Source organism: Mytilus galloprovincialis, chromosome 3, assembly GCF_965363235.1.
Source record: "Mytilus galloprovincialis chromosome 3, xbMytGall1.hap1.1, whole genome shotgun sequence".
NCBI classification, from domain to species: Eukaryota; Metazoa; Mollusca; class Bivalvia; order Mytilida; family Mytilidae; genus Mytilus; species Mytilus galloprovincialis.
In genome coordinates, this window is record NC_134840.1 from 52,349,245 (window position 1) to 52,421,333 (window position 72,089).

The 72,089-nt window shown below is 31.9% G+C and overlaps 2 protein-coding genes and 1 pseudogene across 2 annotated transcripts; 2 read left to right on the forward strand and 1 right to left on the reverse strand.

Moving 5' to 3' along the window:
• Positions 1-10,309: 10,309 nt before the first annotated feature.
• LOC143068270 (uncharacterized) lies at positions 10,310-27,255 on the reverse strand. Its single transcript, XM_076242190.1, has 3 exons — positions 27,105-27,255; positions 14,616-15,610; positions 10,310-10,467 (listed from the first exon to the last, which is right to left on the reverse strand). Exon 2 carries the CDS (start codon positions 15,599-15,601, stop codon positions 14,663-14,665), a length of 939 nt encoding a protein of 312 aa, XP_076098305.1. The 5' UTR covers positions 15,602-15,610; positions 27,105-27,255; the 3' UTR covers positions 10,310-10,467; positions 14,616-14,662.
• Positions 27,256-32,057: 4,802 nt separating this feature from the next.
• Positions 32,058-34,737, forward strand: LOC143068271 (sterile alpha motif domain-containing protein 15-like). The gene is made up of 3 exons (XM_076242191.1): positions 32,058-32,231; positions 33,390-33,488; positions 34,339-34,737. The coding sequence occupies exons 1-3, from the start codon at positions 32,106-32,108 to the stop codon at positions 34,534-34,536; spliced, it is 423 nt and encodes a 140-aa protein (XP_076098306.1). The 5' UTR covers positions 32,058-32,105; the 3' UTR covers positions 34,537-34,737.
• Positions 34,738-36,601: 1,864 nt separating this feature from the next.
• Positions 36,602-47,934, forward strand: LOC143068273 (lysosomal proton-coupled steroid conjugate and bile acid symporter SLC46A3-like; annotated as a pseudogene).
• Positions 47,935-72,089: the final 24,155 nt, after the last annotated feature.

The window sequence follows — 72,089 nt, forward strand, 5'->3', positions numbered from 1 at the left end:
ATAAATTTATCGAGTTTACATAATATATGTGGATATGTGACGTGGGTGCCAGTGAAACTAAACTGGGATGCTGTCACCGAACTTTATAAAAACTAGACAGCAACCCAAAATTTCATCTAAATCTAGATCTAGGTAGGGTTTGCCCTATGTTTTCGCTCTAGGACTTCTTTCAAGGTGATGCCCATCTTCGCTAGCCAAGGGTTACGATCCACTCCCACTCCCGCTCTCTTCTGAAGAGAGCGGGAGTGGATCGTACTAAGAGAGCGGGAGTGGATCGTACTGAAGAGAGCGGGAGTGGATCGTAACCCTTGGCTAGCGAAGATGGGTGATGCCCGACTTATATCTTTTAATTTATTTTTGGTATTATTTTTACCGGTCTATGCCACCAGTTTATAATTTGTTTAAATATGCGTATTCTGGAACAAGATGTCTGAAGTTCAGTACTCTTCAAGTTTCGGTCAGGAGTAGTCCAAATAATTATGACGTCTTGAAAGGCTATTATAACTAAGGCGTCAAAGAAAAAAATTATAATAGCCTTTCAAGACGTCATAATTATTTGGACTAGGTCAGGAGTAACTTCTGGATTCTTTTTTAAATGGTGATTATAGAAAGTCTAGACACTCCGATGGCTAACCAAGTCATAACATTTGACCTTGACCGCAGTCATGCTATCAAAGTATCGGACTAAATGATCAACTGGAATAATAATCTGGACCGTTACCAAATAAACAAGGGTCTGGTTCACCAGTCACCGCATTCCCGTCCAAACTCCGTAGTTCTGGTAGTAGCAGTAGTCGGACCCCGATATAAACTGCACCTCTGTATGAATCTTTGAAGTTTATTTACACTCGGATATGAATTGCAATCCCACACTCACTCTGTATTATAGATTTGTATGTTACAGAGTAAAGTTTAACCTAAAACATTTCAAATAAACCTTGGGGTAAGCAAGGAATGTAGGGGCAGACAGACGATAGTGGTCAAGTACGACACCACAATTGCAACTGACTTGTCAGAAAAAAAGTTTACGTTACCGGTATTAGATTAATATACCAAATATACAAGTAAAAAAAAGGAAGGGAAGATAAAACAACATTACACTCGTTTTGTCCTGAATATGCTTTCTCTCAAATGGTTTGTAATCTGTTACCAATAAAAGGGAAGTAAACAGGATGAATGTTAATCAAAGGATCAACTCAGGCAAGGGACAAGGCGTAATAAAATAAATCAGTAAGGTACAAGTTAAGTTTTATTAACCAACACACATATGAATCAGCTGCACATTTAATTTGTTATGTTACAGTTTGGCGAGTCAAGGGTCTATTTCTACAGTCTATATTATGATTTCTTAGACCAAGAATAAATTCTTTCAGTATCTTATTTTCTTTAACGACTCACTCTGCCGTTTTGATCAGGGCTTGCATATGGATTTCGCTTGTTGACGCTCCAATACTTAAATTTACCGTCTACAAGTTCAAGTCATAGATTTGACACGCGTGAATGTCGACAAATTATGGCCCCAAACTTTTACTGACTTTAACCCACAAGTTATAATTAACTTTAACATAAACAACAGTCTACTGATCAGCTGAACAGTCCGTCGAATCTCGTTATTCGCCAACTGACAACTTTCAGAATTTTTCAAAACCTTTCAATTCCTCAATTCTTAATACAACTCATTTAACCAGCGAACTGCTTTCTAAATAAATTACGCCTGGACACGTTAATATTCTCAAGTTTTCGCTAAATCTCCAATGCAAACCGTGATCAAAAACCAGCGTTTGAGCCAGATTTAGTTAATCAAAATATATTCATAAATAGGAGGGAGACTTCCTACCTAGAACAAACAGTAAAACACATTTTATTTAATACACTAGTATATAAAATAGCGCGAGATTTCCCACTGAGACCACTTCGAGAAATTCGCGCATATGGACTGAAAATTCACGTCATTGCCTTACCTCTTAACACCTGAGAATCTGAGCTGAAAATAATGTTCAGAAGACAATCACTGCACGAGATAATTTTTTCCCGGGAAATCAATCGAGCTCTGATTGGTTGAGAAAGGAAAAATATTTTGAACGCTAATGCGAGGTTCGTTACGTCATTAAAAATTAAGGAGTGAAAAGAAAAAGCTCAATGGGGTAGAAGACATATATAAATCAACACAATACATCATACAAAAATAGCATATTATATACATATATGTACCCAGAGGCGGATTTAGAGGGGGCCCAGGGTGCCCGGGCCCACCCTTTTTTGGGGGGAAAATTGGTTGCTTATATAGGGAATCACTGAAGCGTGACTGGAGCGGGCCCCCACTTATGCAAATTTCTGGATCCGCCAATGGTATCTATCATGCAGTTGTTGAGTCCACCCTCCTCAGTGAATATGACTTTTTGACAAAGGGAGCCGTATATTGCATAATTGACGGACATGAAAGACATAAAACGAATGTATCCAAAAAATCCATATTATCTTTATCAGAATGGATATTTCTAACTTTCTGCAAAAATTCAAGTCTCAAATCTTTATTGTTTATACATGTAAATAAAAAATGTTCTTCATCATCTATTTTATTTAGACAACAATGTTGACATAAACTTTCTTCCCTTCTTTTTTTTGTATCTACTCCTTTCAATTTCCAAAATATTGTCACTTACCCTTAATTTAGTATTTTTTTTCCTTATTTCAAAGTTATTCTCTTTAAGTAAATAATTGGCTCAGTTTCATATTTCTTTTTGATTTTACTATAGATATATATACTGAAATAATTAATTTTTTTCTGTTAAAGAATTACATTTTTTAAAGAACAGCTTTTTATAGTTTTCTTGCATAATATCTTTCATGTGTTTATTTTTCTTTTATAAAGTCAATATTTTGTATATCAGATATATTCAAATTATTTTCACGAGTTAAATGTTTTACAAACGTATACAAAAGGTCCCTGTTTCAACCAACAGTTTACCTGTGTAATATGCATCATATAACAGCGGATTAATTTCTGTGTTGAATACTCTTGCCATATATTTTAGTGCTTGAACCTTTACATATGCATGAACATCTATTGGCTAATGTCCTAACTCTGTCCTTGGTGCAATGTTAACTACTTTTTTAATTAAACCTAGAATTGATTTGCAAAATTTTAAATTCACCTTTTCAATAAAGCTATTATCAATTGCTGTTAGTTAATCAAAATCTTTATACTAATGAAATAAATAAATAAAAAAAAAAAGTGAACCACAAATTTTATAATACAATTACACTATCCGAATGTATCTGCTATGATAGGGTGCTGTTTTGCCTCAAACATTGAAATAACAGCGTGGATATAAATATTTTCTCATAGCTTCACCGAATAATGTTATGTAGTACGCTAAAATGTCGTATCCACAGCCGAGATCCCCGGCACAGGACTGGACCCTGGGTTTATTACCGACTATCCTTTCATGTTTAACTATGCCGACGACACTAACCAAATTTTATCCTGTTCTTACCAGAAAACATTTAAAAAAATACCCTGTTCTAAACTGAAATATTTAAAATTATACCATGTTCTGGACATAAGTATAGATTATTACATGGCATTTGTCATATCAAACCGTTTATCGGCCCAAGGTTGTGATATCACGAACGAGGGCCGATAAAGTGTCTGATATGAAAAATGACATGTAATTATCTTTTTATCATATACTTCAGCACAAGATATACAGACAAGAACTATTAAAATTGAATTTTGCTTCTCTTTGCAATTTCAGAAAATATTTACAGACAACCAAATCAAATTCTTTACTTTAATTGTTTTATTGATATATAACAAGCATTTTATTTGTTTTGTCACAACAATTATCATGTTCTTCAATCATATTGTCACCTTATTTAATATGTCTTTCAAAAAATGTTTTACTTAATTCATTTTTGCTCCTCAACTATTTTATCACTTGCCGTTTTCCGCGTAACCGTTCTGTTGTCGTTTTCAATAAAATTTCCGGAAATGCACGAAGTTGCATGTGATAAACGTCACGGAAATTAACGGAAAGGCATGTGATAACATTCCGGAAGCATTCAATAAAGGTACCTTTATCAGCCCGCTATGGCAATTCTTAGAAATCTGGTCAATAAACAAATTAATCCTTTCATAGCCTTTTGATATTTTCAAATGTTATTGAACTGTAAAATTTTAGTAAATATTTTACAAGTATATGATAAATATATATCATCATGGAAATAGATGCTGTCCTAGACCTGGGTTCTATAACCTCTATACTGTATTTTTAACTGTTTAATTAGCAACCCTATTTTAGAAAAAAAGACCATGTTCTCACCAGCAGACCATGGAAAATCGACCATGTTTACCGGCACACTCATACCTCTATAAATATGTGTGCGTAATTTTTATATGATTCACATTTAAATGGAACTACAAAATAACCAAATCATTTGCTTTCCATGTTTGTTATAAAGTAAATATCGTGACAAATCAGTGACGAACTGAAACCTGTATAAGCAACTATTAAAAGGTAAATGTATGGCCTTCAACAATGAAATAAAACCTAAAGTAAGCAAGGCCGTAACTAGGCATCTTATTTTAGTGAGGCAAAATAATTGAGCCAAGCGAAGCGAGGCGTTAAATTTTTTTGGAGGGTATTTAATGAATGGTGCAAAATCCTGCGTTCTAGGCATTTTTAGAGAGTTTGATAATGTTTTGAATTTGGACAGTTTTTATATAAATTGTTCATATTTAAAGACTTTTACTAATACCAAATTTTTAACAACTTTATTTGAATTTGTATGTAAGATAATCATCCAAATATCAATTTAAATCTGCCGCCAGAACATAGAACAAACATCGATTCAGTAGAGTTTGCCAATTATTTCTATGGTGGGTTCAGTCAAATTGTTTTAGAATCATAACTTTGGTCTGCTGATATCCTTATCACGATGAACATGGAGCATGGCAAGACCGCACAACCTCTCGCCACTCATGTATGCTCTTTTCCTAGATTTCAGTCGTTTCAGGGCAGTCTGTGTTTCTAAAGGTAGCACATTATCATCAACACAATGATCGATGTCTTCTTCCAATTCCTTCTCCATCAGCAATTCGGTAGCAGCATTGGTAGTAACAGTTTTGTTTGCAAAAGGGAATTAAGCTTTCCTATAAAGGCTAGCATCATCATACAGTCTCAGTTACAAAATATTAAACTCGCTTGTATGCTGACAAAGAGTAAACAAACTAGGGATAGAATGAGATAAGATACATGTATATGATCTATCTATAGAGTAAGTATATATGATATGGGTACAGGGGAATTAAAATGGAGTTTTGACGTTTACATGTAGGTCCGTAATTTCAAATTATTTCTGGAAATAGTCGGTGGTATTTTAGTTCCAGAATCTATAAATTTAGGGGTTAGGGGTTGGGGGTGTCTGATTCCGAAACCCCGAATATAAAGAAATGAAATTCCGTAGTCCCGAATAAGTAAAGACAAAATCCTGTGATAAAGGTTCTATATCATTCCTCAATAATGTCAAATTGGAATATGGGATGTTCTTTCAATTTTTAAGGTTAAAGAAACATGGATCATGAAAAACTAATCCATGCATGTTTCATATTATTTATATTTTATTTATCTGTAAAGAGAAAGATTAAAGTTGATGAAACGGAGAAATGAATACACAGACAGGACTGCCCCCTTGCGATGCCCACTACTTGATTTGTCAGTCTACTTATCGTTTTTGGATTGTTCTAATGAAGTTATATGCAATACGCAGACTACGTTCACAAACAAATTAGTTTACTAGAATTATTCCTTCTTTATATACCTTCAGTGTCGCTTTTCCTTTTTCTGCAAGAGCCTGTTTTTAACCAGAGATCCATGATGATTATCGTTACTAGGTTAATGTAATTGAGAAACATCACCCGTTGAGATGCTGAGTTATATCCAGGAAGAATAGTTTAAAGGAATGATGATAAGTTATAGAAATTAAGGTTGAGACAGAACAACAAAAGACTATTTTATTTGTATATATGTATAAAAAAAAATAATCAGTGTCGAAATTTTAGTGAGGCAATTGCCTCACTTGCCTCAAGGGTAGTTACGGCCTTGGTAAGCCGCTATATTAAAACAGTATCAACTTATTTCATAATCGTTTTGTTAAATGTTTCAATGTTTTTTTTATAAATAGCACAAACATGTTATGTACAGATATGCAAAGGGTCAAATTTATTGAAAACAAATCGGGTGATACTATGTCCGGTTTGGAATTGATGTATTTTTTTTTACAATTCCCCGTGTTACGTGACATCAACGTTAATAAGCACAAAAAAAATGTAATTGCTGAAATCATGGGCATTATAGAAAGCGCATTACATGTACATTGTATATTACGATAATTAAATTATTTTGACCACTCTCTTTATCAACATGCTTTCAAAATCAAAACTGAATATTATATGTTTCAATAGAATAAAACTGTAAAGACTGGGTCCATATCTCATAAATATGCATTTGAATGTAAACTTTCATTTATATTGATGATCTATGTTGCCTGGTGCTTTTGTGACATTCTCCTCATATATCTGGTTTTTTTTCTACAGTTAGATTTTTCGCAAGATTTTTACGGGGAGTTATATTAACACATCCATTCTTCTTTTCTATGCACACCCCACAAACAAATTAATACATAATTTCTTACTTGTATAATCAATCTTCAAATTGACATTATATTTTTTCGGAGCGCAAGAGTCGTTTAGTGATTGTAAACGATGTTAATCGGAAAACAATTAATCAAATGCATATGTTTCAACCAAACATCGTTAAATTTGCCAATATAGCGGTATATTATTTTTTTCTCGCTATTTTTGTTTACTTTTGTTTCTTTGTTTGAGATATAATGTCTATTTCGCTGAATTAAATTAAAAACATAAACTGTTTAATAGTATCTCTCCATTCTTGACTTTGGATGTAAATATGACCATTAACTCTTACAATATACATTTAACAATTCTAAACATACCTTTCTTCTTTGTACTGTTTGCCATTTCCGGAAGTCAATATACACGTGACAATGTCATAACTCGCACGCGGAAACTATCTCGTAATTACGACATAATATTAACATGTCGTAATTACGACAAGATATGTCGTTTAAACGACAAAGCGATGTCGTTATTACGACATAAGGTTGTCGTTATAACGACATCTTATGTCGTAATAACGACATCGCTTGTCGTAATAACGACATCGCTTGTCGTTTAAACGACATATTTTGTCGTAATTACGACATCTTATGTCGTAATAACGACATATATTACAACATATTATGTCGTAATAACGACATCGATATGTCGTTATTACGACATAATATGTCGTTATTACGACATAAGATGTCGTTATTACGACATAAGATGTCGTTATTACGACAAAGCGATGTCGTAATTACGACATAAGATGTCGTTTTTACGACATACTATGTCGTAATTACGACATATTTTTTTTTTTGAATGGCCCTTATCGGCTTCCGTATGTATCAAACCACTTTGCACGCTCATATTGTACTATTCTCAACTAAACAAATTGAATACAGAAAACCATACAACTTTTTAACTATTACTTCAATGCTAGATTTCCACAAACCTTTAGCTAGAAACAGAACAATGCTATTCTTTCCTTGGAACTGACATGATGTATTACATTCATTTAAAAATGAAGAGACGTGATATGATTGCAAATAAAACAGATATCAACCAGCGTTAAAATGAATTAAGTGAAAGTAAGCAATTATAGGCCATCTTACGGTCTTCAACAATGAGAAAAACATATACCGTATGGTTTGCTATAAAAGTCCCAGACATGAAGAAGTTAAAAATAAGAAAACTAGCGGTCTTATTTACATCAAAACAATTTACGCAAAAAGATAATGACAGACACAAGACAAATACTGTAATAAAGGCTCCTGACTTGAGTTAGCACATAAAGACTTATGTGGCGGAGTTTAACATATTTGTGAGCGCTCAACCCTCACCTAACCAAGATAATGGATCATTAGTAATTATAACTGTACATATATATCAATTTAGTTTTGTTTTATTTTCATAAACAAAATAAATGTCAGTACCGATAAAATAATATTTGAAGAATTTATTAGTGTCACTGTATCAAATTGATAATCTTTAAGCATCAATGAATTCAAAAGATCAATTATTTTGCATGGATCATGTTTAATTTTACTGGCATTATACACAACATCACTTCAAAATTTGAATGAGATATCCAGTGTTTAATAAGAATTGTACTACAGTCTTTAGCCCAATATATTCATAAGTGTGGAGCCGGTGGATTCATAAAATCTCTTATCCTTCTCGCCGTGGTGTCCCATTCAGTGCCATACTTTCCAAATCATACAAGTCAACACCACTGAATGTGACACCACGGCGAGACGGAAACGAGAACATTTTTGGATCCACCAGAAACCTGACAGGCTGAATGAAAAAAAGACGAGGAAAGATACAGGAAAGATAAAGAATAATTTAGTATACAGCATCGTTTATTTTATCCTGTTATATTGACCAATAGACGTCGCATACTTTAACCACCACTTTTGTAATTTAATAAATAAATTTAATTTCACCCAAATATTGAATTATCTACAAGGCAGCGAAATTCATATACAATGAGCTGCAAAGGATTTTTTTTTTTTGTCTATATCGGATTTTATCTGCATGGATAATTGCACACTCGATGAAGCAAGTTTGTCTAGCGAAATATTGCGGTTTTTTTGTTGGTTTTTTTTTTTATCTTTTATCGCAATGTAAATATTTTTACATTTTAATATCAACATATTATATATTATGTTAAAATTACATTGTTATATAATTCTTCTAAATAACAGCCTAACAATGTTAAATTTGCGGAGGCTTATTCTTCCCTGTCTTGGATTCGAACTCATGCTACTGAGATATCGTTGCATCAAATCGTCTTCCACTATGCCTATAAGAAAACTAGCGGCCTTATTTACAAGAGAACTCGACCACCTAGGCTCGACAAAAATCAAGCTTTTAGAGGCCGGATGTTATCTTTCCTCTTCAGTTTTTATCTATCGTGATAACACAGTACATGCTATATAAGGCAAGAAGATTTAATATTACAGATCAGTTGAATTATCTATTACAGAGGATCTTCACATTAATTTAGGATGCCGTCTCTATATATATATATATATAGAGCCCAGGTGGTCTTGTGGTCTAGCGGGACGGCTGCAGTGCAGGCGATTTGGTGTCACGATATCACAGTAGCATGGGTTCGAATCCCGGCGAGGGAAGAACCAAAAATTTGTGAAAGCAAATTTACAGATCTAACATTGTTGGGTTGATGTTTAGACGAGTTGTATATATATATTTTTAATAGTTTTATGAATTGACCATAAACCCACTTATTCATGGTATGGTATCAATATTTCTGACCTGTAGATTTATGATAGATTAGATCACGTGAATAAAGACAATAAGTCTTTTCATTATATATATGAATAATTAACCAAAGGTGCTGATCTACTTGGTCAGTTTCTTCAGTCTGTAAAAAGACTAGCTACAACGTAGACCTATATGCAAGTGTAGTAAATTTGAAAAAAACTGTTATGAAACAGACACACATCTATCTATGATACTAGATACGAAATAAAAATATAAAGGTCGACCTCTGATGAGGGTTTACCTGGGATTATTCCCGAAAGAACCCGAAACATTGCATATTAAATTCTAATGAATTAAGCAATAAAAAGTACGTAGTGTCAGGTCAGAAATATTGATACCATACCATGAATAAGTGGGTTTATGGTCAATTTATAAAACTAAAAATATATATATATATATATATGCATGTGTGTGTAGAGCCCCGGTGACAATACCCGTTAGTGTAGTGCATTAAAGGATAATGGTTATTGAAAAAAGTGCTAACAACATGCACCGATTTAAAAATAAGTAGATGTATATACATATTTAATAATGATGTACAAGTTGCATGCTTAAAATCTATTAAGGCGATTTGGCGATTTAAAATGTTGATTTAAAATATGTATTATAATATAATTTTGGTTTTGCTACATTTTTGCCCCAAAAAATATTAATTACTCTCAAATATCTGTGTTGACACGTTTCGTTTCCTAACCAAATAGTCAGTGGCAAATATAAACGAAGGCCGATAATTCAATTTCAAAAAATTCTTTTTCAAAATAAACCACAGCGACGATTTTCGATAGACGGTTCAAACTCAATTCATTGCGCTATACTAATTTATGAATTTACAATCAATACGAGAAATAAAAATTTAATAAAAATTCACTAAAACTACATATAGTCTTTATCATATCGAAATGATTACAAGTTAAAGCTTCATTTAGTCAAACACAGATTCTTCAATGCTAGAACTTTGTCTGTTTGTCAATACCAGTTTGAAGGATGTAGCATATCTGAAAATAAATAAAAAGAAAGTAAAGATACCGAGGGAGCAATAATTTATAATAACATAAATTCAAAATAGTACATAACTACACTCAACATAATTCTGCTGTCTGAATAAGCTAATTTGTATCTGACAAATTTTATAGATATAGGAAGATGTGGTATGAATGCCAATGAGACAACTCTCCACCCAAGTTACAATTTATAAAAGTAAACCAATATAGGTCAAGGTACATATGAGTTTCAAATGCTTTTCATGGTGTTAATTCTAAACAAATTAACCGACGAAGCGGGTTTAACAATATGTAAATCTAAAATACGTGATATTAATAATTAAAGAGGTAGGGCCAATATGTCCGGATTTTTTTTTTCACAGAAGGGCCAATTTCAAAAAGTGCTAACAGAATAAAATTTACTAGAAAAACAAAAAATAAAAATGCTTTTTGATCAATATCTCGATTTACATATATTATGATATGTGTGATAAATATTTAATTAAACCTCAAAAAGGATGAAAGACCATTAGCGGAATTTATGGTGTTTTTAGGTGGAAAAAACAGGGAATCCCCCAAGAAGGACATTTCAAACCAAAAAAAAAGTTATGTTTTTCGTGACTGTGGCAATTTATACTACATTTTCCGTCAAAATGAAATTGGTTTAGTGTGTCCTTATTATATAAAAAACAACTTTTTAATGAAAATATTGTAACATCTCTAAATTGTACCGATAAACCTCCTTATTAAGAATATGATGGTCAAGTATCGCGGTGGCTCAATCAGTAGAGCATAGAACTACAAAATAAATAGGCAAAAATCAGAGATATTGCCAATTGGCAAAGGTAGAATAACTGATAATGAAAAAAACAAATATAATTTGCAAGTTTGCGAAAACTATATTTTATTGTTAGGAGTGTATGTTGACAAAGACAAAACTGTTTGTGATCATTTAAATTGGAGTGGAAAAGTTAGTAAAATTAAGTCCTTATTAAATATGTGGATGCAGAGGCAATTGGCAATACATGTGGGGTAGAGTGAATGTTATTTCCTAATTATTTATGTCAAGATTATGGTATTCTTTGTTTGTAACATCGATGCCAGATCATGTTTTACGAGATATTAAAAATGCATACATGTGTTAATTTTGTGTGGAATAATGGTGCACACTTAGTAAAATATAACACCATCATTGATCAAAAGTGTAATGGAGGTTTACAGTTACCTGATATTGAATCAAAGATTTATGCATTTATGTTAAATTTTTGGCCAGGTTTTTAGACAAGAATTATAAAGTGCTATGGAAGTCTACATTTAAATATTTTATTTCAAAAATTTTAAATATGAACTTATCAGAAGAAATAATATTCTTGTCTTTACCAGACACTTGAAGTGCATTCCTAATGTTTACAAAGAAATGTTTAAAGGTTTTGATCTCTTAAGAGATGATAATAAATTTGATCTTAGCAATAAAAATGTATACGATCAACCCTTATTTTGTTATCCAAATGTGTTGTTCATGGAAAAACTGTTATATGGTATGATTTTATAAATGCTGGAATTGTTCAAGTAAAAGATATATGTTATGAAGTTATAGAGGTTTTTTTTTACCAGAAATGGCTTTAGTTGAGATGATACAAAATGTAACTAATCATTGTGATATTAACAGTATTGTAAAAAGATATGATACTTTAAAAGTTGTATTGCCTAAAGAATGGACAGAAATTATTCATAAAAATATTCGTAGGAGAAATGTTTCTCGCTCTATAAATATTAATGTCATTTTCAAAGACAAATTGTCAAGAGTTTTCTATGTGTTCGACAAAAGAATTGTATTTATTACTTACTGGTAAACTATGTCAGCATCCTATTTGCTATAATAAGTGGACGGAAGTTTTTGAGATTGAAGAGAATGATCTTTGTAAAGTATGGAAAAACGTTAATTTTTATTGGAAACCATCTATATTATTGGATCTAGATTTCAAAATAGCACATTGTTGTATTTTCACAAATTCCCAACTTATGACTATGAAACTTATAAATTACAATGTATGTGATGTATGTGAAAAGGAAGTAGAAAATATTACTCATTTATTTCTATTATGTTCTGAATTAGTACAATTTCATCTGTTTATGCAACAAAAGTTGTCAGTTTTATTTGATACTGTTGATTCTGACAAAATTGATAATTTAGTTTATGAAGAGGTATTTATGTTTGGTTTATTTGGATCTATCAAAGGCGTAAATGTAAGTTTTGTCAATTTCATGTTATCTATAGCGAAATATTGTATCTTCAGAAGAAGGAATTTAATTAAATATTTAAACAGTAATGTTGATCTTATTAGACTATTTATATACACTGTAAAACACTATGTAACTTACCTGTATGAATATTTGTGTGATGCAAGATGTATGAGAAATGTTTTTGAGAAACACTTTTTAAAGAGCATAGAACTACAAATGAAATATTGTTTTCAAGCTAGGGTTCGAATCTCGCTCAGACTTTTTGCATTTTTTGTGTTGTTATATTACTTTTAATGTTTCTATCATATTTTTTCTGATGTTTGCTTAATTCATAGAGTCATTCTGGTTCATTTTGACTATATAGTATAAATCATTTTATTAAAAAAAAATACTGTATCGCTTATTGTGTGCATTCCTATGACTGTCCATACTCTTGACTTACTTTCAATTTATTCATGTGTTTACATTGATAACATATATGCAAGGAACAACTGCCGTCTGCCGTCAGACTGAAGTAGGTGCCTATACATAACCAACAACGCGAGAATTGATTCTAAAGCAATGAATCCCAAATGTTGCATGTGTAATATACACATAACATAAAATAAGGCCATTGTATACAAGTTTCAAAACAACACAAACAATTTTTCGAAACTTTTTTTGAACATGGTATAATATGTAACAAATGCAGTCAACAGCAATCAGTTTTGTCGCCAATTCACTAACTGTGTAGATACTAGTACTGAAATTCTTACCACCGTCCCTACAACGGTATCGAAGTCATCAGAAAATAAGACAACACCACAGAACAAATCAATTACACTACAAATCGTGATTGTATAGGTAAAACATCAAGAAGCTGTTGCATCTGTATCACAACGAAGGGCCGATTTGTTAAAATGCCAGAAAAGGCCATATAACATGTGTAAGTAACACAAGGTGTTCTATGGCCAGCTGATGTAAGATGTTCTCCGGTTAATATATATATATTATATTATCTTATAGACGATAAAACATTAAAAAACCAGGGCAAATACAGATATACATATAGAATGAAATTCAAAACAGTGTGGCTGTGGCCATTGCTTGACGCATTAAATTCATCCATTGACTGGGACAATTTAGGTGAACGTTTGTATGTAACGACCACTGCTCACTATGTACTTTTTAAAGACACTTAAACTATGGGGTCACCAAAGGTTATCAACACCTTAATAAAGTAATTCGAAAAATTAATCAGAAATAACACGATGTTTTGATTTATATCAATTATATACATCAAAACATAAAGGTTATTCCTGATTAAGTTTTCGAATTATTTTATAATTAAAGGCGTTAAGAAACCTTTGGTGACCCCACAGTTTAAATGTCTATCGTAGGTACGTCGTGAACAGTGGTCGTTACAGACAAACGTTCATGTAAATTGTCCCAGTCAATGGATGAATTTAATGTGTCAATCAATGGCCACTACCACACTGTTTTGAATTTCATTCTATTCAGAATGAGAACACCATCCCATTTGAATTTGATCAATATTATTTGGCTTCTTGACAAGTTACGTGGTATGGTACTTATGCCCATAAAGGGTGTTAACAATTAGATAAAATCAATATAAAAAATCAATAGTCTTGGCCTTGTTTTTTGTAGGAATACCTGTTCAAGGTATGAAAATAGATGATGTGACGTATTTTAATGTACTATAATTAGCATCTATCGGGCTATTTAAAACAGGATTTACCTATCTTATCGAATGAAAAGAATTGAGGGGAAAATGGCCATACCTCTTTCGGTCTTAAGATTATTAAGCGGAATACATAGTTTTCAATATTCTTTTATGACCATATTCATAATTTTTTAGCAAAAAGGAAAACCCTTATAAAATTAAAAATTTTACATGTAGTTAAATATCAAAATGTTACCTAAAAAATGTTTCCATATTCTTGAGATCATATATCTTCTAAGGCATTTAAACAGCCTTTCCACGATGTGTAGAAACTTGTTGGCCAGATGATTTTCGTAGACTATTTTCCTTTGCTTTTCCACCTGAAGCACCTCGGTTTGGCGGACCTCCTGCAGGAGCACCAGGATTCCCTGGGTTACCAGAATTACCACTAGATTCTAGAAAAACCACTCCATCACCATTTCGTGTTCCAGATTTTCTCTGTTTATTGCGTCTACTTTTTGATAATCCACCCGGTTTTCCAGGCCTTCCAGGTTTACCAGGTCTACCAGATCCTGATGGATTGCCAGGCTTACCAGGTCTGCCAGGTTTACCAGGAGATCCTAATGGACTGCCGTAATCATAATCATACCAATATGTATCTGGACCGTACGTATCATAGTAATAATCTCCACCTGGTTCTCCTGGCATTCCATCTAAACCGCCACCCCCACCTCTTCCTCCTCCGCCTCCATACCAACCACCACCGGATCCTCCATTACCTCCTCCCCCGCCATAATACCAACCTCCATCACCACCTCTTCCACCTGTGCCTCCACCGCCGCTGTACCAACCTCCTCCCCCTCCGTTCCCTCCTCCAAGTCCTCCACCACCGCCGCCATACCACCCACCATCCCCACCATTTCCTCCTCTGCCTCCTCCATCAAACCAACCTCCTCCTCCACCACCATTTCCACCGTCAGAATAGCTCCAACTGTATCCACCGGGTCTTCCCGGTTCTCCATCACGTCCGCCACCACCGCCACCACCTCCGCCTCCTCCTCCACCCTCACCTCCTTTTACTCCCCCTCGTCCCCCTCTTCGTACTCCCCCGCCTCTACCTGGGCGACCAGGTCTTCCTGGTCTTCCAGGTCCTCCTCTCTGGCCATCGTAATAAACTTGACTGTCCGACATCTGAGTTACACAAACAAGGACGACAAAGATGTATCGACAATTTGATAACATAGTTGTACTCTGAAATATAGTTAATTGAGTAAATAAAGCATTGTCTTGTCACAGGTTTCTATGCATTTTACACAGTGGCATTTTAGAAGTAACATTAACTCATCATAGATACGAAACCAGTAAAATTGTTTACGACAGACGCGCGTGTCGTTAACAAAAGACTCGAATTAAAAAAGTCAAAAAGCCGAAAAAAGTACGAATTTGAAAGACATTTGTGAAAACGCGTTAAGTCTGATAAAATATATCTTGATTCTTCTTAATCAGCTCGGTGTTCTCCACATATAGTTCTTATATAGTGAAAAATCATATTATAACCACATCACAGCTTAAAACATAGCCCACACATTTGAAGAACCCGATTATGTATTTGTTTCATAAACAACACAAAAAACCTAGAACATTTCGTTTCATCTTGGTCTTTTGGTTCTTTTGACAGTTTTATCTTTTCAGTTCTTTACACTACACTTTCACACAATTTTATCAAACAAAAGTTTTCCTATTTAATTAAATGGTCGTTTGGTAAATCTGAATGCAAATATATTTGCTTCAAATCATTTAAAGCCTTCTTTAGGTAAATGTGCTAGAATAGATATGTTAACAGGAGATGTGATAAGATGCTTGAAGCTGTCATTTTTCTCCTTGATGATATTAATGTATGTTTCGGCAACTAAATTATAATAGACAGGTTGTAGGTATTCAAATGGACACCAATTGCGCCCCTGTAAAATCAGACTTGTGACCAAATTGAGTAAAGACACATCTAAATTGCATTTTATTGATAAATCCAACAACAATAACCGTTATCGTGATATTTGTTCATTAAATCATCAAGAATTTTCTAAAAATATTTCCAAAATTTACCCAAAGGAACTAAGATTTTTACTTAAAATAAATCAAATACAAATGATGATATCTGTCTTTTCCTATATTTAGAAATTTAAATGTTATATGTGAAACTCTACACTAAAAATAACGACAATAGAAACGATTTTTCGCTCCCTCGGCTCTTTGTTAATAATCTTCTTTTTTTATGATGATGTTCATTTGACACCATCTAACGGTGTTTATATATCACAAATCGTTCGCTATGTCCGTGCCTTTAGTGACATTTGGATTTTAATGTACGCAATGTAGTAGTTTTACTGGTAAATTATTAAGTCAGAGATTCCGGTACAACAAATTACGTAAAACCTTTACTAAATTCTTCCATAGATATATGTGACTGCAGAAAACTTCTTTCGAACGGGATAGTACGCTGCACATCCTCGGAGATGTTGTTTACCGAAAGCTGTCTCTGACTTGGGACATTGATGTTGCAGTACAACATAATTACAAACTATAAAATATCAGTAGAAACGGACTCCACTCATTAGATGGATACACATAAAAATACATCTAACAAAACACAGAGTGGTTTGTACGAGTACTCATACATCCACACAACAGAACGACATTGAGTTCATATCTGAGAGTTCTGAAAGTTACCGACAGCTAGTTCAAAGCCAATAACAACTAAAAAAAATCATCTAAGACCAATCAGTAGACATCCAACATCCAATGGATTTAGTGTAAAAGACGCCATTAAAAGTCAGAGAAAAACATGACCTTGTGCAATGCAAACTATAATAGGTATCGATAGATTGTATAATACATATTAAAAGTACAAATGTGTAATATTTAGTATGGATTTAATTTACTGATAACAAAATCAATATTTACTCCAAAGAACATTTAATTACAGTGTTGAACACCTGGGATTATTATACTAATACAAAAAAACAATAATCCCGCTATCGCGACTATGATATCTCAACAGATTGATAAGGTTTCCAGTCCCTTTAGTATAATAGTCCCACTGAATACGTATACTTTAAGAATGGTTTGATTGAACGATTGATAAGTTTACCAGGATCGTATCTAAATTCCCGGGATAGTTTCAAGTTTAAGTCTGGACTTCAGATATGCGGTTCATTGCAGCCCCATTATTCCGACACACCTATATTACGCTGAACTTTTATTCACCAGTCTAATATATAAAGACAAAGCTGAATATTTGCTACCTGTTTTGCCAAAGTGTCAGCGAAGCAAAAACTAGTAACTTATTGTTTTGGTGAAACCAAGCAGGCATTTAAAACCACCCATAAAATAAGGGAAGCAAAACGTATTCAGATCTGACGATCATATGACAGTGTTGTGGAAACCAAAATATGGAATACGAGGAAACAACTGTCAAAATGGGTGTTATTTTCAAAGAAAACTATCTAATGCTCATCCATATCATGGTAATTTAATAAAAAAAAAAATAAAAAACGTTTCTGAATATAAATTTTCAAACTGTTATTTTTACTATTTCCCCAATACGTTTCCGTATATTTATACATATGTGCCCCTGATAAAACTACATTGTACTAAATTCATATTTGCTACTGACGAAATATATTCGCGCTGGCATTGAAAAAAAAATCTCAACTTAAAAATCCCATGAATCCCTCCCTCTGAAAATAATATGATTGATTCAAAAGTTCCTACGGATAAACGCTAATTATAATTATTATAAGTATAATAAATGCATATTGTGACATGACGATGGTCTTACCTTAAAGTATTAATGTGAAGTTATATGGATATAAACAATATAGACAATACATTTTATAGTTCATAAATAATAAGGAACTACCGTTGTAATTATTTGCTTTTTTGTTATTCTGTCCAATCCTAAACACTTTCCTTTACATGAAAACATTCGGCCAAAGGTTGTAAGAGTTTAGGAATAAGGCAAGAATAATTGGAAAAGACAATTTTTCAATTTCATGACATAATCATAAATCACTGTTTTAAATAAGACGTTGGTGCTGAGCCAATCAGTTTTCAAAATTGTATGCTTTAAATAAAAAAAAATATGCTACGTTCAATGGTCATTTCGTGTATTAACCTTCATCCTAATAGTATGATCATAAAAGAGGAATAAATACGAAGACTCAGAAGTTCCAATTGGCAAACTTAGCCTGAGGGGTCAACTGCATGGGGAGTGTTTTTAGGGGACATTTTCCCCTTGTATTCGAAAAAGGATGATTTTTTATTTACATATATTGGAAAATTGAAAAAACTTAACGGACTGAATACCAGGCTTAAGAAACTTTTCAATATCTACGTCAAGTAACTTCAACATCAAAGTTTCATTTGCCTATATACATTATGTTTATGTACCTTGATGACATGATTGTTAAAATAAAATAAATGTCTCAATATATAAATGGCTAATATCTAATGACTAAGCAGGGAAAAAACTTCCAAATTGTACATGGCGCGTATTTAAAAAAAAAAGAATATAAATTATTAATTATTGAGTCGTATTTGAAATTAGAAGATGTATAACTTGACCTTCAATAGAATTTATTTATTCCGGAATGAACCCAATCATTTTAAAGTATAACTTTTGTCAAAAAAAAAAAAAAAAGCCTAGATATACAGGTAAAAAGCGCAATCATTGTCCTATCAAAAAGTGCAAACATTTTTGACGTTGTCCGAACAAAAACAAATTAGAAAAATTGGAGAAACGCTTTTTTCCAAGCGTCTATGAAGCTTTAAAAGAGCATAGCTTTTCATAAAATAATAAGTATTTTTATTGCATTGTTTTGCTAAAACATATCCGCATTTTGTTGCAAAATACACGTCAAGGTTGTCCTTGGCCTTATAAACATAAGCGACAACGTATGTTTATTTGACAACTAAGTGACACCCATTTAAAGGTAAATTTCCTTAAACATGTAAACAAATTTAACCTTTACTTATTTTTTCACGTAATTGAAAAGGCCGTCTTAGGGCATTTTTTCCGTCATCAACAAAACAAATAAAAAGGACGGTGACTGTTGGCTTAGTCTGCTTAATTTTAACATAGTTTATTATCTAAGTCTGAAGATCAGAGTCATTTATACATATAACCTTTACAAGCTATCAAAGTAAAGTCCATCATTTTTTAGTCGCAGATTTTGTTCGCACAGGTATTCCCAATTCGAGGTGGGGGTGGGGGTTTGGGGGGACTAAATTATTTGTTTGTTTTTTTTTTTTTGTTAAGATATCTAGTGTTGACAGAAAATTAGAATGTAATAACATAGGGGTGCTACAGGCTCTTCAAAAGTCAGGACACAGTCATTTACAGCCCGTAACAGAGAAGTGATCGAATTGATGTTTCTTTACCGTCAAAATTAGCTACGTTATCGACAAACTTAATTGAGTAGTGACCGAACTATTGGCACTTTAACGTTAAAAAGATTGACAATGCTGACAAACTTTCATGTGTCGATAATCAAGTTTAATACCAATAATATTGAAAATAATTCTAATAATATTATAAGAAACAAAATATGTCCATATGCACCATTTCGATTGGGCGAAAAGTAGTCATTTCTTCAAAGTCAGAACAAAAAAAAAGATTTATGGAAGGACGTCTTGAAAGTATTATTTCCTTTACAATTTTACCCAAAACTAAAAGAAATATTCTGGTAAACAACTAAAAAGGTGTTTGATAGGAATGAAGTCCTTTATATTTTCGGACTACAATGTGTACCGTATGTGTGATGGATTTGAATTCAATCAATAACTTTGAAATGTTTTCTCATAAATATACACAAAAGGGAGGACTGGTACTTGTACTTCTGTTAGAATATGTCTTCGTCCGTTTCACATGCCAAACTTTTTTCTAGTACAGTTTAAACGGGAAAATTTTGTTGAGATTTTTTTTTAATATGACAAAATAACGAGCAAAACTATTTCTTGCAATGGCACACACAGAGAAATTTGGATTTCTAGGTCGGGTTTGAAAAAGAAATTTCGCCTTTTCTTGAGCCTGTTTTGTACATTTAGTTTAACAGATATGATCCAATGGAAATTTTCACATGGAACCTTCGGTAAATAGGAAAATAAAAAGATATGGGGTAATTTACAGAGAGACCACACTCCATCCATGAGAAAAACGGAGGGAATTTAAAAATCTAGAGGTCTCCACAAGGCTTTCAACAAGGGTGGAATCTCACTCCCTCTAAATCATTTATATAGGATTTCTCTATATTTTTCTATAAATAAACTTTATCTTATAGTTAATAGAAAAATAAAATAAAAAATTGGGGTCACCGTTCATTTGCACTCACAATCTGCCTTCGAAAGAAGCATTCATCTTTGTAAAAGTGTTTTTTTTTTTTTCTTCTGTTGAACTAATAGGAGAAACAAAGGTAATATCGAAATAAAAAAAGAAATTTATTACAGAAATTACTCAAATTTTACAACAATTTAGTTTAAGTACAGCATATATCGAAATTATATTAAAAAATATAGGTCACCGATGAGTTAAAAGAGATATTTCAATTTTAAAGCCAAAAAATGTAATTTTTCCACCAAAGGGAGATAATTTGGAACTTTTTCAATGATGTTTACATTTTATAAAAGTCATCTGGGGCCAACACGAGCGCCTCCAGCTGCACTCAGCAAAGCACTTTATTATGTTTTCCTAAAAAAAATGGAACAGCAGGGCAAGTTGATATATGCTTTCATAGCAGTTATGTAAGTTTATTTAAACCGTAAATTTGAATGCATATTTGGTCTCATCAGTCAGGGAATGCATCAAATTTACAGTTTGAGGGAAATGTTTTTTGTACCATATGATAAAGTAACAACTACAAAAGGTAATAGATAAAATTTGTAATGAAAAACAAATGTTTAATTTTTTTCTGAAATTTGTATACCCTCGAGCCTCCTTAACAATGAAAATGTTTGACCATGAAAAATCACATATCTAAGAAAAGCAGTCGTTTAATTGATTATAAGAAAGTTTCAGTATATCATGTCAAATTTCTTTAATTTGAGAGTTTTCCTTTAGTCACAAATGTAGCTCCATGTTTGATGGTGAAATAAAAATGAATGTCTCAGAAAGTGGTGAATTAGTTTCCATAAATGACAGATAAATCGGGCCAAGCTTAGTAACTTACAGTAAACTGACTACTGTAACATTGACGCACTCGTCGAACTGTTTAAAAGATTTGTGTTTATGACCAAAAATTTATATACAACTTCACTTATAAATTAATCTGAATTTCATAGCGCGTCGTCACAATAATGAAAGTTATAAAAAAAAATCTATAACCAGCAGATCTATACTTCTATAAAAAAGTATTCTTGTACAAAAGGGTATTTATTATAAAATGGTCCTTACTATAGAATAGATAGTTTACCACAGAAATCTTAAACGGAAGTTTCGACAATTTTAAACAGAAGAGATTTGAAAATAAATTTAACTTTAAATAAACACTGAAATAATTTTAATACCTCGAAGGTGTAAAGAATAAACCAACAATCTCAATCTTTAAAAGTGTCTTCATTGCAGTAACCGACGAGTTCATGTTTACAGTAGAAACAGTGGATGTGACTCCAATAAATTCATTATTATCGGCTCCTAGGAGTCGATATTAAGAATTGAACGATGGACAGTCAGTGCGTGAATTTTTCTTGCTACCTGATTGGAAGATATTACGAGACGTGAATAATCAAAGTTTATTGATTGGATAGGACAATCTAAACCTAGTAAATGTCCTTCAATCCAGTAGAGTATCGAATTTGTCCTCTATATTTTAGCAATTAGATTTTACCTGGTCATTAATCATGCATTTTCATGATATTGGTACACAGGTAACTTTTATCTATAAATAGTCGAATCTTCTGGAGTTTCGTAAACAACAACTTTAAACGATATATATACTACTTCATAACGTGTGACCTCATGTGTGTGGTAAAATTTGTTGAATGCTGCACATGGCTATTCTAGTAAATGAATTAATCTACAAAGCGAGAGCACTTTCCATTTTCATCAGCTAAGAGTCGACTAGCCCTTTTTGAAAGGCTAATGCTTGTCATTGTAGTCATGAATATTTATCGCTTATATTAAATTGATAAAGATTTTATCCAGGTCACACCTACTGTTTCTACTGCTAAGATCAGTTACATGTAACATGATCTCGTCGATTCGCACGACGAAGCCATTGTTTATGACAGAACACACATTCTAGATTATGTTTTTTTGTGTCCGTCAGTTCGAAAGTATTTGAATGATCATTTCAACTCCTTTGCATTTCATAATATGTGTCATGAACAAAGACATATGTTCGATTGAATAATGATTTTCTCGTAACAAATGATAGAAATTTCGGAGATCCCGTATTTGATCCTTTACCGTTAAAATGAAAATGCCAATGACAGAGGTTGATTTAAAAATGTTTTACTGTGTTAAAAAAACTTCGACTTAAACAATGAAATTTTACACGTTGGACATGAAATATTTTGTCGATGAAGAAAATTAAACTGTCACTTCTGAAATAAGTTTGTCGATAACGTAACTTATTCTGACGGTAAAGAAACGCGAATTCGATCACTACTCTGTTACGGGCTGTATCAGTTGTTCATATACTTCGACATATATGAGTATGTCGAGGAAAGAAGACAACTCAAAAACAACTACTTGTACATTTTTATAGTATTTACAATTCAAATAAGAAGATGTAACGTGACTGCCTATGAGACCACTCTTAATAGAGCTTTCTTACAAATTGACGAAAGGTACGTATGCTTGACGAATCATACGTAAGACTCGTTTAAGGGATCCTTTCTTTTGACATATTTAAATAATTATAGTCGTGGAACTTCGGACATGCAACGACACTTATTAAATTGGATTTTTCTTGGGATATATTTAGGATTTCGGGACGTACGATAGGTTAAAATATGATACCACCAGGTCGGAGGAGATAACACTTCAAAATATCCTAAATATAGAGTAGTCAGACGAAAACATTTCCCCTAATAGACTAAAAACCTATTCAATATTACAATGTTGCACTGTTTAACCTAAAAAAAAGTCAAAGCAAATACATTGTCTTCTTCCCTTACAGAAAAATGGAAAAAATCAAAGCACAAATACTTCCTTGATTCAAAATTTACAACGCTTAAAATAATAAAATGAAAATGAAAATGAAGAAAACAAGATGATCTTCAAACTATGCCATATGCTGGTGCTCGTTTAATAACTTTTGAATCATCGCCTCTCCCCTGGTAATATTCATTGCTCCCCCTTAATGTGTATATATGATTCACCGGAGCAATTGAAGGGTTGTTTTAGTGTATAATTACGTTTTGCCTATTGTCCTGAACCTTCATGAAATATTAGCCACTGGACGATAAGTGACAACTTTGCGTCTATCTTCCAAACATGTGTACTGTTAAATCGTCATCATAAAATCCCCAAAATTGTAGATTTATTTTCTTGATATACAAAATCTGTTTTTCTAGATTTATTTAACATTTCTTTTTAAAAACATTGTAGCATATTTTTTTTAGCAAATCTCGATATTCCACTTTGACAATTTGCTGAAAGTTTACTATAAAAAATAAAAATAAATGTGAATCTTGTCGTTAAATTTAGACTAACGTACTTCAATAATGCCATTGAAATGTTAATCGTGAAACTCGTGCTTAAAAAAATCCCGCGAAAATGTGTGTACTCGTGGTTTACGTCAGTAACGTATCGGACGTAAGTGTACTTGACACTATTTTTCTCTGTTTGATTATATAAAAATCGTGAATTATTAACGATATCATTATTTTTGAAAAATAAACTTGATTTAGAAATGAATGCTGTTTTACTGGATAAAACAAAGACTCTTTTAACTGTTATTGTGGAAATGAAATACGTGCTCCCTTTACGTTCGTTCGTACCTTTCGTCCATTTGTAAGAAAGCTCTAATGAGAGACCAAATGACACATAAATTAACAACTAAAGGTCACCGAACGACCTTCAACAATGAACAAAGCCCAATCCGCATAGTCAGCCATATAAAGCCCCGAATTTACAAATGTAAAACAATTCAAACGAGAAAAAGAAGGATTAAACGTCGTCAGTATATCTTGACATTTTTATTTTAGGATTCTATTCAAATAATAAAAAGAGATAAAAGAGTCCAGACGTTGTACATACTTATCCGAATGTCTTCCTGTGCTCATTAAATCTAGACATTTTTACTTTAATACCAGTTTCAAATTGATCCCTTGTCAAGAGCCTTCTGAATCAAATATTGAACCTTTTTTCTGCTTTGAACTTATTTAGATATACTACCTCCTCTCCTTTGAGAGTAGTTAGACAGATAATCTCTCTATCTAGCTGTGTGTCGGACTAGACTACTCCGAAAGGAGGGTAGTAAATGTATTTAAACTAATAATGACTTCACAGTTCAGCCAGCAATCAAGCTAACCAAAGTTATTACTTTTACTTACACACTCAGTGAATGCATTTTGTTGTGAACCAAATATTTCTGTAATCTAAGGACACGCATGAAATGATCTAGGTAAATATCTGTATATTTGAAATAGAATGTATTTTTTTTTTTTTTACTTCATCGCAACTATACCATTTTTATAGATTTTTTATAGATAGTTTTTTTTTATACTGAACATGTTTTGAAACAAGTCAATGAAACAAAGTTATAGCAATACACTAACCAAAACATGATTAAGAGTTATTCAACACAAAATAAAACATTGACAGAATCTCACTTTTTTTAGAAAGGATTATTTTTTTAACAATACACTATCCAAAACATGATAAAGATTTATTAGACCGTGACAAAAACAAAATGCTGTCTCACTTTATTTTGAGACAATGACAACAAATATAAAGAATACACTTGCCAAAACTTGATTACAAAGCTATAGTTATTAAACATTAACCCAATTAAAAGTGGACGCGAACATGTAGGGTGCGAACGGACTTTGGGTGCGAACATGTAGGGTGCGAACATCAGTGGGCGCGAACGCGAATGGGCGCGAACTGACCCGGATTCGATTCAGCCGGTAACGAATTTCCGATATCATAAAAGAATCACAATACAAAGGGAACTTCCTCTGCTTAATTGAGCCCTTAAATAAATGTGAATAGTTAGGTTTTATTCAAAATTGTCGGAAGCAAAGTTTCATATTTGTTTTCGTACGAATACTGAATAACAGACGGACGGCCACACGAAAATATAAAAATAAAACAAATACTGAAACGGTTCACTATCGATCTAAAATCCAGACAATGACAGATATATCATGTATCATGATAACACTGTTAAAACTGTAAACTTGTGTTGTTTATGATATATATTCAAGTTCTTCTTGTACATATTGTCAATATTTCATTTTATTGATTAAAAAAAATTGGTGCAGAAAATTCAGGGGAGGCAGTTGCCCTATACCTGCCTCATAGGTAGTTACGGCCCTTCAATTGCAGTTATACTGTTATATTTCCTATTTTGCAAATTCGGAATTTCAAAATATATCTATAACACTTCAAGTAAGAATCTAACATCCAGACAGAAAACCAGTGTAAACTGTCCACCAAATTCACTGCATGACTTACTCAGTTAATAGACAATACTTATTTCAAAACACACGCACACACACACAAATTTACATTCAAGTGTTATAGCATAACCAAATATAACCAATACAATAGATGTAATGATGATACGAAATAAATGCTTAAATCCCTGCTATTAATAAGAGCGCAAAGCAGTGTGTTATGTAAAAGTGTGCATCACATTTTTAGGTTTTTCGAATAGTCATACCTTATTGTTTAATTCTAAATTACATTTTTGGTCAGTTTATCATGGAAACCGTTGATTACGTCACGGTCAAATGACAAAATTATGTCTGAGCTGATAGACAAAAACCTTTCATCCAATCAGAAGACGTGTTACATCAAATAACTAGATTTTAGTAGAAAAGTATTCATAAAGAATAATACATGATATTTGAAGTGTTTTGGTGCAATTTTATGCAATTTGGAAAAGTCTTGTTTTAGTATTAAAGCTCTCAGACTCTGATAGATAAATTAGTGGAATAATTTTACATGTAGTCATGTTCAAATATGAAGTGTAGTAAATTCTCATGAAAGCTTTTTTACGACAATTAGTGGTAACAGCTGTTAATTACATTAAAATGTGACATTCTATGTTGAACTGTGACATAAATTGGGCGTTAGACAGGTATTATTGTAAACAATACATGTACGCCTATGCGCCTTATACAATTAATTCTTAGTAGTGGGAAACAATTTGATACTCGGAAAAATAAATATCTTATAAATTCCCGTTGACATGAGTAAAAATAGTTTTTCCAATTAATACAATAAATGTATAGCCTTTAAAAACCGAAATCACATGAAAAGGCTTCGCGAAGTAAATCCAAGGTTTTGTCGATATGGTTGTTATGATCGTCCCGAGTCCCTCTCAAGTGATGTGTTATTGTGTCCTAACTTACATGTTGGAATATACATGTACCTAGAATTTAAAAATACTTTGAATATATGTCATACGAACATTTTAGGAAATGTCTAAGTCCTATGAAACGTTAAAAAAATGAACCCAGTATTTTCAGTATTTAATATCCACGTAATGTTAAATGCTTACATTAATTTACTTACCTTGCTTTATAAGGTCATTGGAGATAATGTTTTGACAACAAGTGGATTGCTGATGGGGTTTTCCTTCTTAAATACAAGTTATAATGTGCGATGTCAAATCTTGAAAAGATTAATTACATGACTTCATATCCTTTTTATAAATGATTCACATTTTAATTAATTATGTGAAACCATATGCAAGGTGATAGGTAAGAAACACATGATATCAAAAACCACCAGATTTTGTGATTAACTATTATTTCCTGTAATTAACAAACTGGATTACCATACCTGCAAAATTTTGACCTACCACATTCGTGATGGTGTTGCTGTATACTAGTAATTCAAGGATTTATATATTTGTTTAGGGTCCATCTGAGTACGGCCTCCTTGTGCGTGAATTTCTCGCCGTGTTGGAGAACCGTTGATGGACTTCGGCTTTCTGCTCTTTGGTCGAGTTGTCTCTTTGACACATTTCCCATTTCCATTCTAGATTTTATGTATAAAATCATTTGCCAAATTCCTTTAAAACTATAAAACAATATTTGGTTGCATTATAGCATATATAATTTTCCATATTCTTGAAATGTTATTAATTAGGGGACGACAATTTGAATTTCTAGAAACGAGAGCATGATGATTTCGGTAGAAGATATCCTTGCTTGGTACTAACTGAAAATAAATGCCCAAGACAAGATGAAAATGCGATTTCTGCAACACAAACCGCAGGAACTAATTGTGTTCAAAAGCGTAAAGACAGAGTAGAGAAAGATAAGCATGCGAAGTTACAAATGAAAATGAATAGTCAATCCACAAAACGTTTTCTGGCACTAAGGGTATCAAATGCATAGTTCCCCTATAACCATCTCCGAACAAATAAAAAAGATCAAAGTCTCCAATGGCCGCGTTGCAAATACGTATGGTAACCACATGTGTAGCTAAATTTTGCTAAGTTCCACTGTCTGGGAAAATGAGAAAAGAAATCTCGAATTATTCCATTATAGCAGATGCAAAACTTCAATATATGTGCTAACTTCCTGTAAAGTTTCAGTGTATTGGCTTAAAACTGTATAACAGGTTGATAACACAAATCGTGTACCCTCCTCCATCTACAATATTTATTATTTTTTTAGCAAAATTGACAGTTGATGAATACAAAAATTTGACATAAACAGTTAGAAACCATTTACTATGATTTATAATGTACATATATGCAATAAAATTGAGAAAGGAAATGGTGAATATGTCAAAGCGACAACCACCCGACCATAGAGCAAACAACAGCCGAAGGCAACCAATGGGTGTACATATATCGTCTTAAAAGGTAAAATGTATTTGCACGTTTTAGTACAATCACAATGTAAAAGAGATCGCTTGACAAGCTTTTTTTTTAAGTTGCTCAAGTTTCATTGTTCTTTGTTCATGTTTTTGCCACTATGCTTGCCCATTAACCAGAATAAATTATTGCCAGTTTTTCATTTGATTTTAGGTAAATCCTCTCCATGTGTTTACACATCTCCTTATCTTTGACTTTCCTAATTCCAATAACTTATCATTGATAGGCATATAACATTCAATCGTAAAATGAGGTGGCCCTTTTCCATCTTAAACGGATTTTGAGTATTATCTTTTAAGGGATTTATATGCCCATCAAATGGAAGTTTATATATATATTCTTTTATTTCCATTTCACACACGCTGTATCAAGGCGAGGAGTCAGTTCAGATGCAAAATAATGCTACCATTGAGGTGTATCGTGTTCCTTAAGCTTTTATCCTGAACTTGCTCTAATGTAAGCTAAAGGTTGTTTTTCTATTGTAAAATTAGATGGGGTATCATTACCAAAGAGAGATCAAATGACGTAGCCCGTACCGTACACAAATATATAAAAGGTCCCGACATGACAAAATGTGAAACAATTCAAACTAAATTCGTCTTAGATACATGATTTTTGTTTTTATTACTTGTTGGCTTTGAACTAGCGGTCAGTAACTGCGAGTACTCTTATATCTGTACTTACTGTCTTTTGGGAAGTACAAGTACCCGGCCACGTCCTTTTTGTTTTTTTGTCGGATGTATTTCTATTTGTATCCATCTGATGGGTTAAGCTTTTTTCAACGGATTTTTTATAGTTCGCTTTTATGTTGTTCTGTAACACCACTGTCCCAGTCTGAAAGAGGGGCTGGGGTCCCGCTAATATGCTTAACTCCGTCATCACATTCTGTATGAAATTGCCTGTCATAATTCAGGAGCCTGTGGTTGTCTTTTGTTACTGTGTTTCATATTTGTTTTTCATTTTTTTTTGTACATAAGTTAGGCTGTTAGATTTCTTGTTTGAATTATTCTACATTTTGTCATTTCGGGACATTTTATAGCTGACTATGGGGTATGGGCTTTGCTCATTGGTGAATGCCATTTCGGGACATTTTATAGCTGACTATGGGGTATGGGCTTTGCTCATTGGTGAATGCCATTTCGGGACATTTTATAGCTGACTATGGGGTATGGGCTTTGCTCATTGGTGAATGTCATTTCGGGACATTTTATAGCTGACTATGGGGTATGGGCTTTAATTGTTCACTTGTGTATTGTCTATTGCTTTTATGCCATTGTTACCCTTCTGTAAGTTTTTTTTTATATATATTCTTTTTCTGTACCCTTTCTTTCGCCACTACCCGAAATTTAAAAACGAATCATTGCCGTATCAGCGGTGTCTCACGTCAAATCTTAATGTTGTAATCTAGTCAATTTGATGAACAACCTCCAACTATTTACAACACATTTGTTTTTTTCTCTCTGGTAAACAAGTCTATTACTGTCTATAAATAGAACAACATACTAACATAACAAAAATTAATTTGGCTGAAAGTGGCGTAATTGTAAAAGTAAGCAAGGTTATCTGAGTTGTTTCTCCTTATTTGGAAAAAAAATGTTTGTATTCACAAAAAAAAAAACAGTCGTTGTAATATTAAATTAAAACATCTAGTTTCCTCAACTAAATGAAAGCATATTACTCATGTTACACTTTCTCCAAATTCGTAGATTTGGTAAAATAAAAATGACCGATTGTGTTCGGGAATTATTTTTTTATTGGAGTCAGAGATATTTTTCTAAATAAACTTGAAACAAACTATCATTTTCTATTTTTTCGCATATCATTTTGTGAATCATGAACCCGCTAACTAACGGTAATGAGTCCAATTCGGTTGGTCACATTCGAGGAAACAGGACGGCTGGGATTGTAGATAAGCCCATCATGATGCGTACGTAAAATTTTAACAATGTCTTTAAAATTGAATTGGCAAGTACCCTTTTCTATTTGAGTATTATTACGAATAGAGGCAGGTGTGAGGTATTTAAGGTCAATGAGACAGCAACCCGAAAGACTCAATTTAAATTCATCATTTTGTTGCATTTCTTTATACTTTCGGTTTAAGCCGTTCACAACTTGTTTAAGCTCTGAATTATGTAGAGCTTGACGCATCGCACAGAAATCCATCTGTAATTGAAGGTTGTACGTTGACCTCTACATGTTGTTTCTTTTTTTTTTTTTTTATTTCTTTTTTTTTTTTTGTATTTTGTGTTGTTTGGTTATTGTTTTATCAAAATCTTCTTTTAATCGAATCTCGATTATTAGTACGATAATCAAGATTTTAATTACATTTGTAATATTGGAACCGGTCAATATGAAAAGCTTATAATAATAAACGCCTGTTATAAGTTGAGTACCTTAAAAAGCTGGAATAATTCCTTTCTTTGTTTTTTCAGTTTCAGTAAAAACCCGTCCATGCGAAACTTCGCTCATATTCATAGTTTTTCTTTTTTAAAAAGATATCTTTACAGACAGCCAATTGCTTATGAACATTTATATATTAAAAAAGGAAGTATGAGAGAGTTGGTTGCGGCGCTTTCCAGCAGTTGAATTTAAATACTATTAAGATAATACATCTCAGATTGATTTTGGTTCTATTGTTAATATATGCCTTTTCAATAGCAAAATACATATCATTGTGTATTTGTAAATTACAATTTGAACTGTAAAAATGATTTAGTCCAATTTTATAAACATATTTATATCATTATGTCAGATAAGATTACGTATAAGTTCATTTTAACTCAGTTCTTTATTTGGCACGTGCACATGGCCTTCTTTTCTTCATGTTAGTTCAACCTTGTTCGTATGGGTTCGTGTAGCTGTGAATAGTAACTATTGCGGTCCTTATGCTATTCTGTGACAATTTGCGGCCCGAAAATTGTCAAAAACATCAGAAGAAGCATTACAGCTAAGCATTTGCATTTAGGGTTCATGTTGTCTGTCTTTAGTTTTATTAGAAGGGTTTTGTAGATGTTTTGTTTTGTCTTTAGTCATGTTTTTATCTGGGGTCTCTCTGTATAGATATGATGAGTTTATTTATTCAACTTGTCAGTTTTGTTATATATGTGGTGGTGTTTAACGACCTTGACTGGCCTTTCAGCCCTCGCACGGTCGGCTCGGTGCCCGAAGGCGTTTGGTGAGCTTTAAATATTCTGGAGCCATGGGTCTAGTTTTGTTTGAGTCTTACGCCTTTTTAAGTACACATATAGTTAGGGAGCTACCATTTGATTTTTATGGGGGGGCTAGGATGAAAAATTTTGTCCTGCATTTTTTTTTAACTGTAATCTCTGTCCTGCCTTTTTAGTTTTCACTCTAATCGGTCCTGCCTTTTTTTTTTAGTTTATCCTGACTTTTTTTTACCTAAATTGTCGTCCTGACTTTTTTTTTTTGCAAGTATCACATCCTGCCTTTTTTTTTTTACTCAAAACTGCTGTCCTGCCTATTTTTTTCAAATTTCATCCTAGCCCCCCCATATAAATCAAATGGTAGCTCCCTTATATACGTATAATTTGTTACTGAAATAACAACGAAAAAGTTTCATTTACATCGATTTCACGCTAATACGTTAACACTCATACAAAATCTTCTTGTTTTGACGTCATAAAAGAACTTGGAAACGACGAACGTTGCAAACTAGAAAATTGAAAATGCAAAGAAGAAATAGTCGTGCATTGGAATGCGACCTTCAAACAAGCAGTGTTCCTTCAAGTTTATATTGGAATATTGAAGAAGTTGCGCAATGGATAGAAGAATTAGGATTTCCTCAATACAGTGTAAGTAAGGGAAAACTTCAGGTTGATTAGGGCCGTAAATTATATAAAGGCATGTAGGCAGTTGCCTCCTATTACAAACCGGGAAAAAAAAAAGAAAAAATGAAGAAAAAAACACTGAAAAAAAACAAACAAATGTTTAAAATCATGCTTTATTTTAATAGTACTGGTTGTTACTCTTACGCATATTAAGGAGGTTGGGTAAAATATTCGATAGAGCAAGCATTCAAACGCATTGTCATGCAATTAAAACACGGAACAGGTGAACAATGACGGAAAGCAGATTGTGTAGTCTCTCTATGCAACACATACATCTACATAGAAGTCACTGTGTTGCAATATTGAATGCATATAAGTGCTAAAGACATGGGATTCGACCAGGCACAGAAAAATCCCTTTAGCATTTGACAAAGCCTAACCGATCGAGTAAAACTTTCAGTGTAAACAAACTGTGTTACGCTGTAATAATTTGAATTTGATAATTAAAGTTTTGTTAAGTATGCAATTTCATTTTAAGGTTTGAAAATTGTGTCTCCGAAATGGAGCTCCATTTGGACAGTCAAAAAACCTGATAAACCATAAAAAAATATATTCAACTTCAGGGGGCATTTCATTTTAAGTACGCAAATTGGTTCCCTAAAACTTAGTAATAATAGCTTTTGAAGAGTCATAAAGCAGGACAAAGGATAACAAAAATCTTACACGTTATCTAACTTTGGATAATAAATATTTTCAATATATTCCATTGAAATGTTACATAAATTTAACAAAAGGTGAATTCTGGGGAAGTACATTGCATTTTCTGCATAAAAAGGTCCACAAAATTTCTCTGCGAACATCAGCTGCCTCCCCTTATAGGGAAGGCAATTTACGGCCCTGTTGATATATAGGGAAAGGGATGCACGATATGCAATCTAATATGATTTACAGCAACTTAAGTCTAGAGTGTAATGTACTGACCTCTGTTGGTCTCCTATGGATGTAGAGTTTCGGGCTTTTAATGTCAAACGCTCAATATGTAGAGTCTAGCTCTGTAGATTTAAAGGTTAACGCTGGAGACGAATTCTTTCTTTGTTCTTTTCGCTAAGAAACCACCTCCTCGCTGTTATTAATATTTTTGGATATGTATTTTTTAACACAAGCTATGTAACTATTTTTCAGATATGCTTCCGCCTAAATTTTATAAATGGAAGAAAACTTATTGCAATTGATGGTTCTGCACTTCCGAACATGGGAATCCACGACTATGAGCATATCAAGGTATTTTGTTTTATGACCTATTAAACAAATTGCAACATTTACCTCTTAAGAAATTATTAATTTATTTTTGTTTATAAATTCAAACGTCCTTTTATACTTAATGTGTACCTACAACAATTTACTTCTAAAATTGCAGTCGTTAAAAAGAGTTCAGATAAAGAATCAATTTTTATCTTTTTTTTATTTTTAAACCTTTTACCTTAAAAAAAAAAACACCACATTCTCCTGCAACCAACAAGATTGCCTACACCATACGCGCCGGAAGTAATGGTACCATACGTTTACTGTTATCCCAATCTGAAAAGATTTCCTTGAGCTCAAGTCCTGTTAAGGACTATCATCCATCGGTCTGACACCTAAACATGGAGTTTTTTCATAGTTCTTTTCTTAACTATTTAATTTAGTTTTCCCAACGAGATATGTTTTCAATAGTTAAGTTTATTGGTTGATTTCTGAAATTCTTTAGGTCATAAGTCAGCTGTAAGTTGTCTATATATCAATAACATGGTGTACTTTGCCGCTTTCAATGGGTTACATTTTGTACTTGTCCTTGACCTTATTAAATTACTAAGTTTCTGCGACCTAGTTTTTCATAAACTATAAATGATTGTTCAACTCATTTCGTTCTTCAGAATAATTGTACATGTCACATGATATTGACAGTGAGTATATGGTTCATGGATATTCATTCGGGTGGTCTTTTTCCTAAACTTCCAAACATTATAATAGGTTTGCTTGACCTTGAGATTTTGGACTCATGATATATTGTCACAACCAACAGCTAGAGAGACATACATTTAATGCTAATTTTTAATTTATATAATTTTGTTTTTTGAATTTTGAATTTTAGAAAATAACAGAATCAATTCGAGACTTATTGGGAATTGAAAAAGTGAAGAAAAAGGAAATAGCTATGAAAGATCCAAGATATGCCTATATGGAGATAAAACGAAGAAGTGGCACCATGACCGATCATTTAACATACAAAGACTTTCTGAGGACAAATAAAATGTTCTTCCCTGACCATGTCAGAAAAATGTCAATGTAAATATTTTGTTCAAAGCTTGTTTTTTTCTGCTTTTAATCTTTAATTTTTGTGTATAAGGTATTCATCAATTTTGATCACGTTGTAGGAACTTTCTTGATTTAGTGTTGTTCGTTCATGATTATTTAAGACTTACTATATATAGCCCAATTGACTCATACAATTAAAAATTGGAAAAAATGAAATAAAAATCTGTCAAATTTCTGTTAAATCGTTATTTAAGCTGGAAAGTTAATCCATGAAATCGTCAACGTAAAAAAATGAATTGCTTCACTGAGCGCAGCTGGATACCGCAGAGGTCCAACCCTGAACAGTTTGGGGCAAAATGGACACAATATTCGCGATTGATACAGGTCTGAATTTGGATTGTAATTAAATATTTGACACAGAATAACTGTAGTCAAAGAACTAAGAATTGGTTATAGGATTAGAATTTATATTCTAATTGGATTAGAATTTATATTCAATTGTTTGCCTTTGTGCAACACACTATGATGTTGTGAATTGACCCCCCCCCCAAAAAAAAATCCCCCCATTTCTTTTTATCCCCCTCCCCAAATTTGTTTTCACCTCCCTCATCCTTTTTGTAAAAAAAAATCTTTCCCTCAAGATATGGTCATAATCTCAATTCAAATATTCAATGGGGTTTGCAACCATAATTACCCATTTAAATACATCATTAAAGTCTTAAAATAGAAAATGACATACATGATTATGGCTTAAAATAGATATCCCTTAATCAGCATTTTTAAAATAATAACTTCTAAAAATAATCAGTCCTCAAGACAATACAGCATTTCTTTACACATAATTTAAAAGCAGTGTAAGGGAGGTAATCCAAACATATAATTTGTACTTTTTTTATGTCCATTAAAACAAAGAAAACGTTGTTTTTCCCCTTTTTTGCCCCTAATTACTAAATGGTATGATCCATACCTCCCCCAACCTCCAAACTACCACCACCAACATCACAACCACCACCACCCAAACTATTTTTTTTTGCGGTCGTATAAAAAAATGCCCATGCTGCAAGCTAGTTCAACACAGAGACATATATTAGGGACGACATCAAAAGATCAATGTAAGATAAAAAACTTAATTCAAATAGTTTGGGGGTGGGGGGTTGAACTGCTGCAAGATTTGGTTATCCGACATTGATTTTTACATATATCCATATGGGTCAATCAATTTTTCCCAAATTAAGTTAATAGGGGGGGTAGGGGGGTCAGTGAAAAAACTATTGGAATTAAGTTTTTTATCTTTCATTGAACTTTTGATGTCGTCCCTTACAGATCATTCAGTACAGTGTTAAAAAAAATACACACTAATTAAAATACATTATTCTGACAAATTCTAGTATACACATAGAGTGGGGGTTTAGCATATACCAGATCGGTATACAGCCATACAGACCTGACAAATCCAAGTAAAAGAAAAAGACTGAATTTAGCATACTTTTCATTTAAACATCTGAAATAAAGATGGGTGAATGCTATGTTATGTATTTATTTCAAGAATGGCTTAACAGTATAACAAAAATGCAGAATGAGTATTTTTTTAAGGTTTATTTGCTTCAACTATTTCCTGGGTGTTGAAATAGTTCATCATAAGTCTAGCATCCTATGAAAAAGGTTTATGACAAAAAAGTGACTGAAGTTTTGGATTCGCATTTACAAAAAAAGACCACAAATCTTGCCAAAAAAAAATGACAGGCAAATGTTAATAATGCTATACAGTGACTTTTTAACTCGAAATAAATCAATCATCCCAAAATATGTAGCTTTTTCACACAAAAATGAGTTAAGTGGCATATGAGAATTTCTAACTTTTTGATGAGAACGTGTTGTATTTAATATGTTTCTGTTCAAAGTCAATAACAAAATAAATCATATATCTTAGACTAAACTATCAATCAATAAACATGCAACATCCAATAGATTAAGTCTATTAGACTCTATAAATCCTTTGTCTACAGGACGTCATCAACAGTCAGAGAAAAACATGTCTATGTCCGTAATATCGACATTATTCCGTTAATGTCTCGAAAATTATATTTCTATTAGAACTTCCGGTATGAGCAACGAATATTTTCACAACTTTAATAATATGTATTTTAACATTCGTAAGAACAATTTGCAGTAAATAAGAGAAAAAATGAGTTTAATATCAAGAGCCCACACCAAATGCATGCACTGGTTAAGTGTGATCCAGCCATATTTAGTAGAAGTAGCATACTTTACATTTTTCCTCTCACGTCATATGACTCTGCCCTTATTTCAACAGTACGTGAAAGAAGAAATAGAAAAACAGCATAAAAGTACCACTCCTGCTAGTATAAATTTAACAGATACCACCAAAGATGCATTGACCCACGAAGAAATTACACTGTACTAAGCCTTCAGATTGCTGAAGGTTTACCAGCAGTAATAACAGTGATAATGTTAGGCGCTATCAGTGATAAAACGGGACGTAGAAAAATATTATTATGGATGCCATCATTAGGAAGTGTCCTATATTCTTTCATATACATAATGATTCAGTATACTGGTTGGAATTTGGATGGGTTATTCATGGCATCAGCATTGCGAGGATTGAGTGGTAGCATGACTGCATTTTTGGCAGGAGGAACATTCTATGCAATTAATAGTTCAAACAAGGAAAACAGATCAACAAGACTTGGTGTTCAAGAATTTCTGAATGGCATAGCATATGCAATTGCCAATATAATGGTTGGATATTGGGTCAAATCTAATGGATTTCTACGTCCATTTTGGTTTACATTTATTTGTAGCTGTATTTCCTTTTTAATTTCATTTTTTCTAGTCAAAGAAGTTGAAATTACTCAACAGAATCTTGTGGCCAATAGAATAAGCAGTGATCAAGGTAGTAACAACTGTTGCATAGACACATTTAAACCATTATCAAGATTCTTTAAATGCTGCAAAAATAGGAAATTAATAAAAGTATGGCTGTCAATCATTGCTTTTCAAAGTTATGCCATAGTTCATCTTGGACAAATTAATACATTGGTGTTGTACTTTATTGGACCACCATACCAGTGGGATTCTGATAAATTTGGTGTGTTTGCTGCTGTTGCTATGGTGGTTGCTGCCATTGGAGCTGCAGCCTCTCCAGTTATATTAAAGCCGTATCTTTCAGACATTAATATTACATTCATTGGTTTATTCTCCAAAGCCATTGGTACCATGTGGATTGCTGTAGTAAAGAATGAAACTGTGTTATATTTTGGTAAGCAGTGTTAAAATCAAGTTTGAAACTTGGATCATGATGCATTCATGGCAATTGGTAGGTGGAATTGATAAAAAAAAAATGTTCATGAAGTTGGTAAACATTAATGAGACAACAACCCAATGAACCCAAAAATAACATAGTTCAAGTCAGATCAACCTACAATGTACAAGCTAAAATGTAAAGCTTAAAATGTGAATAAAAAAGAAAAAAGATCTTCAATCACAACCAAATCAAGAAATAAAAAAATCTACATTTATACATACATTGTCGTTGTATATTTACATTGTAAAAATATGTACATGTAACAAATAGGGATGGCCCTGAAATAGAGAGATAGCAGTTTCAAATGTACCACCACTCCACCAGTATGACCAGTACACTACTTACATGTATATTCTTCTAAATTGCTCTTTGGAGTACATAAAATCAGCTTCACATGTACATGATGTAAGACTGTAAAAAACATGGCCAGCCATTTGCATTACTTCTTCCTTGTGTTCTAAATAACAGTCCCATTAATTGCATTAAAAATATTATCAATCATTGCGAACTCTGCTAGTCTTTACAGATTTCAATAACCAGCATTTGACATAGTGTACAATGTATATGTACATTTGTACATGAACATGTACATGTACTTGAATTGTATCAAAAAGTAAAATAAAATAAAAAATCGGAACTCTGAGGAAAATTCAAAATTAAAAGTCCCTAATCAAATGGCTAAATCAAGCTATTGGACAACAACTTACCTATTCCTGACTTGGTACAGGCATTTTCTTATGTGAAAAATGCTGGATTAAACCTGGTTTTATAGCCATGATATCATAGCTACAATAACATGTAGCTATTTAAATCTTGGCTGTTACTGTGGTCTTTGTGAATTCATTTATATTATTCATGTGATACTAACTTTCTACATTATACATAAAATTATGCTTTTTGTTATTTTCTTTTTAGCAATTCTTCTGCTAGTTGGGGAGTTGCTTCCTTTTCCTATGTTGAGATCAGTGGTGTCCAACAGTATTGAAACAACAGACCAAGGTAATAATTACTGCAATAAATACCATTTCAAATGTGTATTAAATATTATTAAATTGGTGATCAAATAAACATACATAGTCATTAAGTGAATGGATCCAAAAAGAAAATCATACAATTTGTTTTCTCTTTGAGTAAATGAAACAGTTTTATACAAGAACAAATTAGGTAATTGCATTAAATACTTTTGCGTAAGGCCAACATTAAAAATATCTTTGTTTCCCCTCCCCGACTGAGGTTATCAGGGTATGGGTAGGTAGGTAGACAAATTATTTTATTTTATTTCTTGATATAATTTTTCTAAATGGAATTTTTATAAAATTCAACAGGTAAGATAAGTCAAGAAAAGTGGGGTATTCCATGTTTTCAGTGTACACCCCAAGTTTCTGGTGTAGAAACAGTACACAGGGACCTCCTTTTTTCCAATTCATTTTATGGTATGAAATCTACAAAAGCACACATTCTTCATGTGATAACAATGTTTGATGAAAGCAAGTGTTTAATTATTTAAAAATCAAGCTTATTTCAAGTCTAATTTGATGCATAACTCACAACAAAACAATTCCTGTGTTCACCAATTATGAGATGACAAAAAGATATGTTCAAAATTTTCAAAAGAAGTGAACATAATTCAGTTATGTTCAGTTACACCTGGATCATGCAGCTTGGTCAATTAATTCCTAAACAAAAGATTTGTATGTTTTTTCGAGTTCTAAAAAAAACAAGGCTTCACTTATTCATGTTTTGTTGTTTCTAGAATACTTTGAGTATTTACAAATTCAACTGATGCAGTTGTAAAGTAAAAAGTGCTCTTTTGTAAATTTCATGTCATAAATTAAAAAATAAAAACACATTTAAACTGGTCTTGTTTACTCCAGAAATCAGGGAGGTTCCCTGAAAGCAATGAATTCACGTATCCAACATTTTCTGACTTGTGCCCAACCTGTTCGAAGTTGATGACAAAGTAGATTGATTTCAAAGCATGATTCAGACCGTTTTTACTCAAAGATTTTATCCTTTAAACAGGAACAGAGGTAAAAGACAAAGCCAATCAAAGTGCACTCAGTAGGTTGAAAGATGCTTCAGATTTTTTATTTTCAAATATCACCCTTGCACACAACACAAATCGTGTGGCAAGGCATTATGTTTGTTTTTCTTGATTCCGAATCATATAGACGCTTCAATGCAAAAATGCCTTGATTTAAAACGCTTGTTGACTACAGCATCAGAAAGGTATGACAAAAAACCAACGCATGTTTACTACAGCATCGGAAAGATATCACCAAAAACCAACATCACAAAAAAAAAAATTTTGGACAAGAATGGCCAATAAAATTTTTTGAGTCGCGGCGATTTTACCGGGTCGGTCGGGGGAGGGGAAACAAACAATATTTTATTTTTGGCCTAAGCTATTGTTCCAGTTTGAGCAGAGCATTGATCCTGTTTTAAAAGATGTTTAGATTCTCAAGTTAAAAATATTTATTAATGCATTTAATTATAAGTTTGCACTTTGTACTTTGAAAAAGGAAATAAATGTACATTACATTTAACTGTTTGAAATGTATAACTTTGAAGAAACCAACACACCTTAATACCAAAGTAGATGTACAAACTGTAGGCAAGACATCATAACAACTGTTCTTTATATTTATATATACATTTGTTTTTTTATTTTTACAGGTAGTTTATTTGCCTTGATGCATTGTGGAGAAAGTGTCTCGTACTTCCTAGCACCATTGATGTTCCAGGCTATTTATTTACATACATTTAAGTTCTTCAGTGGATTTGTGTTTGTTATCTCTGTGACGCTTCTAGTCATCCCTGTTGTTTTTACAATGTAAGTAACAGCCTATGTAATTTGCCATAATTTGGGTTTAGTTAATAGGCTTTTTGTTTTTTATTTAAATTTGAAATATACCAACAATGTTCTAATTAAAAATGATATCCACCTGAACATGCATGAAATGTTTGTTAACAGATATAAACAACCAATGATCAAATAAATCAACCATAAAATGGTAGAAATATTTATAACATAGACTAATACCAAGCAGTCATTACAGCATCACAATTTAAGCAATTGAACATGACTTTTTAGAAGTCTCACAACATTTGTCAACCCTGCAAAGAAGGGTAACTCTAGTATAATTTTCTTGTTCCATACAAAACACATTTCCCCTTAGATATGTGGGGGAGCATCATACACAATGCTAAGAACCAAAACTAAGAGTTTTAATATGGACAGTGAGTCACTCATCATTCTAGAGTAATGCCCTTTTTAGAAAATTGCAAAGCATGAGCAGGGGCATTCACATCCTTAGGCATGTCAGACACATTCTTCTTTTGTTTAACGTAATACCAACCACAATAGATTTATTTTGTATTTAATAGTGCAATCAAGTATGTAGAAATGAATGGACCAACAGAATATGAAAGAATGAGTGGAGAAAATGAAGGCATAGAAACAAGTCAGAGTTATCAACAATTACAAGATCAAGAAGAAACTAGTCAAGCTATCAGTGTTATAAGTAATACTGAAGTCGATGTTTAAATTTTTCATTACATCAATGGTTAAACATAGCTATATAGGACTAAGGTCTTCAACATTGTATAGGTCAACAAAAAGATATTATTTGACTTTAGAGAATGGGGATATATGACAATCGGACAGCAATTCAACTCAAAATCAGTTGATTAGAGCCTAAACCTCTAAAAAAATCAAAGAAATCTGTGGTAACATATATTTTAAAGTAGTGTTTTTTTCTAATATTTTAAACTGATTCATTTATCTGTTCTGAAGAATAAATTTGAAAAACATTTATACCTAGACAGTTTGTGTTTAGTATTCAATTTGTTTATGTTTAATTTATTCACAAATTTTCTAAACTGTGTATGATTAAGAGTTGCTGCCTCCTTGAGAAATATCCCACATTTATTCGATGTCCATATTCGATATTTAGCTGTGGCTTCATGTTTTGTCTGTTGTATAGTGTCATTGCTCAGAAGATTATGTGGTTATATCCAGTATTATTAGTTTTGTGAACACTTGAATATGAATAGTCAAACTAGCATGACTAGGTAATAGAAATGTCATTTTAAGATGAAGAATGGAAGATTATAGTACTTGTTGTTTTTTAAATAATGATATAATGTTTGTTATAGATATTCACCTTACATGTGTTTAAATTATAAGTGCAATATTATTCATTGAAGAACTATTTAATCATATTGGTAAAAGCACTCCAGTCGTAACTAAACAAATGTTAACAAATTTCATAAATTTTATATTTCTGCCCATGTTTTACTGACTATGTTTTGACCTGGCTGACATACATTTTACCACCATTGTCCTTTACAGTTTTCTACCCTGTTTTTAACCAACAATTCTAATTTGCCATTTGATTGTGTAAGCTTTTATTTAGATTTCTGACCAGTCCGAAATTATGCTGTAGGGAAGACAAATATTGGCCACTCATTGGTTTAAATGTCAAGTAAGCAAAATTATGTGATCCTAAGAGCCTAACATTATTTTTATCTGGCCGCAATCATTTGTTTAATCCATAACTATGGTATAATTTAAACTTTTACTTGTCAAGTTCTTTGAAATCATAAGGAAAAGGTTATTTTTCAGATAATTGGTTTCCCTTACAATTTTCTGTCTGACTGATTTGTAGTTGATCAGATAAATTATCGCGGTTTTTATGACAATCCTTAAACAAATATCAGGATTTCTGGTAACTCCAGATACTCTCTAATCTTTGCTGTGCTTGACCTACACTGAACAAATTTCAGCCCTTGGGTAAAGAAAATATTTTTTACCCCACTACTGTTCAGACTTTGGTTAAAATACAATAACATGTAGATATATCTGCCCACATATATATACGCAAGTTTGGATAGAATCAATAAATTTAAGAGAAATTTATAGTCGTTATATTCCAGTGCTCTAGGATTGCTGTAGACTTTGTCATGAAAAATATTCTCAATTAACCATTCAGAATAAGCTCAGGATCTATCTAGCTTAATAACATTAAGCTTCCAACTGAGTGGCTCTCTCATCCTGAGAGTGTCAATTTGTGACACATTTTTATAATATGAAGGTCGGTGGTTTTCTCCAGGCACTCTGGCTGCCTCCACCAATAAAAACAGCCGCCACGAAATAGCCTAAATGGGGTGCTTTAAAGTGGTGTTAAAACACCACAAATAAATAAATAAATAAATAAATATAATATGAAGTGTGCAGGCTGTCATGAGTGGGAGAGTAAGCATGAGTTAATCATGGGGAGGGACTGAATAATTATTAATGTTAGAACTTACATGGAATTTTACGATAATTGCTATCAAAATGTTAGATTTTTTTTAATTTTGTTATTTAAGTATTTTGCATCACCATGTTTTTAATCAATATGCACATGCATGTTATTGTATAATCATGCAATATAAATATATATATCTTTAAAGAAGTCATAAATTGTAATATACATTTTTAATGTAATTTCTTAATAAGATAAGCCAAATAAGTAATGCCAAATTTGTAATTTTTCTTCTTTAAAATTATTATTATTGCATAGTATATTGCAGATTCATTATATAGCTTTAAAAATTAAAATGATTGTAATAATATTGATTACTCATTTCTCTCTTTTTTTATGTCTTAATTGAAATGTATCACAAAGATGACTTTGAATGTTTGTATTATAAATGCTTTAAGATGACTTTCCAAATATGTCAAATAACTTATTTTTGTTGATGTGTTAGATCTGAGGAAAAAGGATCTGTAAGGGAATACCAAGATCTGTATTAGAATCACCCTCATAATTAAACAATGTATCAAATAAGTAATCATTCCAAATTTCTGATAATTTAATAGGTAATTGGTATTTATTAATAGGATAGGAAAAGAGGCATTTGATGGCTCAGCCTTTTTGGAATAAGAAACAAAATATTAGCTTTATTCATATTATTTTGTAATACACCTAATACTTGTTAATTGTGTTTAAACGTTTTTCAGTGATTGGTAATTTCAATCAACATTAGTGTTCATATCAACATGGTTGTGTTATATGTTTGTTTGTTTATGTTTTTGTATATGTGTGTGTGTGAAAATTCAATATTCCAGTTTTGGAGTACATATTCCCTTTTTATTATGTAAGATTCTTTATAGCTAGTTAACATTTTATTATAAAACTTTTATTTATCTTAGCACTTTTAGTCTTTCATTTTGTATATTTTTTGAATTGTGTTATATATAGAATTATGATGTTTCATGTAGTGGATTCTGTAAATTAGATGAGGAAATGAATCAGTATGCTAATCTAAGGTTGCATTTATTAAAGAATACTAATATTAAGGGTACCGTTAAAAAACTCTAAAACACGATTTAGTGAAAATCATCTGTTCCTTATTTTGTTCCCAAGTTAAGACAATCGTGTTCAGCCAATCAAATTCCGTGTTTCTCATGATCAATTAATAAACCAATCGAAAATGTTTTCTCTAAAGATTATTCTAACATGCTAGATTTTGAACTTGTGTTGTGTTCATCTAGTTGTAAAATGTGAATTTTCATCTGCAATCGTTACACAGGATAAAAGCATGGCTGATTGACAAAATTCAATGATGCAGTACTACCTCCCTTTGTGCATAATTCAAAATTTCAACAAGCATCTAATATTCTTACACAAGCAAATAAACCCTGGTCTGCTAGCTACATGTTCATCTTTTCTACCGATTCAATAACTAGAATCATGCAAACAGACTTAAGAAAAAGGCATGTAAATTGTTATTTGGATGGAGAGTTGTCTCATTGGCACTCACACCACATCTTCCTATATCTATGTACAGCCCGTAACAGAGTAGTGATCGAATTCGCGTTTCTTTACCGTCAGAATAAGTTACGTTATCAACAAACTTATTTCAGAAGTGACATAATTTAATTTGCTTCATCGACAAAATATTTCATGTCCAACGTGTAAGTTTTCATTGTTTAAGTCGAAGTTTTTTTAACACAGTAAAACATTTTTTATAATCAACCTCTGTCATTGGCATTTTCATTTTAACGGTAAAGGATCAAATACGGGATCTCCGAAATTTCTATCATTTGTTACGAGGAAATCATTATTCAATCGAACATATGTCTTTGTTCATGACACATATTATGAAATACAAAGGAGTTGAAATTATCAAATACTTTCGAACTGACGGAAACAAAAATACATAATCTAGAATGTGTGTTCTGTCATAAACAATTGCTTCGTCGTGCGAATCAACGAGATCATGTTACATGTAACTGATCTTAGCTGTAGAAACAGTTGGTGCAACCTCGATAAAATCTTTATCAATTTAATATAAGAGATAAACAATGATAATGAATTTATTGGAGTCACATCCACTGTTTCTACTGTAAACATGAACTCGTCGGTTAGCGCAATGAAGACACTTTTAAAGATTGAGATTGTTGGTTTATTCTTTACACCTTCGAGGTATTAAAATTATTTCAGTGTTTATTTAAAGTTAAATTTATTTTCAAATCTCTTCTGTTTAAAATTGTTGAAACTTCCGTTTAAGATTTCTGTGGTAAACTATCTATTCTATAGTTAGGACCATTTTATAATAAATACCCTTTTGTACAAGAATACTTTCTTTATAGAAGTATAGATCTGCTGGTTATAGATTTTTTTTTTAACTTTCATTATTGTGACGACACGCTATGAAATTCAGATTAATTTATAAATGAAGTTGTATATAAATTTTTGGTAATAAACACAAATCTTTCAAACAGTTCCACAAGTCGTCAATGTTACAGTAGTCTGTTTAGTGTAAGTTACTAAGCTTGGCCCGATTCATCTGTCATTTATGGAAACTAATTCACCACTTTCTGAGACATTCATTTTTATTTCACCATCAGACATGGAGCTACATTTGTAACTAAAGGACAACTCTCAAATTAAAGAAATTTGACATGATATACTGAAACGTCCTTCCATAAATCTTTTTTTTCTGTTCTGACTTTGAAGAAATGACTACTTTTTGCCCAATCGAAATGGTGCATGGACATATTTTGTTTCATATTATTAGAATTATTTTCAATATTATCGGTATTAAACTTGATTATCGATACATGAAAGTTTGTCAGCATTGTCAGTCTTTTTAACGTTAAAGTACTAATAGTTCGGTCACTACTCAATTAAGTTTGTCGATAACGTAGCTAATTTTGACGGTAAAGAAACATCAATTCGATCACTTCTCTGTTACGGGCTGTAAGTTCATTATACAAATATGACACTTTTTCTAGACAATCCAGATCATGCAAATTACTTCGCTAAAAATTGTAACCTTTAAAATTGTTGTTGCGCACTTAAAACCCGCATGGGAACTTTCAAAAGTTGGTGGGTATGTAACAAGTCTTACTATTTTTATGCCCCATTTATGGGCATTATGTTTTCTGGTCTGTCTGTCCGTCCTGCTTCAGGTTAAAGTTTATGGTCAAGGTAGTTTTTGATGAAGTCGAAATCCAATCAACTTGAAACTTAGTACACATGTGTTCCTTATGATATAATCTTTCTAATTTTACTGCCAAATTAAAGATTTTACCTAATTTTCACAGTCCACTGAACATAGAAAATGATTATACAGATGGGAAATCCATGTACTGATGACACATTCTTGTTTGAAGAAAAAAATCTACGTCATAATGATAATGGAACAAAGCAGGCTGGGTTAGTGGGGCTGCTTTTATGGTAATTCAAGTTACCTTTTATTCACCTTCTTCCACCTCAGAGCTATCAGCTCTTTGATTAGATCTGGCTTCCAAGATTCTATTATGTTTTCTCACTGTCTTTTTACTATCTTTTATTGAGTTTGTTATAGATATTTTATTATTTTTATATTTATTGTGTCTTTCATTTATTTAACCTCACCTGGTTTATTGACCATGTGAACTTTTGTCATTACTAGACATCCATCGTCTGTTGTTTATTCTGCATAATCTGCTACGACAAGTAAATATTGCAGAGGTCACTGGAATCATTTTTAAGTAATCTTATTTCACAGTTATACTTGGTCAACACAGCAGTAAGCAAATCTTTTTTTTTATTTTATTTTTTTTTTTGGAGGGGGGGAGGGGGTCATAGGACTAATATTATTAGTTACGCAGTGTGCAATTGTCCTAATATGAGAATTTATCGGGTCAATAAAATTCATATCGGGTGAGGCGAAGCCAAACCCGATATGAATTTTATTGACCCGATAAATTCCGTATTATAGGACAATTGAACACTGTGTTTTTTTTTTTATTAGGTCAATGGTATAAGGGAGATTCCAATTGACATAATAAATAAGGGAGATAATACCAATTGATGTGATAAAAAATTGTACTGAAATTTTTTAGAACAATATCAGCCAATCAAAATGCGAGAAATTACTCTAAATCAGGATAAAAAATTAAACAGATGTGGTATGATTACTGTTTACACAACTCTCTACCAGAGACAAAATGACACAGACATTAACAAATGTCAGTGTAAGTCCTTCAACAATGAGTAAAACTCATACCGCACAGTCAGCTATAAAAGTCCTGAAAAGACAAATATAAAACAATTTAAATTTAAAAACAATTACAGTCTGATTTATTTTCAACACAATAAATGTAAAATAAACATGATATACAGAAACAATCAACAACCACTGATTATCAGGCTGCTGGCTTGGAACTGGCATATACAGTATGTGATGGAGGTGTAACTCTTTTGCAGGCACCTAACCCTGCTAAAAAATATATATTTTCACGAGTTATGAATAGAATTATAAAGCAGCCTTCAACCAAAAAATGTCTGAATTCATTTAATGAATCTTATGTCTAATTGCATTCAGCAATGCGGTTTCCACTGGAAAAACAATTTATTTCACTGTTACTCATATCAAATGTTTAAATTTCCTGAGTGATACAGGCTCCTTGCATTCTCTGGCTTATCAGATCATTCCTGCAATCAAAATTGTCCATCAATACAACTGAAGTAATTATTTATTGGTCTTTCAATTGATCCTATTTGTTATTGTTGCTTATTTAATGTTGTATTAAAGCATTCAAATAAAACATGTCTTTAAAGTTAAAAATGTCTTTATGTATTTATTTCATATATGTCTGTGATTGTTTAGAGTGAAGGAATCATGGGTTTGGAACCAAGCCTGTTAAAAATTGTTTTTGTTGCTTCTCTGCTAAGCTCGCTGCAATTAGGAGTAAGAGCTAAGACTAGCTCATTGTTAGTCTTAATAATTGTTCATGGTAAGGTAACATGTCTGTCTGTAGACTTGACTTTAAATAATTAAGCTCGTTGAAATTCCAACCCAGCAGATCAGTCTAATACAAAACAGGTTTTGTATATTAAATTCATATTACAATAACATGACCTCGTCCTTAATATGTATTTCATTTTCCACTACCAGTTAAACAGCAATTTACCATCATTTTAGTAGGAACTTTGGCACGTAAACCTTGCCTCAATATGTTGCTATAGTGTGCTTATATAGATTCCACGACTGCAACAAGTGTATTACAATATTTCTCCACTCGAGACAGTTAAATTTTAATAATTTAAAGCGCGAGGCTTGCCGATCTTTTTAAATAATTAAAATTTAACTGTTGAGAGTGGAGAAAAATCGTAAAACACGAGTTACAGTGGTGGAATCTGTTTTTCTTATGATTCTTATCCTTCCTTTTCAAAGATTTGAGGAACGTTTTGTACTTTTGATGTTACGTCATCAGGCATGGTTGCCTTTTTTCATGACGTCACAATAAGAAAATTTAGAAGAAAACAAGAAAATTTAACGTCACAATTAAATTTCAACTAATCATTTGCTGAGCACAGATTTTTTACTAGTGAGGGAAGTATTTTTCTATTTACTGCTTTCATATAATAGTAAATTGTTAACTTTAAGGTGGTACAAAACACTACAGGGAGATAACTCTGTAAAATCAGCTGTAGGTTTTAATTACAGTAAAGAGAAAAATATAAAGTTTTTAAGGATCAAATAAAGGCAACAATAGTATACCGCTGTTCGAATATTCATAAATCGATTGAAAAAAAATCTGTGTAACAAACTAAAACTGAGGGAAACACCTCAAATATAAGAGGAGAACTACGACACAACAGACACACAACATTAAAATGTAACACACACTGAAACGAACTATAATATAACAATGGCCATTTTTCCTGACTTGGTACAGGACATTTTAAGAAAAAATGGTCGGTTGAACCTGGTTTTGTGGCATGCTAAACCTCCCACTTTTATGGCAATGTTTAATATAACATTAAAATGACAACATTTCATGACAGAGTTCAATACAAATAAATAGGAGAACATATAGGACAGAGAAACACGAATAATAGCTAACAAAAGGTACCAGGTTTGAAATTTAATACGTCAAACGCACGTTTAGTCCACTCAAGACTACCCAGTGACGCTAAGATGAAAAAACTCCGAAAGCCAAAACAAGTACAAAGTTGAAGAGCACTGAAACCAAAAGTTCCAAAAAGTTGTGCCCAATTCGGGATCAAAATGAGTGTTTGTCAAACTGCCATATATCCAACCATTTTTTTCTGATAATGTGTCTGGTTCAAATTTTGATATTTTAGTCATAGGTTCAAAATAAATATTTTGTCAAAGTTTTATGGAATTTAACGAGCCATATTACCACCTTAAATATACGTTAAACTATCTTACCAAAGAAAAGAAATTCAAATATCATAGTTATTAGTACTGACAGAAAAGATTTTATACTCCTCGTTCTTATTAAAACAATGACTGTCTAATATAGGGTTTGATGTCAAGCACTAAAATCAGGTGGTAATGAAAGAAAGATAACTGGCTTTTTTTTTATAATTTTGGATCAGTAAACTAGAAGCTAAATGCATTAAGTGAGAAAATTATTCAATTCAATTCTTGTGTGGATAAAATGACCTAATGAATCAAAGAAGTTAGATAATTAGAAAGTCACAAAAAATGTTTACATACGTTCCGAAGAGGCAATTCGCACAAGAACAAATTAAGTTGTTATTAGAAACTCTTAGGGGGACAAATTTGTCGGTTAATTTAATTTTGACACACATGCGATGTAGTAAAGACCAAGGTTGTGACTTAGTATACAATCAACATTAAGAAAAGTTAACGGTGTTTGGTATGCAATTGTATTAGTATTTCTCATTTCCTTACATGTTTTAATGCCCTGCACTTTAACTGATGCGTGTTCCATATATTGTTGTAATCATAGGCAACACACATTTACCTGAATTTACTGATAGGAAAGCATATTAAATACAATCGACTGCTGTACTCCGTATACGGTGCAGGAAATGCTTACCCTTCCGGAGCACCTGATTTCACTCCCGGTTTTTAGTGGAGTTCGTGTTGTTTCTTATTTATTATTTATAACTGTTGATGTAAATGTCCTTTGATTTTTTGAGTCCTTGTTTACTCTTTGGTTTTGATTGTTATTGTCTTATCTATTCAGCAATGTCATAAACATTACGATAAGAGACATGAAGGCAGTTGATGCCGACCAAAGCATACTTATAAAAGAAGGGTGAAGAGAAAAAGAATTTGAACAGAATATTATTTGTAACTAGTTCTTATCTTGACATCGCAGAAAATCCGTTGTTCCCATGACCTCTTAAAAATCTCAAGTCTAAACCTTTTTGGTAATTTTGTTCAATTTGCATGCAATCCTTTTTCCAATCCAAAAAAAATCTGTCATTTATCTGAACGTATAAACAATAAAAAAATCTGAAAAAAAAAATCCCGGCTATACTTACGAAAGAAATCAAAGTTTCAGGAATAGGCAGAAAAGGATCAGCAACTGAATTAACAATAAGCAAATGTCATCACAAGGTCGGAATTCAAATATAAACCACATCTGTCATCATTTGTAGATGCAATGAGATATTACAGCCTGTCTGCCACCAAAAACTGAGTCGAAAAAAAACCTGAAAGCTTTAAATTTTTCTAAAGAAATGATCTCAATCAATTTCCACCCAAGACCTCTTAAGAACTGTCAACATAACTTAGAGATAGTGGCTCACGTCTTTTGACAAGCTACCGATAAGGGAACCACATCAAATTAGTGAGAATGCACAAAAGATGCCCATTATTAAGAAACAAAATAATTGTAATAATGTGTAAGGTTGTGGCATCGTAAACAATCAAGATCAAGATAAGTCAACCGTGTTTGGTAAGCAATTGTGTCAACAGTTTTATTTCTCATTTCTAGAGAGATGATAATGCACTGCGCCTTTAATAATGAGTGTCCATTTAATAGTTTTAATAACAAGCAACATATATTAACTTAAGTTCACTGATGGGAAAGCAAACCATACCACATACAAGATGAAATTGTAGTAGATACCGAACAAGCAAAAAACAAAACACAAAAGAAACATTTTGATATCATTGCAAACTATTAGTATTCTAAATTTACTATTGATCTAGTTTTCTCCCATAAACTTTTTAAAATTTTTATATTGGAATACCCTTAAACAAGCATTGTAATAGTAATTTCAAACAGAAACTAGAAGATTTCTACAAAAATAAAATTATATTTGAACTATCTAAGATAAAAGATGGAAACTGTGGTAAACTTTTATTTTTTAGTAAAATTTAAACAACAAGAATATTTAAACGTTAATATTCCTAAATAACTTAGAAAAAAACTCACTAAATTAAGAATAAGTGCACACTCATTAGCAATAGAAACTGGTAGGTATGCAAGACCAAAAATACCCTCTAATGAGAGATTTTGTAAATTTTGCACAGGAAAAATTGAAAATGAGATACATTTCTTGATTGAATGTCCGCAATATAACAAAATTAGATCTAAATATAAAATTAATGATATTAATTCAAATAATTTGGATGAAAATTTTACCAAATGTTAAATACTATGTCTGAAAAAGAATTAAAATCTATTTGTATGTATATTGAATAAGCTCTTTATTTGAGAGACCACCATACCGTTTCATCAGGTAATAATTTTTTAAAGTAGTTCGTGCATATATATTTATATCTTATATTGTGTGTTTTAAGTAAATTCATGAAAATCTAGAATAATACTGATGTATAAGTTTATGGTATCAATATCAGTCTATAATGTATTGGTTGGTATACATAGAATTGTCTTATGACTTGTTGTTATATGCATCTTTATTTCATTTATATGTTGTTTTAATATTATAATTGTCTGTATTTGGATCACGCCTCTATTGTGCTCTTTCCAATAAAATATTGAATTGAATTGAATAAACAGGGTCTAAAAGTATGCAGAGGCATGTAGACAGTAGAAGCCGACCAAAACATTATGATAATAGAGAGAGAAAGGAAAAGAAAAGAAAAAAAAACATGGTTATTTGATAGTTCTCGTCTCGAATTGGACATCTTTCCTGGCATTGCAGAACATCTTTTTTGTAATAGTATCTCATAAAATGTAAACTCTTGGCCCGTTTGGGAATTTTATTTGGTATACTTGCAGAAAACTGCCTGCATTCGTTTAAACAATCCATATAAAATTCTTTCAAAAGACATGACATTTTATATGTCTCTGTAAGTATGTATAAACACTCCAATTTAACACACACTTAATTGTTCCTTTTAAAATTGTTACACGATGATGACTGCTGTACCATTATTTTGACAATTTTATTTATATGTCTGTTTAGTCCACGCATCATTGTAAATATAACGGAATTTGATGAGACTGTCAACAAAGTGAGAGGTTTAGCGCTATAAAACCAGGTTTAATCCACCATTTTCTACATTTGAAAATGCCTGTACCAAGTCAGGAATATGACAGTTCTTGTCCATTCGTTTTTGATGTGTTTTGTCATTTGATTTTGCCATGTGATTATGGACTTTCCGATTGGATTTTTCTCTGAGAATTTCCTCTGAGTTCAGTATTTTTGTGAATTTACTTTTTAATTAAAATATTGAAAGTCGAACGAATATAGCAGGAATCGTAGAATGGTGAGCTATTGGTGTCTGACCAACCGTCGATAAGAAAACATTTTCATAAAATAGTCATTTAATAGAACATTTGTCGTGTGATTGGAAGCCGTGTTTTCACTGCTAACTTTAATTTTAGAGTTTATATATTAACTATTATTTATCTGTTTTGCTTTGTCAGTTGTGAACCTTTGATCAGATTTATGCTCGGTCATTTCTAAATTATCCTTTATAAAATTGTAAATTTATTATAATTTACAACCTATAATTACACGGACGACTTACGTAATACAACATGGGTGGTAATTTATGCAAAGACTTAAATTTGATTTTATAACTTATTAATAACGTGATATTTTGGAATTTAAAAAGTTTGGCTCATTTGTCAATGAGAACAACATGCTTTAATCTTAGGGATATCTGCAACCTCGTGATTCGTCAAGATTATTCTTTGATCATGCACCACAACAACTGATAAGATCATTTATCGTGCATATAAATTTAGTGGAATTATCATATTTATAGCCTTATTCTATAGAGGTGTTTGAATGGATATCAAACACATTTCAGCTAAACAAATTTGATATTTTGTAATATGAAATCATATTATTTATGAAACAAAAATGATTCATTACCCGATTTATGTGAAAATTTTCGTATTTCTAATAAGCTTAATGACTGATGATTTTGTTTAGTTGGTCAAAGAATATTGACTGATTTGTACACGCTCTTTGATTCAAAAATACATAAGCGGCTAATAGATTGGGAAAAATAAAAATCAAATAATTTACCTTAGGGAACTGAACCAAGTTTTAATAAATTAAAAGCACAACATCAAAAGGATTAATGGCCGACTATTCCTGTGACATTTGTTACGCAACAAAACAAGATTCCTGGGAGTACTCGACTATGGTCATTACTGGTTGCATTAAAAAGTTTGAATAAATATAATGCTTCTATCAAAACCAAAACCAATCTGCATTAACGTCGAATTAACGAGGAGACTTTTTAGATGTACGACATGAAGGTCTGACTAATGTACATGAAGATGCAATGTATTCGTAAAAAAGTTTAATTGAATGAATGAATGATAAATGTAAATTATTGTGACTGATCTGGCATATATCTTTTACATGAATCATTTACAATCTGAGATGCATGACAGATATACATAACATGCATCCCCTATTCCCACTATGTGAATCTTAATTCAAATTTAGCAATTTATAACAGTGCATTATATATTTTTTTACAAACTAGCATTTACATTCAAAGGAAAATTTGAGGCTTTGATATAACCCTAGTGCAATATTATAAGAAATTTAGTTTCCTTTGAATGATAGCTAAATTATTGTATTGCTTCTTGAAATTAAGCTTTTCAAAACCTTCTCCCTTTTGTGAGACTGAAACTCTTGATGTAAAGAAAGAAGGTCAACAAAGATACACACGGTAATAATTTTGTACGCCAGACGCACGCGTTGTACAAAGATTCATTACTGACGATCGAAAAAAAATGTTAAAAGACCAAATAAAAGTTGAAACGCATTGAGGGCCAACAATTCCAATAAGTTTTGCCAAATACAGCTAAGGTAATATATTCCAAGGTAAGAAAAACTTGGTATTTCGAACAACTCAACGTTTTGTAAACCGTTTATTTCTAAATATGACAAGATCAATGATAATTTATGTCAGGACATAAGAGTTTACTATAAGATGTAAATAACCTCTTGGAGGTAACTTCCACCAGCAAAAGCATGGCATAATAGTTGCAAAAACTCATCAGAGATACTAGGCTTAACATTTTGAACACCAGACGCGCGTTTCGTCAACAAAAGACTCATAAGCAAAATTTGACTAAGAAAAGTTCAATTGTTAAATTATGTTCGAAGTTGAGAGCATTTAGGTCCAAAAATTTCGACAGATTTTACAAACTACGGCTTTATATTATTGAAAAACGTTAATTTACAATTATGACAGTATCAATGAGAATTTGTGTCAACACAGTGCTAACTACTGACTGGGCTGCTGATACCCTCTGGGAGGAAACTTCCACCAGTAATTGCATCGACACAGTGGTTGTAAAAACCTCATTAAAAAATATCAGGCTCATAGTTTGTATGCCAGACGGGCATTACTTACAAAAAGAAGTGACGCAATTTCTTTTGGAAAACGAAAAGAAAATCAGAATGTTATTTGTATCAACCATTCAGAGACTATGTTGCCGTTTCTATAACAGTCAATTACTAAGCAGATATCCAGAGTACGTATGATCATTTGACAAACTTTGAATCAGATTCTTATTTCTACGATGATATTGTTTATATAGCTAGTTGATCAAGATACGATCATTAAAATATATAAAAGTATATCATATAAATTAAACCTAATGCTATGGCACTAAGAAAAACGACGAAAAGATAAACAAGACCACAAACCGCTACAAAGAAAGTTAAGACTGAGGAACACAAACCCGACAAAAACCGGAGTTGATCTACTGGAAACGGGATCCGAAAGAAACCAGGGGAACATTCAAACTCATAAATTGAAAATAAACTGACAACACCATGGCTAAAAAGGAAAGAGACAGGCAGTAATACACAAAACACAACACAAAAAAACTAAAGACTGAGCAACACGAAATCCACAAAAAAAACTTTAGCGATATCAGGTGCGTCGGAAAAGAAAAGAGAACCCTTCACTATATATGACATCTAACGTGTTAAACATGCTAGCAAAAACCCTGTTATAAGTCTAATTCGGTAGGTCACATTTATGAAATTGGGACATAATTAACATATCCGCTATCATCTGTTTAAACAACACATTCACCAAATGTTACAAATGTGTTTTTTTTCAATCCAAGCATCTTTATAATGTCAGTTTCATATATCTATTTGCTTGAAGCGGCGTTATATTTTACAGAGTAGTATTTATCAATCCCTTAGACAAGAAACTTGTAAAACATTTGATATTCTCTTTTTATAAAAGAAAGCAAGACAAACTCTTTAAATTTGTCTTTCAGTTTCGGATTGATACTGGTTCAGGTCTTAAAATAAAGAAAATATGTTGACAAATTATGGAACAAGATACATATTCAATTGCAGCACAGGTTGAAGATTTTAATAAAAAAGAGGATATATTTTGAAAGAAAGTCTATGCTCACGTGTTTATTGTAAAACAGCCATTCAAGTATATACAATTTATTGAACTTCTTTGGATATTGAAGAACTATATCAATTCAATGTGGAACACATATTTCAAATATATAAAAAGTAACTCCAGGCATTTATTTTTATTGAAACTACATTCAACTTCGTAGTGTTGTCATTTCTTCAATTTTGTACTTGTTTTGCTTTATAAATATTTTGATATGAGCGTCACTGATGAGTCTTATGTAGACGAAACGCGCGTCTGGCGTACTAAATTATAATCCTGGTACCTTTGATAACTATGTACACCACTGGGTCGATGCCACTGCTGGTGGACGTTTCGTCCCCGAGGGTATCGCCAGCCCAGTAGTCAACATTTCGGTGTTGACATGAATATCAATAATGTTGTCATTTTTATAAATTTCCTGTGTACAAAACTTTGAATTTTTCGAAAAACTAAGGATTTTCTTATCCCAGCCATAGATTACCTTAGCCGTATTTGGCACAACTTTTTGGAATTTTGGATCCTCAATGCTCTTCAATTTTGTACTTGTTTCGCTTTATAAATATTTTGATATGAGCGTCACTGATGAGTCTTAAGTAGACGAAACGCGCGTCTGGCGTACTAAATCCCAATGGGAACAAACTGTGCCCCTCTCCTTGCCGACTTGTTTCTTTATTATTATGAGGCTGATTTCTTGCAGGAACTTCTTAGGAAGAAAGATAAGAAGTTAGCAATATCCTTTAACTCTACTTTCCGCTATATAGATGACGTTCTTTCACTAAACAATTCAAAATTTGGTGACTATGTGGAACGCATCTATCCCATCGAATTGGAGAAAAAGGATACTACAGATACAGTTAAGTCGGCTTCATATCTTGACTTACATCTAGAAATTGACAATGAGGGTCGGTTGAAAACAAAACTTTACGACAAAAGAGATGATTTCTGCTTTCCAATTGTGAACTTTCCATTTCTAAGTAGCAATATTCCAGCAGCACCTGCATACGGGGTATATATCTCCCAATTGATACGATATTCCCGTGCTTGCATTTCCTATCATGATTTTCTTGATAGAGGGTTACTGCTCACAAGGAAGCTATTAAACCAAGAGTTCCAAATGGTGAAGTTGAAATCATCCCTTCGTAAATTTTACGGACGCCATCACGAGTTGGTTGACCGTTATGGAATAACCGTTTCACAAATGATATCGGATATGTTCCTTACGTCGTAACTACAATCTCCTTCCCTTTCATTAATGTGACCTACCGAATTTGACTATTTACCGGATTTGTAATCACATAAGCAACACGACGGGTGCCACATGTGGAGCAGAATCTGCTTACCCTTCCGGAGCACCTGAGATCACCCCTAGTTTTTGGTGGGGTTCGTGTTGTTTATTCTTTAGTTTTCTATGTTGTGTCATGTGTACTATTGTTTTTTCTGTTTGTCTTTTTCATTTTTAGTCATGGCGTTGTCAGTTTGTTTTAGATTTATGAGTTTGACTGTCCCTTTGGTATCTTTCGTCCCTCTTTTATAATCCTGGTACCTTTGATAACTATTATAAAGGCCTCCATCTTCGCTAGCCAAGGGTTACGATCCACTCCCGCCCTCTTCACCGTGAAGAGAGCGGGGGTGGATCGTAACCCTTGGCTAGCGAAGATGAAATGCCTCTTCTGTATATTTCTTTATTCTTTTATTCATTTTCTACTGATAGTGCTGTCACTATCAAATTCTCTCCATATATTTTCCTAGTATCTGTTACTATAATGTTCTTTTGATATTCAATAACTAATATATAACTGAGTACTTTTAGGACGGTACCTTGTGTCTTTACTGTTTTTGATATATTTTGTGTCAATCTGATGAGTTAAGCCCTTCCTGCTAATGTAACGTTATTACATGACAATCGCAGGATAGGGGGAAATTAGGGCGCTCTCAAACAAATTAAACTACGTTACATCCTGTTTGTGCTGAACAAAGTCAGGGGCATGTTTTTCAGTTGTTGAAGTTTGTTTATGTTCATCATATTTGTTTTTGCTGTTTGTTTTCTATATAAATCAGAATTCCTCTTGCTCGTTTCAGTTTTATCATGTCAATACCCTTTTAATGAGGTATAGGTTTTGCGCAACATTGAATGTAACCTATATTTGCTAACATCCAGGAAACTATTAATTCATGAATTCAAAGTGGTGAAGTTGAATCATAACTTCAAAAAATTGTTGAGTTGTTTCTGTTTCTGTTTCTGAGATGACGACGAACGTGTTCCAGTTGACAGTTTTCTATATTGTGCTTTGAATGCGGTTATTTGTATTTAGATTTATTTTCTTTTTTTTTTGCCATGGCGTTGTTCGACTTATGCGTTGGAGCATCCTGTCGGTCATTGTCGGTATCATCCGCCGGTCTCGTACGTCATGTCTATGGTGGCTAGTTGTCGCATGGGCAATCCTCTTTATATACAAGCTGAACACCTGTAAAAGTAATTAGGAACAACTCTTTTGATGCCTTACGCTGAACATAAAAACTAGTTTTCATCATTAATGATTTACTATTGCTGTGATTAAAGAGGATATTATGATATTTATTTTGAATTACTTTTGTTAAAAGAATGATTTTAATTCATATTGAATTATATATGTCTGATAAATATGATAAAGACGCTTTGTGGGTTTAAAGACGAACTGCGAAAAAGTCTGGTCTAAACTTTTTTTACATGATTTGACACTTAAGTTTTTTTTCTATTAATATAGCATAGTTAAAATTTGATATTTCATCATTAACACACATGAAAGTTTTAAGATCATTTAATCATTTATGATATTGATAAAATTATTGAAATAAAAAAAAAGGAAAAAGTTCTCAATATATGAAGTTTGAGGAAGTAAGGAGTTATAACTATATATAACGTGCTTTTCGTTGCATTACCTCAATTTTTTAATGTTATTGCTTCAAAGGAAAATGTCTCTTGTTGATTAAAATATCATCCGGTTAGAAAATTTGTTCATTTTGAAATCCTATTTAATTGTCAAGTCATATAATATAAAAGTGTTGTGAATATTTCCGTGTGGTAAAATTTTTAAAACAAATCACAAAAAACAATAAACAAAAATATATGATTGTCAATCCGATAAGATAAACTATCTTATGTAGTTTAATTTAGATTTGAATAAACTTTGGTCAATTTTTCGCTTATTATGTGGTAAATACAAAATACTCTTACATAAACATCAAGATGTTTGAGTATTTTTGGTTGCAGTCCCATAATTGTGTTTTATTTGTATTTAAATTTTCTTTGTAAGTACTCACACTGGGTATTTTATAAGTATTGTATACAAAATAATTGCATTTTACAAATTCAATTCGAGATGGATGATTCTCGGTGTATATCAAAGTCACAGTAAGGTCTTAAACACCTGACGCTTACATACAGTTAAAACACTAGTTTCGAGATATATAGGAACTGTTTGTTAGATGTCTTTCAAGCTGCATCGTCGGGTTGTGAAATAAAAGAGGAACGAAAGATACCAAAGGGACAGTCAAACTCATAAATCGAAAATTAACTGACAACGCCATGGCTAAAAATGAAAAAGACAAACAGAAAAACAATAGTACACATGACACAACATAGAAAACTAAAGAATAAACAACACGAACCCCACCAAAAACTAGGGGTTATCTCAGGAAGAGTAAGCAGATCCTGCTCCACATGTGGCACCCGTCGTGTTGCTTATGTGATAAGAAATCCGGTAAATAGTCTATTCGGTAGGTCACGTTCATGAAAGGGATGGGGATTGTAGTTACGACGTAAGAAACGTATCCAAAATCATTTGTGAAACGGTTATTCCATAATTGTCAACCAACTCGTGATGTCGTCCGTAAAATTTACGACGGGATGATTTCAACTTCACCATTTGGAACTCTTGGTTTAATAGCTTCGTTGTGAGCAGCAACCCTCTATCAAGAAAATCATGATAGGAAATGCAAGCACGGGAATATCGTATCAATTGGGAGATATATACCCCGTATGCAGGTCCTTCTGGAATGTTGCTACTTAGAAATGGAAAGTTCACAATTGAAAAGCTGAAATCATCTCTTTTGTCGTAAAGTTTTGTTTTCAACCGACACTCATTTTCAATTTCTAGATGTAAGTCAAGATGCGGGATTACAACAAGTCATAGCTACAGTTAACTAAAACAACTGAAAAATACAGACATAAACTGCCGGACAATCTCACAGCAATTTAGAGAAACAATACATACACTAGATAACCACAGATCCCATTAAGATCAATCCTAGATAACATGATTGAAAATTTTTATGAAAATGATGAATAATCCGGGACTAACCATTGCAATTTGATAAACAAATTGACCAAACAATTTGAGATCTTGATAACCAATTTCTTATTGCTATAATGATTTCAGTATAAATTAGGCAGCACCATATATCAAGAGGGGCTTAGAAAAGAAATCCTTTTGGGTTTACACATTTAACATCTTTTCTCTGAGAGTTCTTGTATGATGTTCGGTAAAATTTGAAAGAAGTGCACCTTGGTGCAAATTAGTTCACTATTTTGTTCTTTAGATATAGGAAGATGTGGTGTGAGTGCCAATGAGTTTTATCTTTTTCTCATATCATCAATTTTTTTGCATCCAACTTTTATTTTACATATCTTGTCATTATAATATGTTTCCTAAAATGAAAAAAATCTTAAATTTCGTGCGTTTAGAGCCTTTTGTTTGAAATATTCCTTCATTATGAGCTTCTAAATTAACGTCACGTACCTAAGCAATAGATCGATAAGTTCTATAATTTATATCAGATTATCAACATTATATTTTTTATCTTATAAACTATCATGTTAACAATTCAAAACTTTAATTTCGATCTTAATATGTTTTAAGTTGTAATCAAGTAACGACATAAACAAAAATCGAACGTTAATGTGAAAATTTATAAATAATAACATCAAAGAATCGAATAATTACCACCTTTGCATACACAGATTTATTTTATAAAATGAGCTTAATAATGTAAGAACTAAAATGATACAAAATTGATAGCATAAAATACAAAGAAACGTTTGATATAAAAGGTTTATGAAGTTTATCATTTACTGATTATATCTGCAATATTCTACTAACTACTTCAAATGAGTATTGTTGACTTACAATGGACTGCTCTTTGAGCTGGTAGTTTATAGTCATTTACTTTGATGATCGCTCGCTATACGCCGTTTAATAAGAAGTAAAACTTGATGTTATCAAACCTTACACCCGTCAATAATTATTCGCTCAATGTTATCAAAGAGGAGCCCATTCTAGGTTATTTAGCTCCTTTCATCATAATAAACTTTTGTATTTTTATTGACTTCAACCCACATGAAAAGATTTTCATATCGAATTGTATACACTATTGGTTATAAGCTAGATAAGAACACGTTGAATAGTAAAATTGCCATCATTTAGTCGAATCATAATGGTACATCTGCTAATTTTTGAATATGAAATATTTTAATATGTTATGCACAATTTGATTTTGCCATCAATGTAAGCTATCTATCAATAATATCTGTTATTAAATATTAGGTATTTGTTCGTCATCCGTATTCAGATAACACATGCATGACATTAAACTTTTATTTAATGCTTTTAACATTTCTCAAATCTTTATGAAAAAATAGGTTGATGGGAACGATTTATTGAGGTCACGTGGTTAAACCCCTTTACCTGAACTAAATAAACTTAGAGTCTTTTGGAATCATATTTCAATCGGTTTGATAAGCACTTTTTTAAATTAAGCTTCTTACACTATTTATTTTAACTTTTTTTTTTAATTTGGTTATGTAAATTTGGTGAGATAATATCAAACTTAAATGTATTTTCAAACACGATCAATTCTGATCATACAAAATCATAATGATTTTTAAACAGTTTAACTAAATAAATGAGTATTTGAGATTTATCTGTTTTCGCTTATAAAAACATACTTTTTTCATTTTTTTTATTTTATAGTTACAAGTCATCCTTGTATAATTAACATTTTGAGTTATCCCTCGTTGTATGTAAATTCTTGTATTCTTTCAGATAGACAAAATAAAAAGGATGTTCTCTTTGTTTTAAAGGGGCACTAGCTGCCAAATTCATGTTCACCGATTTGACTCAAATTCTAATATATTATTTATAACAATGTAAAACATTTTTCCAAACTATCAAAAGTATAAAATAAACAATTTACAAGACATAGTCTCAATAAGATGTAGCATCGTTTCGTAAGAATTTTAGCCAAGACGCCATCTTATTAACTATCGAGTTGACCTTCTATGACCATATCAGCGATGTTAACATAAACAAAGATATAAATAGATTAAGCAACCCGTGCAATTAGATTTTCATAGGTCTGTTAAATTTTGTTTTATAAATTATAAATTTATGCTTATCGTCGTTTTTACCTTTATAAGACAGATTTTTTTTTTATGAATCGAATTAGTCAATTTATTTACCTTTGTTTCACTTTCAATGTTGACATTGTTTTCCTTTAAATAACCATACACGGGCAATGCATGCACATTTTATCTCTTTCTATGGGTTTAAATAGGAGTTCACATGAATACTAATTTAATGAGGTCGAGTTTTTCATTTGCAAGTGAATAATTCATTATCAATGTTTATTAGCTTTATTTGACAAAATTGAACCTTTTTAGCTGATAAAACCATATTATTATTTCAGTATTTCACTTTCATTAATGATTGAAAAAAAAAATCATACTTCAGATTTTTTTTATATCTCGTAGCTAGTGCCCCTTTATTCATATTCGTCCGTAAATTACACTTCTAATGTTAAGTCACCTTTCAAATTTATGAGACATGTTATAATCTCGGTTTTTATAGTATTATTGACATAGTATTTGAACAATTTTTTGACAGCTTTATATTTTTTGTTGCTATGTGCGCCAAAAGAGAAGACACATCAACTTATGTGTTTCCCTATGCCCTTTTCATTTACAAATGCAGAATCTACACAGTACTAGTGATAATGACGAATAAATAATAGTGGTCACGAGTGATTATTGACACAGTATTTCAAGCAAATAGAACGAAGCCACTGTCGATCTCGTCACCGATAAACCTGGTGGAACCTGTACACTGACTTAATGAAATAAACAGTATTTTTTTTAATTTTGCCAGTTCTTAGTGCTCGTTTAAATTTATCCTTCTTCGGACTTTATGATACTTTTCATCACATTTAAATTTCTTCATGCTTTTATCTATTATTACATTAGCAAACACAGTACCATTCTCATATTTTAATTTTTTTTTTAATTTTTTTTTTTTAAATAGCTGCTCTTTTTCCAGCATTCTTAAATATGTCAAAAGATTTACTAAAATGTGATTTATTACTGAGAATAAATTTCATGTTATGAAAATTAGGATATGACCTGAAGTGCTACATATATATTACAACACTCAATATTACTTAATCATGGTGGCATTGGAAACACATTTGTAATGGGAGACTTTTACATTACTAAGTAGATTCAGTAAAGATAGAGACAACAGTAGTTTACAGATCTGGTTTTTCGAAATTTTGGTTTGAATTTCATTCAACTTTGTATTTGATTTGGCAATGAATCGGTTTTTATATAACTGTAACCACAGTCACCAAGTGTAGAATTCACATATTAAATCTTGTTAACTTGTCGACTTTTTCTGTATTTTTTTTTAAAAAGTAAATACAGCAGGATAAATGAAAAGTAGTAACTGAAAATCAAACTCCAAAGTTTAATAAAAAGGCGGAAGTCTATGAAGCCTGACAAAACCAAACGCTAAACTGTATAAATGAACACAACGAGTGATAAACAACTGTATAACAGATAATTTGTTGTAGTTGTTTGCCTAGAGATTTGTTGCACGCGTATTTTATTTGTATTTTTTTTTTTAGAAAATATCAAATGCTTTCAATAAACCATATTGTGTAGGATTAGACCGCAAGCTAAATACTGTTGTAGTTGTATTGTCGCTAACTTTTTCCTATTCCAAATTTCAAAACCATAAAGTATTTACTACGTTATCAAATAAATGTATAGGGAGATTTTCGGAATGCTAATACTTCAATTTTCCTATACGGAGAATAAAGTACTTTTAAAAACAATAATGCATTATACTAATCTACGATGACAGTTAACGTTATAAAGACTTTATATATATTGTATATTTCTTCTACTGTTTATTCGTTTGTCTGTTTCCTAGAAATAAAATAACTTTCTACAAGGAAATGCTCATGTCTGCAATAAAAAAAAAATTGTTTAGAATACTCATTATGTGAGAAATATCTGGATATTAATCTTATTTTGTCTTTACAATGCCTCTCTTATTATTCCAGTTTTTATAGTACAATTAATTTTATTGATTTTTTGGGGTCACTAAGAATGAGAAGACACATCTCTATTTTTTATTAAGTTAAGATAAAAAAAAATCAGCACGTCAGTATTCGGAAGACAAAACATGGTAAGATTCATAATGATAGAAGGAAAAGAAGAAAATTGTATGGGTTGTTTAAGGTTGAAGCTGTATCAGTTGTAGAAAAAAAAAATATGATATGACCGTCGTGCAGAAGATTTTTCAGATAGTTCCAAGTCTCAGTTGCATTGACTAAAGTTCATTCGTCAGAAATAATATCTTTTCGATTTATTTGTTAAAAGCAATTCAGCACTTTCATATTCCTACAACTTACAGAAAATTATTGCAATTCTTAAGGACCTTTTGGATTTTGCTATTTGAACTAGACAATATTAAATGTTTTCTGAGATTTAAAATCGTCTTTGTGTTGTAATTATTAGTGCGTCTCTCTTTTAACTATGGATCAAGTGCGACATCAAGCCCACATCACAAAATTGCTTATCTGCATCACTTTGATTTTAATGATAAGAAGTGTTTGAAAGCACAATTGTTGGTGTGACTCTTTATAATCTCAGTAAGAGCTGCATCACCATCAAACCAATTAATCAATTTACCCCTAGTTAACTGTGTGAAATGAAAAATAACTCTTTGGCATGTGGTACAACAATTTGAATCATCAAGAACAGTTTTAAAGTAGAATCATAAGATTTTTTAAGTTCGACAGCAAATTTTCACTTGATTTTTCTTTAATTTTTACATTACATTGTTGTTAAATTAAACATTTTTCAAGTGGATAAAGATGCTTTAAGAGGAGACAAATGACTTCCAAACTGTGGTACGAACAGCAAGCTCTTTAAAAGAATTATTCTTTGTTATGTTTTTTTTTTCTTAATAGCCATATCTGATGTTGGGTGTGGAGCAAGCTTAATTCGCGATGATATTTTGCTAAAGAATCTCATTTCAGTTACACATTGACGGCCATGTCTTGAAGAGTTGTGAGTCATATTATATAACTTAAAGATGATAAAAATGTTATCATCTACAAAGGAAATTAAACGGCAGTCATGTTTAATTTGAATGGGATGATCAACACCTACTCTTAAGGGAATCATAAGTCTGTTATTTTCCCAAAGTTCAGTTATAACGATTCATTACAAAAAGACCTATGTTGAGCTTTTCTTCCTTTTTATCAGAATTTAGAAAGAATGATGCCGATTTTTGAATGTAAAGAAGTTTGTTTCAAGAATGTATAATGTGTTTAAACATTAAATGTAAATGATCCTTTAGTTAGTTTTATTATACTTATACCTCACATATCTATTTGATTCATGTATATTCCCTGTTCTGAACAGAATTGATATTTCTGTCTATGTTTGTACTTATAAATGGATTAAGGACGTATATTGCATGCTTAAACTGAAATGCTGAAATGTTTATTATGCAAAGTAATCATGAGTCTTTATATGAACAGTGACACAAAAGCGAGCATGAAACAACAGTCAAAGGCACGAGTAAAATTGCAGTATATCTAGTAGATTTCTACGCAGAAACATATAAAATTCTTTTGATATCTTCTCTCGTGTTTATGAATTACACTTATACAATTGGTTTTGTTCGTTACCAACCGACAATCAATTTACCTTAAATAACTTTTTCTCACCATAAATGTACTTGTTTCTTTCTTTGTCGCATTATTTTCTCCTGTTTTCATGATAAAGGTCCCATATAAAGGCAACAATAGTTAACCGATGTTGAAATCTCCTTAATCGACAAGAAGGCAAATCAAAGTAATAAATAAAAACTGAGGGAACTGGTAAATGGAGCGAGACAGGAAATCTTCTGTTATGCCATCATCTCCCGAAATGCAAATCATAACTCAGGAAAAACTCACAATCTGGAATAGGACGTCTTGGGTAAAACAATACAGATAAGATGATCATGCTGGTATCTCATGATCGAACCATGTGTTAATATATCGAACGTAAGACACAGACATATCTTATTGTGCAACTAATTATTGATGATGACCGTGAGACGGTCCTTATGTTACTCTGTTAACATCCATGGGGTTCAAGTATTTAGGTGGGAACGTTCTTAATGAAGTTTAACCAAGAGAAGCTACTTGGCAGCACGAAATTTATGTAATTTATTCTATTCAGTAAATAGTTATCAAAGGTACCAGGATTATAATTTAGTACGCCAGACGCGCGTTTCGTCTACATAAGACTCATCAGTGACGCTCAAATCAAAATATTTATAAAGCTAAACAAGTAAAAAGTTGATGAGCATTGAGGAGTACACCAAAAAGAAAACATTTAAAACAGCTACAAAATTGACCATAACAAATAACGTATATGTTGAAAAAAGCTCCAGGATAGCAAATAACAAACTAATAGTCTGAACTGCAATACAAATTGAAATATTTAACGATAACCACTCAAATTCAGGCTTCTATATTGGATCCATCATGTAAAAATTTTGGGGAATAAAACATGTGTGTGTGTGTCTTCAACCCTCCATTTATCTGAGAGAATAAATAATCAGGATACCATAGGAACATATGGTTCAGATCATTTGATACGGGCTTTACAAACCAGGTCAGAAATAAGAAATGAAACAACTAACAAAAGACACATGGTACCAAGAAAAGGTTAGTTTAAAGCACACATTATATAATAACATGACTATAATTAAATTTAGTAAGTACATCTCAATGGGATTAATTATCAAGACATATATCAAGTCATAGAAAAAAAATAATATAAGTATTGACAGGATGCATAACCCTAAAAAATGAAAACAACATGTTACACATTTAATGCGCCCGATGCGCTTTGGTGGATTAACCTTCACCAGGGACGCTCAAAGCTGAATATTTGAAAGTCAACGATGTATAACACCGAAACATTTGAAGAACTATATGCTAAAAAAATACATAGTTTGTTATTAATCATATCAGTACCGAAGTGTTAGTGATTGGTTAAAACAAGAGGTAAGTACCGATAAAGGCTAACGATAATTATTGATACAGGTACAAAAAAACAATGATAAACAATTTTGTATCAAAGAATGTCCCTGTTACTGGAGGCAAGCTCAAAGTACGTATCCTGCTTATGTATAATTGCGATATGCTACAACATGTAGAAAGAATCATATATTATTCAAACAAGCATTGCAGGAAATAAAAGCCATCAAACCTTCACACATAACGTTAAAAGTTTAACAAAATCAAAAATCGAAATGTGTGTGATTACACGAAAGTTATATAAAAAAGATCAGAGTCAGAAAAGAATAGTCCAAACATTCTAGGCTCATTTTGTTGTTATGAAACGTTGTCTTGTCGCTGGTCTTTTAACACTTTTAACACTGACCACCAATAGTCCATAGTGTTAAAAGTTGCGTTAAACGCTTTCAATAACTATCAACGCTCAATTTACGTCGTCGTAACTACAATCCCCTTCCCTTTCATGAATGTGACCTACCGAATTAGACTATTTACCGGATTTGTTATCACATAAACAACACGACGGGTGCCACATATGGAGCAGGATCTGCTTACCCTTTCGGAGCACCTGATATCACCCCTAGTTTTTGGTGGGATTCGTGTTGTTTATTCTTTAGTTTTCTATGTTGTGTCATGTGTACTATTGGTTGTCTGTTTTCTTTTTCATTTTTAGCCATGGCGTTGTAAGTTTATTTTCGATTTATGAGTTTGACTGTCCCTTTAGTATCCTTCGTCACTCTTTTACGAAAGGTATATAATTAATCATGTCAGCACCAAAGTACAGACTACTGTGGTAAAGATCTCCTCATTCCATTACTTTACACTATTACGCACATAACATACAGTCATGTTATGACAGAACAATTGCTTGAACCTTTATGTGATAGAATTCTAAACAAAGAACCAGATATCAATGTTATTCCTTAAAGGCTAAATTCTTAGATATAGAAATAACTGTAGACAAGTTTCTTCTTGACTTTCTGTAGGTACGTTAAACATTTAGGTAATCCTCAGTTTAGTTTGTTAGATCTGAATCTTTGTTCATTTAAGCAATTGTTCCCATATGTTTTCTTTAAAGAGTAAAACATACACAGGAAATTAAAGATAATCACAACACCAAATCATTAAAATTTAGTACATCTAAATTAGTCATGATGTGCATCCGGATATATCTTAATACAGAGAGGCGGTTTACAAAGATTTGTCCTTTACGTTTTAGGGCATAGATATTTCATTAACCTTTATATTAAATCACATTTATTTTCAAATATTTGTTTATCATTTTTATTCATCGTTCTATATGCATGTCATATAAAATGCCATTGTAAAAATAATATGAAAGAATATTTTTCTATATTTGGCTCCTAGTTGTATAAGTTAGTCAGTTAGTCTTTATAAATCAGTGATTAGTAAAATTGTGTTTGGAAAAAACTTTGCAAACAATTCATTGGATAAAGAATATTCATGAATGATATATTTATTAGAATTCTATGTATTCGATATAGAGATATTAAATTATACCTTCAATATATATGAACACAAGGCTCCTTGTTTATGTGTGTAAACAATCTATTTCCTATATATAATTTGTTAACGAATTACAAGGACATGTTTTTAATCGAATGTCTGTAAGAAAACGATTCAATTAAATGCTTACCAAAGTAAATAAATAAAAAAGCTTAAGTTTATATCAACTTAAATAACTTAATTGCTCTCATACACCAGTCTCATATATGTTTATTCTTCTCAGTCAGAGTTGATATTAGATAAACATTTGTGTTCTGATAGGGTGTTTCTGCTTTCCATTGTTGTTTCATATTTTTTTCTTCAAAACATTCAAAGTGAATTTCTCAAAGGTTTGATTACGTTTCCTTCCTTTGCAAATCCTCTTATAACGAATAGTTCCTTTGATATACATTTAGTATCCTCGATACACTATTTCGATTTACAATTTTATCGTTTATTTGAAGTATTCGTGTCCTTTCTTCGAAATAATACTTCAAACCCATATTCAATCTATAAGTTTGACTTTCCCTCTGGTATCTTTCGTCCATCTTCCATTAGACAACTGTCCATACAACATCTCAAGCTCACAATCTTAAAGAGTCGTATAGTTGAGAAAATCTTCAACAGAAACTATCAAAGATCTGACAACAATATCCAATATAAAATTATTTTTTTAATTTTTTTTTTTTTTTTTAATTTGACATACGAATACCAAATACATGGGTTAGGCACCCGGACATGCAACAGCGTTTCTTTTGAAAATCTCCATTTAAGAATTAACAATAGATGCATAAAACAACATACGATTAAAATCGACACATGAACAGTGATTGAAATAATATTAGTGTTGTAATAATAATAAGAAAAACACAAGCACAAGCACAAACACAAACACAAACACAAACACAAACAAAATGAAAAATGAACATATCGTATCAAAGAAAGCGTGTTATAACAGAATTCAAGCTCAACGTATTCAACATGACGTTCTGATGCCTTATTTAGTTTAATGTATTTCAAACAGATTTCATATTGAACCGCAACGAGTCCTTACGAATCTGCAATCCCCTTCATTTTTTAACAAAACAAAAATACTAAATGGAAATTTTTTAAACTGTATTATATAATATTTCTGTAAAAAAGAAAGAAGTGTTAAATATCACTTTTTATTACATTCCTATAGTAGGATTAATACTACCACAATAAATCTCCGTATATGTGACAAAAGTTTTGAACTAAAAATAGTATCAATATCAATATTGGGGGTATTAAAAGTATTACCGTATTGCAAAAAGTAAAATGACAAACAAAATGAACTCCAAGGAAAAATTATAAATGGAGAGCCCCTTATTAAATAGCAAAATCAAAAGCTGAAACACATCAAACGTAATAAATTCTAATGTGCAGGTATTAAAAGAGACATTGGTCAAACTTCAGATTGTACGGTATGAAATAAGTTTAAATTTATATTATTTTTTTTTTTTGTATAATCAGCTAAAGAAGGAATCTTAAATAAATACTGAGTTCTGCTTCATTTTGGTCTTAAACATTTACCATAAACTAGTATTGATTGATGTTGGTTTTGTCAAAGAGCGTTTCATCTTTTGTTTTTTAAAGTTCATCGAAAAGAAACCTTAGATCCTATGGATAAATATTTAGTGTCTACTTCATAAATAGTACTAGATGGTCTCAAGTTATTGATTCTAGGTGCTGAAGTTGCGAACCTTTTGTTTTTACTTTCAGTTTGTATTTTCTGCGCGCTTTTATGGTCCCTTTGTTTATATGGCTTTTGATATGACATTAAAAAGAAGCCAAAATATAGAACATACAAAACAACACACATAAAGAAAACTTAGAACGGATCAACACAAACACCGTCAAAAACTTGGGTTCAGCTCAGGTGCTCCTGAGAGACAAGCAAATCCTGCTCCACATGTGACGCTATTCATGGTTCTCTTGTTAGTACACCATCGATCTATTCAAACAAAATTCTAAGAAGGTATTCATCAAACTGAAATAATTCAATAGGTGGCAATATATGTGGTACACTTGAGAAAGTTTTTAACAGAGATCAGTTGTATTCATAATACCGAATACCATTTTTTTGTAAAAGAAGCTTACCTAGAAAATAAGAAAATTTAGAGAGAAACCGATGTTTTCAGCTACCCGAGGATTGTGTATATACATAAAGGTACTGACAAAACCTTTTCATAATCGACATACCGCATACATTATTAAGAACTTTTTGTGGAGATGATCGCTTATATATTTTAAGCGGCTGGGGAAACCACCATTCTCTGGAAAAAAAATATTGAATATTCTTATTTGAAAGTAGAACGCTGGAATTTAATACATAACAACGGGGTTTGTTAGTGAAAGATTTGATAGTAATGCAAAGATTATAAAAGGGAAAGGAAAATGCACTGAATTTGATTTTAATATAATATAACACTATGACAACTTTAGAGAAAATAATACTTTTATAGAAAAAACAGATACTAAACTGCCAAGATAAAAGGCGACACGAAAGGTCCTTAAACATGTAAAAATAAAAGGAAAAAGCAACATACTTTTAATTTTTTCTTAGAGAAAAAAATGTTTTATATTCTACGACGATATTATTATTTAATCGCATTTCAATATTAATTAGGTCATTAAAGGGGAAAACGGATATAATTATCTCACAGAATTTGTCTGTATATTGCGGTGTGTTCTATGCAAAATATGTTGAAAGAAAAAAGAAATGTTACATGGTAGACAAAGAAGACATAGGATCTTGACAATATCACTTTAACGTTTGTGGAAATAGCTTTCTTCAAGTCAATTCGAATAAAAAATAAATATCTTATTTATATTGAGGCTTGAATAGTAAGATGTATCGAATATATCTAATTTAGGTTTATGAAAATTAAAAAAAGTTTCCTTATACTTTAAAATCTATTGAATAAAAAGTGTTAAATGCAAAGAAATTTCAGTAATCACAAAATTAAAGGATCATGGTCATAAAAAGAGATGAAGTTAAAAGCGTGTCAATACTTAATGCTTTTATAAAAGTAAGAGAATTGATTTCAACTGGTATATTTCAGCAACGACAAATATATAAAGTTCTTTTAGCCTTTGGTTTCATAGAAACAGAGATAGAACATATACAGCACTGGATCCTTTATCTTGGTATACAAAGTTCAGTGATATAAATTGCACTTAGTTACTGGTTAAAT

Excerpts from the sequence above, each read along its gene's own strand:
- LOC143068270 (XM_076242190.1), bottom strand. The coding sequence starts at position 15,601 with ATGTTATCAAATTGTCGATACATCTTTGTCGTCCTTGTTTGTGTAACT.
- LOC143068271 (XM_076242191.1), top strand. The coding sequence starts at position 32,106 with ATGCAAAGAAGAAATAGTCGTGCATTGGAATGCGACCTTCAAACAAGC. Across the intron at positions 32,232-33,389 it reads TAGGATTTCCTCAATACAGT|ATATGCTTCCGCCTAAATTT; the intron begins GTAAGTAAGGGA and ends ACTATTTTTCAG. Across the intron at positions 33,489-34,338 it reads ACGACTATGAGCATATCAAG|AAAATAACAGAATCAATTCG; the intron begins GTATTTTGTTTT and ends TTTGAATTTTAG.